The sequence below is a fragment of the Ascaphus truei genome, unplaced genomic scaffold, assembly GCF_040206685.1.
Source record: "Ascaphus truei isolate aAscTru1 unplaced genomic scaffold, aAscTru1.hap1 HAP1_SCAFFOLD_1768, whole genome shotgun sequence".
In the NCBI taxonomy this organism is placed as follows: Eukaryota; Metazoa; Chordata; class Amphibia; order Anura; family Ascaphidae; genus Ascaphus; species Ascaphus truei.
In genome coordinates, this window is record NW_027454665.1 from 2124 (window position 1) to 66290 (window position 64167).

At 43.9% G+C, this 64167-nt stretch overlaps 2 long non-coding RNA genes across 4 annotated transcripts; both read right to left on the minus strand.

The window, feature by feature from the left end:
* Positions 1-24101: 24101 nt before the first annotated feature.
* LOC142476838 (uncharacterized) lies at positions 24102-55054 on the minus strand. 3 transcript variants are annotated; one of them, XR_012791992.1, is made up of 16 exons: positions 54943-55054; positions 53597-53707; positions 51086-51205; positions 49970-50065; positions 48423-48525; positions 47100-47210; positions 44589-44708; positions 43473-43568; positions 41926-42028; positions 40603-40713; positions 38091-38210; positions 36975-37070; positions 35422-35533; positions 31678-31795; positions 30592-30689; positions 28910-29021 (listed from the first exon to the last, which is right to left on the minus strand). It is a non-coding gene; the product is annotated as an uncharacterized LOC142476838 (long non-coding RNA). The 3 variants fall into 3 exon arrangements; XR_012791991.1 differs by lacking the exons at positions 28910-29021; positions 30592-30689 and having other exon boundaries at positions 31167-31795; XR_012791993.1 differs by lacking the exons at positions 28910-29021; positions 30592-30689; positions 31678-31795; positions 35422-35533; positions 36975-37070 and adding an exon at positions 24102-24121.
* A 1638-nt stretch (positions 55055-56692) lies between these two features.
* Positions 56693-60629, minus strand: LOC142476837 (uncharacterized). The gene is made up of 3 exons (XR_012791990.1): positions 60517-60629; positions 58006-58125; positions 56693-56985 (listed from the first exon to the last, which is right to left on the minus strand). It is a non-coding gene; the product is annotated as an uncharacterized LOC142476837 (long non-coding RNA).
* Between the last annotated feature and the right edge of the window lie 3538 nt (positions 60630-64167).

A 64167-nucleotide genomic window follows, 5' to 3' on the forward strand; every position in this document is an offset into this window, starting at 1 on the left:
CCTTCTCTCTCCCTCTCCCTTATAACTCCCTCGTCATTCCCTCTCCCTCTCCCTTCTCTCTCTCTCAACCATTCCTTTCTCTCTCACCCTCTTCCTTCTCTCTGTCTCTCCCTCTCTCTTCTCTCTCTCTCCCTTCTCTCTCCTCTCTCCCTCTCCCTTCTCTCTCCCTCTCCCTTCTCTCTCCCTTTTCCTTGTCACTCCCTCATCACTCTCTCTCTCTCTCCCTTCTCTCTCTCTCTCTCTCTCTCTCCCTTCTCCATCTTCCTTCTTCTCCATCTCCCTTCTCTCTACATCTACCTTCTCTCTCTCCCTATCCCTTCTCTCTCTCCCTATCCCTTCTCTCTCTCCCTCTTTCTTCTCTCTCCCTATCCCTTGTCGCTCCCTATCCCTTGTCGCTCCCTCTCCCTTGTTTCTACCTCTCCCTTGTCTCTCCATTCTCTCTCCCTCTTCCTTCTCTCTCCCTCTTCCTTCTCTCTCCCTCTTCCTTCTCTCTCCCTCTTCCTTCTCTCTCCCTCTTCCTTCTCTCTCCCTCTTCCTTCTCTCTCCCTCTTCCTTCTCTCTCCCTCTTCCTTCTCTCTCCCTCTTCCTTCTCTCTCCCTCTTCCTTCTCCCTCCCTCTTCCTTCTCTCTCCCTTTCCATTCTCTCTCCCTTTTCCTTTCCCCTCCCTTTTCCTTCTCTCTCCCTCTCCATTCTCTCTCCCTCCTCTCTCCCTTGTCACCCTCTTCTCTCTCCCTCTCCCTTCTCTCTCCCTATCCCTTCTCTCTCCCTTTCCTTGTCTCTCCCTCTCCCTTGTCTCTCCATTCTCTATCCCTTCTCCTTCTCTCTCCCTTTTCCTTCTATCTCCCTTTCCTTCTCTCTCCCTTTTCCTTCTCTCTCCCTTTTCCTTCTCTCTCCCTTTTCCTTCTCTCTCCCTTTTCTTTCTCTCTCCCTTTTCTCACTCCCTTCTCTATCCCTCTGCCTTCTCTCTCCCTTCTCTCTCCCTATCCATTCTCTCTCCCTCTTCCTTCTCTCTCCCTCTTCCTTCTCTCTCCCTCTTCCTTCTCTCTCCCTTTCCAATCTCTCTCCCTTTCCAATCTCTCTCCCTTTCCAATCTCTCTCCCTTTTCCTTGTCTCTCCATTCTCTCCCTTTTCCTTTCCCCTCCCCTTTCCTTTGCTCTCCCTCTCCCTTCTCTCTCTCTCCACTCCCTTCTCTCTCTCTCTCCCCCTCCCTTCTCTCTCCCTCTCCCTTATAACTCCCTCGTCATTCCCTCTCCCTTCTCTCTCTCCCTTTCCCTTCTCTCTCACCCTCTTCCTTCTCTCTCCCTCTCCCTCTACCTTCTCTATCCCTCTCCCTTCTCTCTCCCTTTTCCTTGTCACTCCCTCATCACTCTCTCTCTCCCTTCTCTCTCTCTCCCTTCTCCATCTTCCTTCTTTCTCCATCTCCCTTCTCTCTACATCTACCTTCTCTCTCTCCGTATCCCTTCTCTCTGTCCCTATCCCTTCTCTCTCTCCCTATCCCTTCTCTCTCTCCCTCTTCCTTCTCTCTCCCTCTTCCTTCTCTCTCCCTTTCCATTCTCTCTCCCTTTTCCTTTCCCCTCCCTTTTCCTTCTCTCTCCCTCTCCCTTCTCTCTCCCTCCTCTCTCCCTTGTCACCCCCTTCTCTCTCCCTCTCCCTTCTCTCTCCCTATCCCTTCTCTCTCCCTTTCCTTGTCTCTCCCTCTCCCTTGTCTCTCCATTCTCTCTCCCTTTTCCTTCTCTCTCCCTTTCCTTCTCTCTCCCTTTTCCTTCTCTCTCCCTCTTCCTTCTCTCTCCCTTTTCTTTCTCTCTCCCTTTTCTCACTCCCTTCTCTATCCCTCTGCCTTCTCTCTCTCTTCTCTCTCCCTATCCCATCTCTCTCCTGTTTCCATGCTCTCTCCCTTTTCCTTATCTCTCCATTCTCTCCCTTTTCCTTTCCCCTCCCCTTTCCTTCGCTCTCCCTCTCCCTTCTCTCTCTCTCCACTCCCTTCTCTCTCTCTCTCCCCCTCCCTTCTCTCTCCCTCTCCCTTATAACTCCCTCATCATTCCCTCTACCTCTCTCTCTCCCTCTCCCTTCTCTCTCTCTCCCTTTCCCTTCTCTCTCACCCTCTTCCTTCTCTCTGTCTCTCCCTCTCCCTTCTCTCTCTCTCTCTCCTCTCTCCCTCTCCCTTCTCTCTCCCTCTCCCTTCTCTCTCCCTTTTCCTTGTCACTCCCTCATCACTCTCTCTCTCTCTCTCTCTCCCTTCTCTCTCTCTCTCCCTTTTGTCTCTCTCTCCCTTTTCTCTCTCCCTCTTCCTTCGCTCTCCCTCCTCTCTCCCTTGTCACTCCCATCTCTCTCCCTCTCCCTTCTCTCTCCCTATCCCTTCTCTCTCCCTTTCCTTGTCTCTCCCTCTCCCTTGTCTCTCCATTCTCTCTCCCTCTTCCTTCTCTCTCCCTCTTCCTTCTCTCTCCCTTTTCCTTCTCTCTCCCTTTCCTTCTCTCTCCCTTTTCCTTCTCTCTCCCTTTACCTTCTCTCTCATTTTGCCTTCTCTCTCCCTTTTCTCTCCCCTTTCTCTCCCTTTTCTCTCCCTTTTGCTTTTCTCTCCCTTTTGCTTTTCTCTCCCTTTTCCTTTTCTCTTCCTTTTCCTTTTCTCTCCCTTTTCCTTTTCTCTCCCTTTTCCTTTTCTCTCCCTTTTCCTTTTCTCTCCCTTTTCCTTTTCTCTCCCTTTTCCTTTTCTTTCCCTTTTCCTTTTCTCTCCCTCACCCTTCTCTCTCCCTCTCCCTTCTCTCTCCATCTCCCTTCTCTCTACATCTACCTTCTCTCTCTCCGTATCCCTTCTTCCTCTCCCTATCCCTTCTCTCTCTCCCTATCCCTTCTCTCTCTCCCTATCCCTTCTCTCTCTCCCTCTTCCTTCTCTCTCCCTATCCCTTCTCTCTCCCTTTCCTTGTCTCTCCCTCTCCCTTCTCTCTCCCTTTTCTTTCTCTCTCCATTCTCTCTCCCTTTTCTCACTCCCTTCTCTATCCCTCTGCCTTCTCTCTCCCTTCTCTCTCCCTATCCCATCTCTCTCCCTCTTCCTTCTCTCTCCCTCTTCCTTCTCTCTCACTTTCCATGCTCTCTCCCTTTTCCTTGTCTCTCCATTCTCTCCCTTTTCCTTTCCCCTCTCCTTTCCTTCGCTCTCCCTCTCCCTTCTCTCTCCCTCCTCTCTCCCTTGTCACTTCCATCTCTCTCCCTCTCCCTTCTCTCTCACTATCCCTTCTCTCTCCCTTTCCTTGTCTCTCCCTCTCCCTTGTCTCTCCATTCTCTCTCCCTCTTCCTTCTCTCTCCCTTTTCCTTCTATCTCCATTTCCTTCTCTCTCCCTTTTCATTTTCTCTCCCTTTTCCTTTTCTCTCCCTCTCCCTTCTCTCTCCCTCTCCCTTCTCTGTCCCTCCTCTCACACTTGTCTCTCCCTGCTTTCTCTCTCTCCCTTCTCTCTCCCTCTCTTCTCTCTCCCTCTCCCTTCTCTCTCCCTCTCCCTTCTCTCTCCCTCTCCCTTCTCTCAATTTTTTTCTCTCTTACTCCCACTCTATCTCTTTCACTTCAACCCGTCTCTTGCTCTCACACACATTTCTTTCTTCCACTTCTCTCTCTCTCTTTTTCTTTCTCAAACCCTCTCTTTCTCTCCCTGCTCTCTATTACTCTCCCTGACTAGCATCCCTGCTCCTTCTAAATCACCTGTATTTTACTCTCACAAATGTCCTTTCTTTCTCTCTCTCTTTCAAGGACTACCACTCTCCCCTCTCTCTCACAAACCCCTCTCTCACTCAGTCTAAGCATTGTTTATTTAGTTCATCAGTGAAAGAGGGTCCTCAACTGCATTGCTCTAAAGGGGATTGCATTATATTTTTTCACTTATCTTGGGTAAAATTTATTTGCAGTATGAAAATAGGTAAGTTCGTCTATCAAGATGATGTTCACAAAGGACATACTAACAAGGAGGTAAGTAGTTGAGGTAAGTGAGTACACCTACACAATGCATTGCTTTTATCTCTCAGGATATAAAGCTTTGAGTTGATTTCTCTCCCTTTACACGAGTGTGCCCTTTTAGAGTCAGGCAGTGAACTCTTCGCTACTGTCCCATCTGCAGCGCTAGCTCGACTGTAAATTGGGGGAAGAAAGCATACCCCTTTACGGACGATAGACAGTAGTGCTTCTTCACTCCTAGCATACGGCAGAGGAGAAGCTCCGCTCTGTACAAAACGGATCTAGTCCTCAATGTCCAAGTACTTAGTAGTGAGGTAAAAGCTAGCTCTTTACCTCTAAGGGTGCCTCTCGCTAACATGCAACGAATGCAAGAGTTTTCAAATTTTTGAATGACTAACTGCATATAAATGCAACATGTCAATTGGATAGGGAATAGAATATATACAACAAAATAGAAAGGGCAGGCTCACAGACTGATTCCATGCCCTCCCTCACCCGCTCTTGACCCATGTTCACTATCACCCACCACCTCATCCACCTTCACCCTCACACTCATCCACCTTCACCCACCCACCATTGCCCCCTCACCAACACCTTCACTCACCCACACCTTCACTCATCCCCCTACCTCACCTACATTCACCAACCTTTAACCCCACTTAAACACACCCTCCCTCTTCCACCTTAATCCTCACCCTCCCTCACCCACGTTCACTCTACCTTACTGGCCTCAACCTTACCTACAAAGCCTCCTATACCCATATTAACCATCCCTCACCCACCTTCAACATCACCTTCCTACACCCTCCTTCACCCAACCTCCCTCACCCACCTTCTACCCTCATCATCCATATTAAAATTCACCTTCACCACCCTTACCTGCACACCAATACCCAGCCTCACCCTTGCCCACTCACCCATACCTGAACTGACCCACACTTTTTTCACCCACCTTCATCCTCACCCTCCCAGACACATTTACTCACCCTCCCTAATCCACCTTCAACACCACCTACCCACTCTCTTCATCATCCACCTTCCCTCAAAAACCTTCAACCTCCTTACCCACACCCACCATACATCCCTAAACCTCCCTCACCCACCTACCCACAACCTCCCTCACGTGCTTACCCACTTACACTTTTTCTTACCACACTTTCAACCCCAAACCACACCCTCCCTAAATTGTTCAGAACTTAACTCTCATTGGCCAAGTACCTAAATGAGTCACATAACTAAAAATGTTCTATTCTTTTTTAACCAAACACAAATACAAAAATAATCGTAAGGGTCAACCCTAACCCTAACTTTCAACGCTAACCCTAACTCTTCTCTGATTGGTTAGTACCCAAATGAGTCACATACCTAAATTTTCGTATTCCCCTATAACCCTAACCCTAACCCTAACCCTAACCCTAACCCTAACCCTAACCCTAACCCTAATAATCCTAAGTGTCAACCCTAACTTTCAACCCTAACTTTCAACCCTAACTTTCAACCCTAACTTTCAACCCTAACTCTTCTCTGATTGGTTAGTACCCAAATGAGTCACATACCTAAATTTTCGTATTCCCCTATAACCCTGGGCCAAACAAAAATAGAAAAATAATCCTAAGTGTCAACCCTAACTTTCAACCCTAACTTTCAACCCTAACTTTCAACCCTAACTTTCAACCCTAACTCTTCTCTGATTGGTTAGTACCCAAATGAGTCACATACCTAAATTTTCGTATTCCCCTATAACCCTGGGCCAAACAAAAATAGAAAAATAATCCTAAGTGTCAACCCTAACTTTCAACCCTAACTTTCAACCCTAACTTTCAACCCTAACTTTCAACCCTAACTTTCAACCCTAACTCTTCTCTGATTGGTTAGTACCCAAATGAGTCACATACCTAAATTTTCGTATTCCCCTATAACCCTGGGCCAAACAAAAATAGAAAAATAATCCTAAGTGTCAACCCTAACTTTCAACCCTAACTTTCAACCCTAACTTTCAACCCTAACTCTTCTCTGATTGGTTAGTACCCAAATGAGTCACATACCTAAATTTTCGTATTCCCCTATAACCCTAACCCTAACCCTAACCCTAACCCTAACCCTAACCCTAACCCTAACCCTAACCCTAACCCTAACCCTAACCCTAACCCTAACTTTCAACCCTAACCCTAACCCTAACCCTAACCCTAACCCTAACCCTAACTTTCAACCCTAACTCTTCTCTGATTGGTTAGTACCCAAATGAGTCACATACCTAAATTTTCGTATTCCCCTATAACCCTGGGCCAAACAAAAATACAAAAATAATCCTAAATGTCAACCCTAACTTTCAACCCTAACTTTCAACCCTAACTTTCAACCCTAACTTTCAACCCTAACTTTCAACCCTAACTCTTCTCTGATTGGTTAGTACCCAAATGAGTCACATACCTAAATTTTCGTATTCCCCTATAACCCTGGGCCAAACAAAAATAGAAAAATAATCCTAAGTGTCAACCCTAACTTTCAACCCTAACTTTCAACCCTAACTTTCAACCCTAACTTTCAACCCTAACTTTCAACCCTAACTCTTCTCTGATTGGTTAGTACCCAAATGAGTCACATACCTAAATTTTCGTATTCCCCTATAACCCTAACCCTAACCCTAACCCTAACCCTAACCCTAACCCTAACCCTAACCCTAACCCTAACCCCTATAACCCTGGGCCAAACAAAAATAGAAAAATAATCCTAAGTGTCAACCCTAACTTTCAACCCTAACTTTCAACCCTAACTTTCAACCCTAACTTTCAACCCTAACTCTTCTCTGATTGGTTAGTACCCAAATGAGTCACATACCTAAATTTTCGTATTCCCCTATAACCCTGGGCCAAACAAAAATAGAAAAATAATCCTAAGTGTCAACCCTAACTTTCAACCCTAACTTTCAACCCTAACTTTCAACCCTAACTCTTCTCTGATTGGTTAGTACCCAAATGAGTCACATACCTAAATTTTCGTATTCCCCTATAACCCTGGGCCAAACAAAAATAGAAAAATAATCCTAAGTGTCAACCCTAACTTTCAACCCTAACTTTCAACCCTAACTTTCAACCCTAACTTTCAACCCTAACTTTCAACCCTAACTCTTCTCTGATTGGTTAGTACCCAAATGAGTCACATACCTAAATTTTCGTATTCCCCTATAACCCTGGGCCAAACAAAAATAGAAAAATAATCCTAACTTTCAACCCTAACTTTCAACCCTAACTTTCAACCCTAACTTTCAACCCTAACTTTCAACCCTAACTTTCAACCCTAACTTTCAACCCTAACTCTTCTCTGATTGGTTAGTACCCAAATGAGTCACATACCTAAATTTTCGTATTCCCCTATAACCCTGGGCCAAACAAAAATAGAAAAATAATCCTAAGTGTCAACCCTAACTTTCAACCCTAACTTTCAACCCTAACTTTCAACCCTAACTCTTCTCTGATTGGTTAGTACCCAAATGAGTCACATACCTAAATTTTCGTATTCCCCTATAACCCTAACCCTAACCCTAACCCTAACCCTAACCCTAACCCTAACCCTAACCCTAACCCTAACCCTAACCCTAACCCTAACCCTAACCCTAACCCTAACTTTCAACCCTAACCCTAACCCTAACCCTAACCCTAACCCTAACCCTAACTTTCAACCCTAACTCTTCTCTGATTGGTTAGTACCCAAATGAGTCACATACCTAAATTTTCGTATTCCCCTATAACCCTGGGCCAAACAAAAATACAAAAATAATCCTAAATGTCAACCCTAACTTTCAACCCTAACTTTCAACCCTAACTTTCAACCCTAACTCTTCTCTGATTGGTTAGTACCCAAATGAGTCACATACCTAAATTTTCGTATTCCCCTATAACCCTGGGCCAAACAAAAATAGAAAAATAATCCTAAGTGTCAACCCTAACTTTCAACCCTAACTTTCAACCCTAACTTTCAACCCTAACTTTCAACCCTAACTTTCAACCCTAACTCTTCTCTGATTGGTTAGTACCCAAATGAGTCACATACCTAAATTTTCGTATTCCCCTATAACCCTGGGCCAAACAAAAATAGAAAAATAATCCTAAGTGTCAACCCTAACTTTCAACCCTAACTTTCAACCCTAACTTTCAACCCTAACTTTCAACCCTAACTCTTCTCTGATTGGTTAGTACCCAAATGAGTCACATACCTAAATTTTCGTATTCCCCTATAACCCTGGGCCAAACAAAAATAGAAAAATAATCCTAACTTTCAACCCTAACTTTCAACCCTAACTTTCAACCCTAACTTTCAACCCTAACTTTCAACCCTAACTCTTCTCTGATTGGTTAGTACCCAAATGAGTCACATACCTAAATTTTCGTATTCCCCTATAACCCTAACCCTAACCCTAACCCTAACCCTAACCCTAACCCTAACTTTCAACCCTAACTCTTCTCTGATTGGTTAGTACCCAAATGAGTCACATACCTAAATTTTCGTATTCCCCTATAACCCTGGGCCAAACAAAAATACAAAAATAATCCTAAATGTCAACCCTAACTTTCAACCCTAACTTTCAACCCTAACTTTCAACCCTAACTTTCAACCCTAACTTTCAACCCTAACTCTTCTCTGATTGGTTAGTACCCAAATGAGTCACATACCTAAATTTTCGTATTCCCCTATAACCCTGGGCCAAACAAAAATAGAAAAATAATCCTAAGTGTCAACCCTAACTTTCAACCCTAACTTTCAACCCTAACTTTCAACCCTAACTTTCAACCCTAACTTTCAACCCTAACTCTTCTCTGATTGGTTAGTACCCAAATGAGTCACATACCTAAATTTTCGTATTCCCCTATAACCCTGGGCCAAACAAAAATAGAAAAATAATCCTAAGTGTCAACCCTAACTTTCAACCCTAACTTTCAACCCTAACTTTCAACCCTAACTTTCAACCCTAACTCTTCTCTGATTGGTTAGTACCCAAATGAGTCACATACCTAAATTTTCGTATTCCCCTATAACCCTGGGCCAAACAAAAATAGAAAAATAATCCTAACTTTCAACCCTAACTTTCAACCCTAACTTTCAACCCTAACTTTCAACCCTAACTTTCAACCCTAACTCTTCTCTGATTGGTTAGTACCCAAATGAGTCACATACCTAAATTTTCGTATTCCCCTATAACCCTAACCCTAACCCTAACCCTAACCCTAACTTTCAACCCTAACCCTAACCCTAACTTTCAACCCTAACTCTTGTCTGATTGGTTAGTACCCAAATGAGTCACATACCTAAATTTTCGTATTCCCCTATAACCCTGGGCCAAACAAAAATAGAAAAATAATCCTAACTTTCAACCCTAACTTTCAACCCTAACTTTCAACCCTAACTTTCAACCCTAACTTTCAACCCTAACTCTTGTCTGATTGGTTAGTACCCAAATGAGTCACATACCTAAATTTTCGTATTCCCCTATAAACCCTGGGCCAAACAAAAATAGAAAAATAATCCTAAGTGTCAACCCTAACTTTCAACCCTAACTTTCAACCCTAACTTTCAACCCTAACTTTCAACCCTAACTCTTCTCTGATTGGTTAGTACCCAAATGAGTCACATACCTAAATTTTCGTATTCCCCTATAACCCTAACCCTAACCCTAACCCTAACCCTAACCCTAATACCCTAACCCTAACCCTAACCCTTTCCCTAACCCTAACCCTAAATTTTCGTATTCCCCTATAACCCTGGGCCAAACAAAAATAGAAAAATAATCCTAAGTGTCAACCCTAACTTTCAACCCTAACTTTCAACCCTAACTTTCAACCCTAACTTTCAACCCTAACTTTCAACCCTAACTCTTCTCTGATTGGTTAGTACCCAAATGAGTCACATACCTAAATTTTCGTATTCCCCTATAACCCTAACCCTAACCCTAACCCTAACCCTAACCCTAAATTTTCGTATTCCCCTATAACCCTAACCCTAACTTTCAACCCTAACTTTCAACCCTAACTCTTCTCTGATTGGTTAGTACCCAAATGAGTCACATACCTAAATTTTCGTATTCCCCTATAACCCTAACCCTAACCCTAACCCTAACTTTCAACCCTAACTCTTCTCTGATTGGTTAGTACCCAAATGAGTCACATACCTAAATTTTCGTATTCCCCTATAACCCTAACCCTAACCCTAACCCTAACCCTAACCCTAACCCTTTCAACCCTAACTTTCAACCCTAACTTTCAACCCTAACTTTCAACCCTAACTTTCAACCCTAACTTTCAACCCTAACTTTCAACCCTAACTCTTCTCTGATTGGTTAGTACCCAAATGAGTCACATACCTAAATTTTCGTATTCCCCTATAACCCTGGGCCAAACAAATATAGAAAAATAATCCTAAGTGTCAACCCTAACTTTCAACCCTAACTTTCAACCCTAACTTTCAACCCTAACTTTCAACCCTAACTCTTCTCTGATTGGTTAGTACCCAAATGAGTCACATACCTAAATTTTCGTATTCCCCTATAACCCTAACCCTAACCCTAACCCTAACCCTAACCCTAACCCTAACTTTCAACCCTAACTTTCAACCGTAACTTTCAACCCTAACTTTTCTCTGATTGGTTAGTACCCAAATGAGTCACATACCTACATTTTCGTATTCCCCTATAACCCTGGGCCAAACAAAAATAGAAAAATAATCCTAAGTGTCAACCCTAACTTTCAACCCTAACTTTCAACCCTAACTTTCAACCCTAACTTTCAACCCTAACTCTTCTCTGATTGGTTAGTACCCAAATGAGTCACATACCTAAATTTTCGTATTCCCCTATAACCCTGGGCCAAACAAAAATAGAAAAATAATCCTAAGTGTCAACCCTAACTTTCAACCCTAACTTTCAACCCTAACTTTCAACCCTAACTCTTCTCTGATTGGTTAGTACCCAAATGAGTCACATACCTAAATTTTCGTATTCCCCTATAACCCTAACCCTAACCCTAACCCTAACCCTAACCCTAACTTTCAACCCTAACTTTCAACCCTAACTTTCAACCCTAACTTTCAACCCTAACTCTTCTCTGATTGGTTAGTACCCAAATGAGTCACATACCTAAATTTTCGTATTCCCCTATAACCCTAACCCTAACCCTAACCCTAACCCTAACCCTAACCCTAACCCTAACCCTAACCCTAACCCTAACTTTCAACCCTAACTTTCAACCCTAACTTTCAACCCTAACTTTCAACCCTAACTTTCAACCCTAACTCTTCTCTGATTGGTTAGTACCCAAATGAGTCACATACCTAAATTTTCGTATTCCCCTATAACCCTGGGCCAAACAAAAATAGAAAAATAATCCTAACTTTCAACCCTAACTTTCAACCCTAACTTTCAACCCTAACTCTTCTCTGATTGGTTAGTACCCAAATGAGTCACATACCTAAATTTTCGTATTCCCCTATAACCCTGGGCCAAACAAAAATAGAAAAATAATCCTAAGTGTCAACCCTAACTTTCAACCCTAACTTTCAACCCTAACTTTCAACCCTAACTTTCAACCCTAACTCTTCTCTGATTGGTTAGTACCCAAATGAGTCACATACCTAAATTTTCGTATTCCCCTATAACCCTGGGCCAAACAAAAATAGAAAAATAATCCTAAGTGTCAACCCTAACTTTCAACCCTAACTTTCAACCCTAACTTTCAACCCTAACTCTTCTCTGATTGGTTAGTACCCAAATGAGTCACATACCTAAATTTTCGTATTCCCCTATAACCCTGGGCCAAACAAAAATAGAAAAATAATCCTAAGTGTCAACCCTAACTTTCAACCCTAACTTTCAACCCTAACTTTCAACCCTAACTTTCAACCCTAACTCTTCTCTGATTGGTTAGTACCCAAATGAGTCACATACCTAAATTTTCGTATTCCCCTATAACCCTGGGCCAAACAAAAATCGAAAAATAATCCTAAGTGTCAACCCTAACTTTCAACCCTAACTTTCAACCCTTACTTTCAACCCTAACTTTCAACCCTAACTTTCAACCCTAACTCTTCTCTGATTGGTTAGTACCCAAATGAGTCACATACCTAAATTTTCGTATTCCCCTATAACCCTAACCCTAACCCTAACCCTAACCCTAACCCTAACTTTCAACCCTAACTTTCAACCCTAACTTTCAACCCTAACTCTTCTCTGATTGGTTAGTACCCAAATGAGTCACATACCTACATTTTCGTATTCCCCTATAACCCTGGGCCAAACAAATATAGAAAAATAATCCTAACTTTCAACCCTAACTTTCAACCCTAACTTTCAACCCTAACTTTCAACCCTAACTCTTCTCTGATTGGTTAGTACCCAAATGAGTCACATACCTAAATTTTCGTATTCCCCTATAACCCTGGGCCAAACAAAAATAGAAAAATAATCCTAAGTGTCAACCCTAACTTTCAACCCTAACTTTCAACCCTAACTTTCAACCCTAACTTTTCTCTGATTGGTTAGTACCCAAATGAGTCACATACCTAAATTTTCGTATTCCCCTATAACCCTGGGCCAAACAAAAATAGAAAAATAATCCTAAGTGTCAACCCTAACTTTCAACCCTAACTTTCAACCCTAACTTTCAACCCTAACTCTTCTCTGATTGGTTAGTACCCAAATGAGTCACATACCTAAATTTTCGTATTCCCCTATAACCCTAACCCTAACCCTAACCCTAACCCTAACTTTCAACCCTAACTTTCAACCCTAACTTTCAACCCTAACTTTCAACCCTAACTTTCAACCCTAACTCTTCTCTGATTGGTTAGTACCCAAATGAGTCACATACCTAAATTTTCGTATTCCCCTATAACCCTAACCCTAACCCTAACCCTAACCCTAACTCTAACCCTAACCCTAACCCTAACCCTAACCCTAACTTTCAACCCTAACTCTTCTCTGATTGGTTAGTACCCAAATGAGTCACATACCTAAATTTTCGTATTCCCCTATAACCCTGGGCCAAACAAAAATAGAAAAATAATCCTAAGTGTCAACCCTAACTTTCAACCCTAACTTTCAACCCTAACTTTCAACCCTAACTTTCAACCCTAACTCTTCTCTGATTGGTTAGTACCCAAATGAGTCACATACCTAAATTTTCGTATTCCCCTATAACCCTGGGCCAAACAAAAATAGAAAAATAATCCTAAGTGTCAACCCTAACTTTCAACCCTAACTTTCAACCCTAAATCTTCTCTGATTGGTTAGTACCCAAATGAGTCACATACCTAAATTTTCGTATTCCCCTATAACCCTAACCCTAACCCTAACCCTAACCCTAACCCAAATGAGTCACATACCTAAATTTTCGTATTCCCCTATAACCCTGGGCCAAATAAAAATAGAAAAATAATCCTAACTTTCAACCCTAACTTTCAACCCTAACTTTCAACCCTAACTTTCAACCCTAACTTTCAACCCTAACTCTTCTCTGATTGGTTAGTACCCAAATGAGTCACATACCTAAATTTTCGTATTCCCCTATAACCCTAACCCTAACCCTAACCCTAACCCTAATAATCCTAAGTGTCAACCCTAACTTTCAACCCTAACTTTCAACCCTAACTTTCAACCCTAACTTTCAACCCTAACTCTTCTCTGATTGGTTAGTACCCAAATGAGTCACATACCTAAATTTTCGTATTCCCCTATAACCCTGGGCCAAACAAAAATAGAAAAATAATCCTAAGTGTCAACCCTAACTTTCAACCCTAACTTTCAACCCTAACTTTCAACCCTAACTCTTCTCTGATTGGTTAGTACCCAAATGAGTCACATACCTAAATTTTCGTATTCCCCTATAACCCTGGGCCAAACAAAAATAGAAAAATAATCCTAAGTGTCAACCCTAACTTTCAACCCTAACTTTCAACCCTAACTCTTCTCTGATTGGTTAGTACCCAAATGAGTCACATACCTAAATTTTCGTATTCCCCTATAACCCTGGGCCAAACAAAAATAGAAAAATAATCCTAACTTTCAACCCTAACTTTCAACCCTAACTTTCAACCCTAACTTTCAACCCTAACTTTCAACCCTAACTCTTCTCTGATTGGTTAGTACCCAAATGAGTCACATACCTAAATTTTCGTATTCCCCTATAACCCTAACCCTAACCCTAACCCTAACCCTAACTTTCAACCCTAACTTTCAACCCTAACTTTCAACCCTAACTTTCAACCCTAACTTTCAACCCTAACTCTTCTCTGATTGGTTAGTACCCAAATGAGTCACATACCTAAATTTTCGTATTCCCCTATAACCCTAACCCTAACCCTAACTCTAACCCTAACCCTAACCCTAACCCTAACCCTAACCCTAACTTTCAACCCTAACTCTTCTCTGATTGGTTAGTACCCAAATGAGTCACATACCTAAATTTTCGTATTCCCCTATAACCCTGGGCCAAACAAAAATAGAAAAATAATCCTAAGTGTCAACCCTAACTTTCAACCCTAACTTTCAACCCTAACTTTCAACCCTAACTTTCAACCCTAACTCTTCTCTGATTGGTTAGTACCCAAATGAGTCACATACCTAAATTTTCGTATTCCCCTATAACCCTAACCCTAACCCTAACTTTCAACCCTAACTTTCAACCCTAACTTTCAACCCTAACTTTCAACCCTAACTTTCAACCCTAACTCTTCTCTGATTGGTTAGTACCCAAATGAGTCACATACCTAAATTTTCGTATTCCCCTATAACCCTAACCCTAACCCTAACTCTAACTCTAACCCTAACCCTAACCCTAACCCTAACCCTAACCCTAACCCTAACCCTAACTTTCAACCCTAACTCTTCTCTGATTGGTTAGTACCCAAATGAGTCACATACCTAAATTTTCGTATTCCCCTATAACCCTGGGCCAAACAAAAATAGAAAAATAATCCTAAGTGTCAACCCTAACTTTCAACCCTAACTTTCAACCCTAACTTTCAACCCTAACTTTCAACCCTAACTCTTCTCTGATTGGTTAGTACCCAAATGAGTCACATACCTAAATTTTCGTATTCCCCTATAACCCTGGGCCAAACAAAAATAGAAAAATAATCCTAAGTGTCAACCCTAACTTTCAACCCTAACTTTCAACCCTAAATCTTCTCTGATTGGTTAGTACCCAAATGAGTCACATACCTAAATTTTCGTATTCCCCTATAACCCTAACCCTAACCCTAACCCTAACCCTAACCCAAATGAGTCACATACCTAAATTTTCGTATTCCCCTATAACCCTGGGCCAAATAAAAATAGAAAAATAATCCTAACTTTCAACCCTAACTTTCAACCCTAACTTTCAACCCTAACTTTCAACCCTAACTTTCAACCCTAACTCTTCTCTGATTGGTTAGTACCCAAATGAGTCACATACCTAAATTTTCGTATTCCCCTATAACCCTAACCCTAACCCTAATAATCCTAAGTGTCAACCCTAACTTTCAACCCTAACTTTCAACCCTAACTTTCAACCCTAACTCTTCTCTGATTGGTTAGTACCCAAATGAGTCACATACCTAAATTTTCGTATTCCCCTATAACCCTGGGCCAAACAAAAATAGAAAAATAATCCTAAGTGTCAACCCTAACTTTCAACCCTAACTTTCAACCCTAACTTTCAACCCTAACTCTTCTCTGATTGGTTAGTACCCAAATGAGTCACATACCTAAATTTTCGTATTCCCCTATAACCCTGGGCCAAACAAAAATAGAAAAATAATCCTAAGTGTCAACCCTAACTTTCAACCCTAACTTTCAACCCTAACTCTTCTCTGATTGGTTAGTACCCAAATGAGTCACATACCTAAATTTTCGTATTCCCCTATAACCCTGGGCCAAACAAAAATAGAAAAATAATCCTAACTTTCAACCCTAACTTTCAACCCTAACTTTCAACCCTAACTTTCAACCCTAACTTTCAACCCTAACTCTTCTCTGATTGGTTAGTACCCAAATGAGTCACATACCTAAATTTTCGTATTCCCCTATAACCCTGGGCCAAACAAAAATAGAAAAATAATCCTAAGTGTCAACCCTAACTTTCAACCCTAACTTTCAACCCCAACTTTCAACCCTAACTTTCAACCCTAACTCTTCTCTGATTGGTTAGTACCCAAATGAGTCACATACCTAAATTTTCGTATTCCCCTATAACCCTGGGCCAAACAAAAATAGAAAAATAATCCTAAGTGTCAACCCTAACTTTCAACCCTAACTTTCAACCCTAACTTTCAACCCTAACTTTCAACCCTAACTCTTCTCTGATTGGTTAGTACCCAAATGAGTCACATTCCTAAATTTTCGTATTCCCCTATAACCCTAACCCTAACCCTAACGTTTATCTCTATGGCAATGAACAGACCCGCTTATTGCCCCCCGGTCCGACCCCCCAGAGATGGACTCCAACTGGACAAGCACAGTCTCACCAAGTATGTGGAGGGCACTGATCGGATTGACATGTTTCTAAGGAACTTTGAAATGCAGTGCCGGCGGTACGGGGTGCTTCCCCAGCATAGGGTTGCACGCCTGGACCCGCTACTCTCCAGCTTGGCTAAACAGACTTTGATGGCGCTTACAGAGGAGTTTGCTGATGACTATGACCACCTGAAAGAACTTTTGCTGTTTCAGCATGGTTTTACCCCTGAAGCTTACCGGGGTAAGTTCCGGCTGGAGGAGAGGCACCCTCAGGAGACCTATGTCACTTATGTGACCCGCATGGCTTTGTATGGGTTACACTGGGTGGAGGGCTCTGAGGCCAAGACTTACCAACGCCTGCTGGACCTCATCTTTCAGGAGCAGCTCATGCAGCAGTGCCCGCCGGCGGTGAGGGCTTTTGTGTATGATAAAAAGCCCAAGACCTACACCGAGGCGGCGAGGATGGCAGATGACTATGTGGTCAGCCGGTCCCAGATGACCGCCAAGGTACCAGCCAAAGCGGTAACCCCACCGGCGCCGGCCAAGAAAGCTGTGAGTACCCCCCAGTGGACCCAAAAGCCGCCTGCGGGCAGCGGGTCACAGAAAGCGGGAGAGCTCCGGCATGAGCGCCGGTGCTACAATTGCAACAGCACTGGTCACATCAGACCAGATTGCCCGGAACCCCTGCGTTCCAACGGACCTTATCGAGGGCAACGCACCCCAGCTGCAAAGCCGGTAGCCCGCGTGCGGGTGGCTTCCACCAAAGAACCAGGACCGGTCATGGAAACAACTCCCAGCGAGACGTCCCATGTCACCCCTACCCCGGTTTCTTCAGTGCCTACAGCCAGGAGCGGAGGACATCACAGCGCAGACCTGCAGCAGACGGACGGCAGGAGCAAGCATCTCACCCCGGTCACAGTCGGTGACCGGCAAGCAGTTGGCTTACTTGATTCAGGAGCTGCAGTGACCCTGGTCCGACCTGATATGGTCCGGCCAGAGGAATTGATCCCAGGCCCTGGGATACAGATCACTGTGGCTGACGGAGAGCCACGTTTCCTGCAGGTGGCCCGCATTTTTTTGGATTGGGGGGTGGGCAAGGGTGTGCGGGAGGTGGGGGTTTTACCAGGTTTGGATGCTGAAATTCTTTTGGGCAATGACCTGGGACCGATGACCTGCACCTACGACCGTGTGCCCCAGCCCGCTGCAGTGGCGGCGGTTACCCGGAGCCAGACCGCGGCAATGTCGGCGGTGGCCACCCCAGTCCCCCAGCCTTTGGGACCAACGTTAGCGGAGGGCACAGAGGAGCCCAGGGAGGTAAGCCAGGATCAGTTGCAACCACAGGCTGACTTACTGTTCCCCCTTACCGTGTCCCCTTCCCCTGACAATGACATGACTGGGGGGGGGCAGATTTAGGAGCCCAGTTTAGGGAGGCAGTGAAGGCAGACCCTACCCTGGCCGGCGTGAGACTTCAGGCGTCCGAATCTCAGGCAGGGGAGGGCACTGAGCGCTGCCTATGGCATAAGGGACTCCTATACAGAGAAGAAGGGAACCCGAGAATAGAGAAGGGATTGACCGGTAAGCGACAGCTAGTAGTACCCCAGGGGTACCGACAGCAATTGTTATGGGTAGCTCACTCTATTCCGTTAGCGGGACATCAGGGGGTCACCAGAACGCGAGCCCGGTTATTGCAGCGTTATTTCTGGCCGGGGGCATCCAGGGATGCGGCTGATTTCTGCCGCTCCTGTGATGCCTGCCAGCGAGTAGGTAAGGCGGGCGACCGTGTGAAGGCACCCCTGAGACCCCTACCGATAATAGGGGAACCCTTCCAGAAGGTAGCGATGGACCTGATAGGACCCCTCATGATTCCTAGCAGGTCAGGGAAGTGCTACATCCTCACGGTGGTGGATTTTGCCACCCGGTACCCTGAGGCGGTAGCGCTGGGCACCATAAGTGCCAAGACAGTGGCAGCAGCTTTGCTGAACATTTTTGCTAGGGTAGGTTTCCCTAGTGAGATCCTAACTGATCAGGGGTCGCAGTTCATGAGTGAACTGTTACATTGTCTCTGGGATGCCTGCGGTGTACAGCACCAGCGCACTACCCCTTACCATCCCCAAACAAACGGATTATGTGAGAGGTTTAATGGTACCCTGAAGCAGATGCTTCGGACCTTTATAGAGGCGGAGGGGAAAGACTGGGAGATTCACCTGCAGCACTTGCTGTTTGCATACCGAGAGGTACCGCAAGAATCTACAGGCTTCTCCCCCTTCGAGCTACTATATGGCCGCAGGGTACGTGGACCTCTGGACCTCTTCCGTGAGGGATGGGAGGGGAAGACTACTGCTACTGATGCTTCAGTGATCCAGTATGTAGTAGATCTCAGAGACCGGTTAGAGATGCTTATGGGGGTGGCCCAGGACCACCTCAGGGCTGCTCAGACCAAGCAGAAGCAATGGTATGACCAGCAGGCCGTAGCAGAGAATTCATCCCAGGACAGCAGGTGCTTGTTCTCAAACCCACTCGGGAGAACAAGCTGATGGCTGCCTGGTCGGGACCGTACCCGGTTATCCGAAAGGTGAATGAGTGCAACTATGTTGTACAGGTAGCGCCTGAGAGGCACAAGACATATCACATTAATATGTTAAAGGAATACAGAGCACCGAGTATGGGAGCAGTAATGGCCATTTGTAGCCCACTGCTGGAGGATCCGGCGAGCAATGCTCTGCCTGATCTCCTAGGGGAGGCAAAGCAAGGAAACACTGTTGAGCAGGTAGAGATCGGGGCACAGTTGAGTGCTAGGCAGAAGGGAGAAGCCAGGGACATGCTAGCTCAGTATAGCGCCCTCTTCACTGACATGCCAGGGACCACACATCTCACCAAACACCCAGTACACACAGGGGACCTGCAGCCTCTGCATAAGCACGCTTATAGAGTGTCAGCAGAGGTCAAGACAAGTATGGAGAGAGAGATTGAGGAGATGCTGACCCTAGGGGTAATTACTCCGTCCCAGAGCCCTTGGGCAAGTCCAGTAGTCCTAGTGCCTAAGAAGGACAAAACCACCCGGTTTTGTGTGTACTACCGGTTGCTCAATGCTGGGACGGTGTCAGATGCTTACCCCATGCCCCGCATGGATGAGTTACTAGATGAACTCGCGGGGGCAAAGTATCTGACCACCATGGATCTGAGCAAAGGCTACTGGCAGATTCCCCTGACCCTGGAGGCTAGGGAGAAGTCAGCATTCTTCACTCCAAGTGGCCTCTATGAGTTTTTGGTGATGCCATTTGGGATGAAGAATGCCCCGGCTACCTTCCAACGCCTGGTCAATAGGTTACTGGAAGGGATGCAGAGCTATGCCAGGGCTTACTTAGATGACATTGCTGTCTTTAGTAATTCCTGGGAATCCCACATAGGACATGTAGCTGCGGTGCTGGATAGAATCAGGGAGGCTGGGCTTACCTTAAAACCCACTAAGTGTATGGTAGGTATGGCAGAAGTCCTGTACTTAGGGCACAGGGTGGGTGGAGGGCATTTCAAGCCAGAGCCAGCCAAGGTAGAAGCCATAGTTCAGTGGCCTGTTCCAAAAACCAAGAAACAGGTCATGGCCTTTTTGGGCACCGCAGGGTACTACAGGAAATTTGTCCCACAGTACAGCGCCGTGGCCAAACCCCTGACTGATCTGACTAAGAAGCAACTGCCTGTGCTTATTACCTGGTCTCCTGCTGTGAAACTGCTTTCCAGGCACTGAAAGCTGCGCTTGCTGAGGCCCCCATCCTGGCTGCCCCAGATTATACCAAGCATTTTCTTATTCAGACTGATGCCTCAGACTTTGGTGTGGGGGCTGTGTTGAGCCAGGTGGGGGACGACGGCAAAGAGCACCCTGTGGTGTATCTCAGTCGCAAACTGCTCCCCAGGGAGGTGGCATATGCCACCATTGAAAAGGAGTGCTTGGCCATTGTGTGGGCACTCAAAAAGCTCCAGCCCTATGTCTATGGGAGGGCTTTCACGGTCATTACCGACCACAATCCCCTGAGCTGGCTACAGAGGGTATCAGGGGAAAATGCCAAACTGCTGAGATGGAGCTTGGCTTTGCAAGAATTTGAATTCACCATTCAGCACAAAAAGGGTAGTGAAAACAGCAATGCTGATGGACTTTCACGCCAGGACTATCCCTCTGAGACTGAATTCATTAATGGTGCCAGCAGTGCCCCACTCCCCGTCAGGGCCAGTGGGCCACAGGACACGCATTAAGAAGGGGAGGTGTAGAGGGAGAGAGGGGGTGGCCCGGTATTAAAGGGGTTGCACCCCATTTGGCCACCCCTGACCGCACCAGGGAGACAAGGGGTTAACTGGGCTGAGGTCCAGAAATGTGATGTAACCCTTGTTATGACATGTAAATGTATTTTCCCCTGTTCCATTGTAATGTCTGGTTACTCAGTGTTTGCATCACACACACACTAGAATCCATCCGGGAGCACAAGGGTTAATAATTCTTTAATGATTATAGCTCTTTGTGTAAGTTTCCCGCCTTTTCGGGCACCATTTTGCAGGTCCCCATTGGCCGCCATTAGGGCTCAATGCATTTCAATAGGAATTTGTGCTGTTTTCGTCCTGTTTCCTGTAGTGACCAGCAGGTGGCGTCCGAGAGGGAGAGCGGCGGTTTCCCATTGAAAGTCAATGGGCTCATTGACTTCAATGGAGATGCCTCGAGGTAACCTAGTTGGCTGCCGTCCAGACCGCAAACCGCAAAGCGGATACAATGTCCTTCAAAAGAGCTAAAATCACTGGGTCAAGTTCAACGTCAATTAGCGGGGAAATAAACTGTTTTAGGGCACCTAGGGATAAAATTCTTTTTGCCCCTAGTTCCTAAGCGTCCCCCCACTCGACCACCACCGGGTCCCCGAATCCTGGACCCCCGATAAGGGTCGAACCAGATAGAGCGGGTCGCGCCATAGGATTTGCCGGCGGCGGCAGAAACGGCTCAGAAAAATGACTAAGTGAGAAATGCTGAATTTTAGGAATCCATATCTCCGGTTCCGGAGGGTTCAGCGGATCAGGGTTTGGGGTATCTGTAGCCACTGCTCCGGCATCGCTGCAGAACCATCCTTGACCCGCTTGGACCAACCCGACGGAGTATGGACCCCCTTGAAGTTCGGGACTTTTCCCATAAACTTCAATGGCAGAAAACCCCCATTGACTTCAATGGCGGCGATTTACCATTGAAAGTCTATGGCGGAGCTGCCCGTTGTTTTCAATGGGGATTTAGTGAAAAGCTGAGATTTCTTTTTCAATGGAGATTTTTGTATTAAAATGATTTAATGTGCATTGGTGTAACTTCGGTTTCTTAGGTCGTAGCAAGTCGCTTTTTGGACCATATGGTGTCCCAGTTCTGGCAATGCGAACTGGGAAGTTTGGACCTGCTAAACCTAACGGAACCGGATATTTTAATACGTTTATGTTTTATGCTTAATAGTGTATCTTAAGGTATGGACAAAGACCCAGAAGAGATTCTTTTGGGCCATAAGGTAGCAGATGGCCCTGGGGACGCCGCTATGTCTAGGATTTAAGTGCTGTTCAAAGAGTTTTATCACCCTCACTGTTTATCCGAAGCCCAAACCAGGGCAGGTCTTAAGTGTTCCAGTTAACACCTTTCAACAAAGGTTTTCCTGCCAGAACTCCAAATGGTAGACTGTCTGGCATTCCTGACGTAAATGTGGGGCTTCAGAAATGAGACCCCCAGAGTTCTACTGCGCATGTGCCAACTAGCAGGGGGGCATGGGTCAGAATGCTTTCCCACGTTAGTGAGTGGCTGGAGGTAATTGTAAACCAATCCCCTGTGCTTAAGGTTAAGAATAGAAGGAGAATGGTTTATAAACTGCTGTCCACCCATATATCCTTTGTCTTCGTTTGCTGATATGGTTACCTGATATCACCTGAATGATTTCCTCACTGCTGAAAGAAATGCTACATCATACTTCTCATTCCCCAACCCTTAAGTAAGTGTACTTCTTGTTCGTTACTGTATTATCTGTTGTGTTCACCTATATTCTAAGGAATAAATACAATTTATTATATCTTAAGCCTCGTTCAGTTCAAACCCAATTATTTTTGTGTAATATTAATAAGCCTGTGGAAGCTATCGTCACAAGGAGGTATTATAGTGTGTATTGTGGGGAGAATTAGTGTGTGTGTGTTGTTTGGGAGTGATATTCGGGAGGATTGTGTGTGCAGAAGGAAGAATGAGTGAGGGGGGAGTAAGGGAGCAGGATTGAATGAGAGGGGGTCATTGAGTGATAGCGGGGAGGGGAGGGAAGAGTGAGGAGAGTGGGTGTAGGAGGGAGCAGTGCAAGAGACCGTCGGGGGCAGAATACATGGTGAGAAGGGAGGCTGCCTAGAAGCATAAAAATCTACTTCACCACTGTTCTGTACTCTCTTCAATACTCTGTGTTACAGATCTCTCTGGCAAGAAATGGGGTCCAATGGCAAAGACTGCTCTAAATAAGATAGTATAAATGAACACAGAGAGAAATTCCAAAGAGTAACCCAAGAAAATACAAGTGAAATCTAATCGTAAGGTAATTAGTCCCATTAAGTGAAATACATAAAGGAATAGTCCATAAAAAAGCACAAAGGAAAAAAATAGGAGTACTTTATTGTGATGTTACATTTCAGAGAATATAAAATTATAGGAAAACAATTCCACTTTGTTCAGAAAACCAGAAAGTCTTGGTCCCAGGTGGACTGAATTTTTATTGCAAATAAGTTCCTTAATACACAAGTAAAGAATATAGTTACTTATTCTATTCTCTACTGTAAGACGTGCCACATTGCCCAATATTTGGGTACAGTGCCCAGATTGTGACCATGCACTACAGAGGTGAGATTCCCCCAACTCCAATTTGCTACACACTCCAAGAGAGATTATTGTGATCAGAGGTGGAATGAGAGGGGTGAGAAGGGTCGCTGCCCAGGGAGTAGCCTGACAGGGGGTACAGAAATCTCTTTTGGTGCATATATTGCGGAGCTGCATTGATTGACTTGTCAATCAGCTCTGCTGCCTATCCCATTGACATCATGATCCGGCACTGTGATCAGCTGCAGCGCTGACCCAGGTGTGTTAGTGCAGCACTTTACAGGGAGGGAACAGAGGTTGTGGATGACAGATGCTGGGGATAGGCCATGAGTACGGGCCAGAGTAAGGTGGAGACTTTCTGTACTCTGCATACAGGACACTGCATGCATGACAGTGTCTGTGTGTGTGTGTGTGTGTGTATTCCAAGTGTCAGTGTGCATAAGTAAGTGTGCTCTGTAAGTATGCCTGTGTGGCAGGTATAGGGGGGTGGTTCAGCTGGAGGAACTTATCCAGGCACAAAAGCACATAGATGCCCCAGATTATACCACCCCAAATGCTGATAATATCCTGCTGCACTTTACAGAAGATGATGCAGATGTCAGTGGGTGGTGGGTTCATTAAATCCATCCATCATATCATAGCCACACTGTGCATATGATGTACTGAATCAATCACAGGAAGACATCTCCATGGTAGGGGTAGAAGTTAACAGAATATGTCCAGCACTGTGGTGTGTAGCCCATAAATAATAATTGTGCACATTACAGAACATACTTGCAACTGCAAGATCATTTTGCTGCTTGTAGTGTTTGCTCTTGTCCTGTGCAGTGTTGTCGTAGATCCGTCTCTTCAGTGTTCACTGCAATAAAAGTAAGACATTGCATTAATATTACAGAAGTTTGGGAGCTGAAATCCCACTATGCTGCAGACATTTTCCCTTTGCATAAGATTCTTGTGATTATATCTCAATGATGATCAATAACAACTACATCATAACACAGCCGCTCAATACAAAATATGTATTTGCTATCAATGGTCATGGAGGCCAAACGTCACACAATGTACAGATATACTGCTGCGGCCGAGTTTATTCGAGCATTTGCCCGTTCTTGGCCGCAGCAGTAACCTGGCGCGCGCCGGAGGGTGCCGGGCGCACGCCGAAGCAGCGGAGGAGCGCCCTCCGATCGGGGCTTTCTCCCTTCCGCTGCCGGGTCCGTCGGGTCCCCCGGAACCCCCTGCCGCTGTCCCCCACATCGCGGGACACCAGTGCTCCCTCGGGGAGCCCTGGACGCGCGTGCAGGGGGCGCAGGCACCCGATGACGCGTGACCGTGCATCGGTGATGCGCGGCACGCTGAGGGAGTGCGGCTAGCACGCCGGGGCATCCCCCGGCTTGCGGTGCTAGCCGTGCTTCAATAAAACGTGTCGGTAGTGTAGCAAGGATTATTTCTTCCTCTGGTGCATTATGATGGGATGTGTTGTAAGATTCTGCATTATTAGCATCACTGAATCTTTTGGAAACTGAGTAATATTCTATGTTTTAATGCAATATTATGGATGATCAGCCGGTAAAATAAAGCTTACTGTATCTGTAGCCATGCTCTACCCATGATGTGCTGAATCAATGACTGCAGAGTGATTCAGAGTGGTAAACATGACTGGAACTCATCTCTGAATAGAGGACAGAACAGCAGTGCAGAGTAGGAGGTGAATGTATCTCAAATGGAAGACTTAGTAGCTGTGTGGGGAGTAGACAGTACAGACTGATCAAATAAATAGTTAAAGGAGTATCTTCAACATTACTTGGCTTTGTTATCAACATTGAAGTTTCTCTTGTTTTTTCTGTTCTTTAAATCACTACTACTGATGCCATGTGTAACCTGTACTGAGAGATATACTCTACTGGCCTAGATGAAACCATATGATGCAAACAGGATTCATCCCACTCCAGATTCATATGATTGCACCACTTCAACCTTTAATAAAACACATAGAACTACAGCAGTGCGCTACTGCACATGTTCTTGTTATGAATGGTAGTAGATGTGGTCCTTGGGTCAATACTTCATACAGCAGCCACACTCTACTCATGATGTATTGAATCAACAAAAACCTGCATGGTACAGATCACAGGAAGGGTAGAGTAGAGGGGAATATGTCCAATGCGAAACCCTTAGCAGCTGGATTGTGTGGAGTCAACAAAACGACAAATACTAAATGAGAAATATACACATTGCTTATCTGTCTCTGTGTAGTCATTTTCCTCCTCTTCAACTGTCTTTCAAAATTTCTCTTCTGACAGAAAAGAAACACATGGCTTCAATATTCACTGTTCTTCCCTCCTGAAATAAAAGTTAAGCATTGCATGGTTATGATCATACATACAATGAACCTTGCGCCAAACCATGTGATCCAAAGTAAATCCACCTCCCTCCCATAGCTGTGTTCCTTCTAGAGCTTCTACCACACAAGTCATTAATGTTCGTGACACTGTACTGCAGTCACAGTCTGCACACAAAGTACTGAATCAATTACATCACACTGAAAAGGCAGTCTACATGATGCAATAGTTAACCATAATAACTCTGTCATGCAAATGACAGGAAAACCTATATGTATATCATTAGGGGAGAGGGGAAAAATAATTAAAAAATAAGTGCGACAAATAAAAACAGATTATAGGAAAGTAAATCCTTGCCCTGGGAACTTTACAATCTAATAGAAATGTTAGAAGACTTAAAGAGAGGCAGCAGTTGGGGGAAGAAGTGCAGTAGATGACAATGCTTGTCCTTAATGGTGGGTACAATTAGTAGAAAGCACATCTTGGGAACAATAGTTGTTAGCAGTGACTGTGGGTGTGGGACAGTAGCCACGAGTCAAAGTTTTTTAAATGTTTGATTTAAGTCGTGAATTTTAAGATTGGTCTTACATGTGGGTGGAAGAGGTTATGTTGGCATATACTGAGTGTGAGGAAGTTTCACATGTACGGTGCAGTGATGGAAAATGGTTTCAGGCAAGTGAGAGAACAGTAGAGGTGAAAGAAGTTTACAGGAGACAGTTATGGTTATAGTGCAAGAGACAAGCAAGGGCATAACGAGAGATCAAAGATGATATGCAAGAAGGAGCAGATTAATGGAGAGCCTTAACAAAAAGGTAAGGAGGAGAACTTTGTAGGTGATACAAAAACTTGATGGGATGCCAGGACAGGGATTTAAGGAGATGAGCAGAGACTGTTGTGGGAGAAAGTGAGATAATTCAAGCAGCAGAGTTTTGCATAGGAGAAAGTTGTGAAGCATGGAGGCCTGTTAGTAGTATGTTAAAATAACCTATAGGATAACAGTATACATTGGAGTTTTAGCAGTAGGTTGAGAGGGGAAAGGGAAGATCTTGGCAATATTACAGAGAAAGAGGCAACACATTTTACCCATAGCCGTGCATGTGAATGGAGATGGAATTGAAGAGCCAAATGTTACTCCTATGCAACATGTTTGATGACAAGATAGATGGTAGTACTGTTTACTGTGATGGAGAAAGGGGATAATATGAGCCCAGTGTTAGACATTAAGTTTAAGGCAGTGGAGTGCCATCCATGAGCATATAGCCAGGAGACAACCCAAGAGTAGGGACTGGATTGCAGGAGTGAGAACAGGGGTGGATAGATTTGTGTGTGTATCATCCGCATAGAGATTATATCTAAGGCCAAAAGCATTGATGAAGTCACCAAATGATAGTATGTAGAGAGAAAGAGAGATCTCAGAACAGAGCCCTGATGTATACCCACAGACAGATCAATAGAAGACGAAGACATGTTAGCAACAGAGATGGAGAATGTGTGACAGGAAAGTTATGATGAAAACCAGGATAGAACTTTGTTACTGATACCAAGAGAGAGTTTAGAATATGAAGGAGGAGAGTGATTGAGAGCATCAAACGCAGCCGATAGATCAAGTAGGATTAGTAGGGAAAAACCTTGGGAATTAGCTTTAAGCAGTCTGTAGAACGTGCTGTACGAAAGGCAGGTTGTAAAGGATCCAGGAGGGCATGTGATTTAAGAATGTTGACACTAGCAATTAGAAGGCAAACAGCATGAGGGATACAGAGCGGTAGTTAGTAAGGCACATAGGGTGTAGTTTGTTTCTGACAAAAGGGTGACCGCTACAGGCTTAAAGTAAGAGGGCAAAAATCCAGAGAATAGGGAGAAATTGAAGATGTGGGTGAGAGTGGGGACTAAGAGATGCAGTAAGGTGTGAGGGGATACGATCTAGAGGGCATGTGGTAGAGGGAGAATAGAAGATGATTAGCTTCCAGCTCTGTAAGAGAAGAAAAGGAGTCAAGTGCAGAAGGAGATTTGGGTAGAAGGAGAGAAGGGGGAAGGGACAGAAGGAATCTCCTTTTGGGTGGCATCCACCTTGCCTCTGAAGTAGTCAAATGCTTGAGGAGAAGTGAAGGAAGAATGGCAAGTGGGAGGAGAAGGTCAGTGGAGGGAGTCAAATACAGAGAAAAAAAACAGCGTAAATTAAATTTGAGTGTTGATGAGTGTGGAAAAAAGTAGTGTATTTAGCCCTAGAGAGCAGCTTTATACAGGACAGGAGACATTTTTACTGTAGAAAAATCAAACAAAGTGTGAGATTTCCTCCGTAGGTATTAAGAACAGCGAGTGGAAGTGTGATGAGTGTGTTTGGGAATTTAGCCAAAGGTGTGGGTTAGAGGGATGAGTGTGTCAGAGCCTATAGGGGGCATATAGATAGGAGGATAGCATTGTAAGAGTTAATAAGATTGTTAGTTTAAGCAGAAAGAAAGAGAGAGAAGAGAGAAGAGAGGTTAGAGTAGATGTCAGAGGAGAGTTTAATTAAGCAGAGGCAAATCAGTGGGACAGGTAAGATGCGGTGAGGGGAATGACTGATTGTGACTGATGAGAGCAGAAGAGGTTATGTACAACTAGAGCCTTGTTAGTAAGAGTGGACATTCCAGAGGGCACAGGAGAAGGGAAGAGAAAAGTAAGGAAAGGAATGTGGATTACATTAGATAGGTTAACACTCTTAGTAGGGAGGCCTGATGTGTATATGAGCCGGTCCAAGATTATAAGAGATATCCCCCAACATCAGCGAGCATAGAAGGAGACACAGAGATAGGTGTAGAGAGAGACAGAGATAGGGATATGTAGAGAGAGAAGGGCGTCAAGAGAATGAGACAGATAGGCGTAGAGAGAGGAGACAGAGAGAGGGGGCTTTGAGAGGGGGGCGTAGAGAATGAGGGAAGGTGGAAGAGAATAGGATGTGCAGGAGTGCATTTCATTGAGCAGTGCAGAAATAGCTGCAATAGAGGTCTGTACAAATGGTGCTTTGTGTAGACACATGCAAAGGTAGGGGAAGGAAAGTGTATAGAACATGTGGATAAAAGCAGGAGTGTGGAAGTTAGAGAAATTAGAAAAGTTTTACAGAGGAGTGAGGAAACAGTAAACAGAAAGAACAAGAGAGAGGTTACATTGGGATGACGTGCTGTGGTAGAGAGAAATGCTAGGAGAGAGCCTCCAGATATTAGAGGACATGAATTGAGAGAGCAAATGTATAAATCAAAACCGGAGGGGGAGGTATAGCACGAAAGCTTGCACAGCAGTTGATGAAGATTATAGTCTTAAAGTTGCGTGTACCTGTCAGGGCACTCAAGAAGGTCAATGCTCACAAGTGCAGAGTTCATGAAGAAATGCTGAATCCAGTTCCCCTCCAATTTAATTTTAATATAACTTTTTCATTCTTCATTACTGCAAAAAGCAAACAAAACAAAACCACATTGCATTACTATTTTCAAAATGGATTGAATGACATATTCAACAGTAACTGTGTGATGCCAATATTGCCTTCTCACTTGTAGGCCAGTACGGTCAGGTACCCAGTACTGATAAAACAATAAGTGCCCGTACTAAGTACCAATATGAATTATAAGGAAATGTAAAATCTCCAGGTCTCTCTCCATCTCTGCAACAGATATATGGATAAGCCCATATTAAGGCATCACGTGACCGGAGCCGTCACTGACTGGGTATACGCAAAGATGCAGGGAGATGCAAAGAAAGGGAGGGAGAGAGACAGGGAGAAGATGGGAAACGGAGGGAGGCACGGATGGCAGGCCTCTCTCTTTCACTGGTGCATGCAAGGAGCTGGTCCCAACATCCACAAAGTGTGTGTGTATTATTGGTTGTGTTTTATGGTGGTAGGAGGATAGTGTGTATATTGTGTGTGTGTGTGTGGGAGTATTATATTGTGTGTAGGGTATTATAGTGTGTATATTATGTTGAGGTGCAGAGGAGAGTGTTAGATTGGGTATCTTGTGTTAGGGGGTATTGTGTATATTGTGTTTAAGACTATAATATTATTGGGGAGATTATTATTGAGGAGGTATTAAAGTGTGTATTGTGGGGAGTATTAGTGTATGTATTATTTGTGGGTGACAGATGCTGTGGGTAGGCCAAGAGTACGGGCCAGACTAAGGTGGAGACTTTCTGTACTCTGCATACAGGACTCTACATGCACTGCAGAGGTGAAATTCCCCCAACTCCAATTTGCTACACTCTCCAAGAGAGAATATTGTGATCAGAGGTGGAAGATGAGCAGGGTCACTGCCCAGGGAGTAGCCTGTCAGGGGGCATGGAAATCTCTTTTGGTGCGTATGTTGCCACGTGGCATTGATTGACCGGTCAATTAGCACTGCTTCCTATCACAGTGACATGATCCGGTGCTGTGATCGGTTGCAGCGCTGACCAAGGTGTGTTAGTGCAGCAATTTACAGGGAGGGAACAGAGGTTGTGGGTGACAGATGCTGGGGGTAGGCCAAGAGTACGGGCCAGAGCAAGGTGGAGATATTCTGTACTCTGCATGCCCATCCTGCATGCCCAGGACTCTGCATGCATGCCAGTGGCTGTGGGGTGTGTGTGTGTAGGTATGCCAAGTGTCAGTGTGCATAAGTAAGTGTGCTGTGTGTGTAAGTAAGTTTGCCTGTGTGGCAGGAGGTGTAGGGGGGTGGGGGGCGGGGGGCGGTTCAGCTGGAGGACTTTACCCAGCACAAAAGCACATAGATGCCTCTGATTATATCACCCCAAATGCTGATAATATCCTGCTGTAGATGCACTTTACAGAAGATGATACAGATGTCATCAGTGTTTGGTGGGTTCATTAAATCAATCCATCATATAATAGCCACACTGTGCATATGATGTACTGAATCAGTAACACCAATCACAGGAAGACATCTCCATGGTAGGGGTAGTGTTGAAGTTAACAAAATATGTCCAGCACTGTGGTGTGGAGCCCATACATAATAATTGTGCACATTACCAGAACAACATATTGTCAACTGCATGATCATTTTGCTGCTTGTAGTGTATACTCTTGTCCTGTGCAGTGTTGTAGTAGATCCGTCTCTTCGGTGTTCACTGCAATAAAAGTAAGACATTGCATTAATATTACAGAAGTTTGGGGGCTGAAATCCCACTATGCTAATGACAGTTTCCCTTTGCATAAGATTCTTGTGATTATATCTCAATGATGATCAATAACAACTACATCATAACACAGCTGCTCTATACAGAATATGTATTTGCCATCAATGGTCATGGAGGCAATATGTCACACAATGTACATATATAGCAAGGATTATTTCTTCCTCTGGTGTATTATGATGGGAGGGTGAGATTCTGCATTATCAGCATCAGTAAATCTGTAGGAAACTGAGTGATATTCTATTTTTTAATGCAATATTAGGGTAAAATAAAGCTTGCTGTATCTATAGCCATGCTCTACCCATGATGTGCTGAATCAATGACTGCAGAGCGATTTAGAGTGGTAAACATGACTTGAACTCATCTCTGAATAGAGGGTAGCACAGTAGTGCAGAGTAGAAGGTGAATGTATCTCAAATGGAAACCCTTAGCAGCTGTGTGGGGAGTAGACAGTACAGACTGACCAAGTAAATAGTAAAAAGTAGTAACTTCAACATTACTTGGTTTTGTTCTCCACTCCTGTTTTTCTGTTCTTTAAATCACTAATACTGATGCCATATGTAACCTGTACTGAGAGTTATATACTCTACTGGCCTAGATCAAATTAAATGATGCAAACAGGATCCCTCCCACTCAAGATTCATATGATTGCACCACCTCAACCTTTCATAGCAATAACATAGAACTGCAGCAGTGCGCTACTGCACATGTTCTTGTTATGAATGGTAGTAGATGTGGTCCTTGGGTCAGTACTTCATACTGTAGCCACACTCTATTCATGATGTATTGAATCAACAAAAATCTGCATGGTACAGATCACAGGAAGGGGTGGAGTAGAGGTGAATATGTCCAATGCGAAACCCTTAGCAGCCGGATTTTTTTGAGTCAATAAAACGACAAATACTAAATGAGAAATATACACATTGCTTATCTGTCTCTGTGTAGTCATTTTCCTCCTCTTCAACTGTCCTTCAATTTTCTATTTTGCAAGAAAATGAACACATGGCTTCAATATTCACTTCTGTTCTGCAGTCTTTCCTCTTGAAATAAAAAAGTTAAGCATTGCATTATTATTATTATAATTATTATTGACGATACATACAATGAACCTTGCTCCAAACCATGTGATACAAAGCAAATCCACCTCCCTCCCACAGCTGTGCTCCTTCTAGAGCTTCTACCACACAAGTTATTCATGTCAGTGAAACTGTACTGCAGTCCCGGTCTGCACACAATCTACTGAATCAATGACATCACACTGTGTCACACAATGTCATGCTAACGACAGGAAACAATCTTTGTATATATCTTTGTATATATAATAATAATAATGATAATAATAATAAAAAAAATAAGACAGGACAGACACTCCTACATTGCAATCAATAGAAAATAACTGGGACAGGCACTTCAAGGATGCATACGGTCCCGGATAAACTGTAGCTACCTATACACGTGTGCCTTGTCTCTAGACTCTGCATATATCTCTATTTATATACCACCCATTGTGTACTCAGCGCTTTACAAGAGAGACCAAAAAGTACAGGAAATTATTATACAATAAGTTCAACAAACAAAAACAGACAATAGGAAAGTAAATCCCTGTCCTGGGTAGTTTACAATCTAAGAGAAATGTAAGGAGACTTACAGAGAGACAACAGGTGGGGGAACAAGTGCAGTAGATGACAATGCTTGTCCTTAATGGTGGGTACTTGTAGTATAAAGCACTTCTTGGGAACAATAGTTAGTGACTGAATGAGTGACAGTAGCAACGAGTAAAAGCTATTGAAATGCTTCATTTAAGTTGTGAATTTTAAGGTTGATCTTAAATGTGGGTGGAAGAGGGTATGTTGGCATATACTGAGTGTGTGTGAGTTTCACAGGTAAATTGATGGGAAAGGGTTTCAGGCAAGAGAGCGAGTGCGCAGTAGAGGTGTAAGAAGTATAATGGAGACAGTTATTAGTAGAGCTTAGGAGACGAGGAAGGGCATAACGAGACCAAAGATGATATGTAGGAAGGAGCAGATGAATAGAGAATAGTGTTGGACTGGGTCCTCAACTATAAAAAAATGGGTAACGGGTACCCGGCCAAAATGAAAGGTTCTACCCGGTCGGGTACACGGTTTGGCACTTACCTTCCGGGTGGCGGTGACATCTAGGATCAGCAGCAGTCCTGTGACGGTGGCAGCATCTGTGGTGTCTTCAGCCGGCGGGGGAGCTGCAGGCTCACAGACACAGCTTACCTGCTTCGGTGCTGTGGAAGTGATTCCTGCAGCTCCCCCCGCCAGGTGAAGACACCTCTGATGCTGCCAACATCAGAGGACTGCTGCTGCTGATCCTAGATGTCTTAGGAAAGGTAAGTATAAAAGATTATTTCCAGCTGCCCTGACATTACCCGACGCCGGGTATTACCCGGCCAAGTCCACTTCTCAGTGGCCGGTTTCGAGTAATGTCCGGGTAGCTGGAAATGTGTCGGGTAACGCCGGGTACTCGGTACACCACTAATAGAGAACCTTAACAAAAAGGTAAGGAGGAGAACTTTGTAGGTGATCTGAAACTTGATGGGAAGCAAGGAGAGGGATTTAAGGAGGAGGAGGAGATGAGCAGATACTGTTGTGGGAGAAAGGGAAATTATTCAAGCAGCAGAGTTTTGGATAGATTGCAAATGAGAAAGTTGTGAAGCAGGGAGCCCTGTTAGCAGTATGTTAACCCATACGATAAGGGCATGCATTGGCGTTTTAGCAGTAGATTGACAGAGAAAAGGGCAAATCTTGGAAATATTACAGAGAAAGAATCGACAAACTTTAGCCAGTGTCGTGAATGAAGATGGAAAGGGAAGAGTCAAATGTTACTCCTAGGCAATGTGCTTTCATGACAGGATGATGGTAGTACTGTTTACTGCGATGGAGAAAGGTGATATTAGGCCAGATTTAGGGGGAAATATGAGGAGCTCAGTTTTAGACATTAGGTTTAAGGCAGAAGAGTGTCATCCATGGAGGATATAGCCAGGAGGCGACCCGAAACTAGGAACTAAATGGCAGGAGTGACGGTAGGGTGGATAGGTGTGTGTATCATCTGCATAGAGATGATATCAAGGGCCAAAATAGTTGATAAGGTCAACTAGTGATAGTATGTAGTGAGAGAGGTCCCAGAACAGAGTCCTGAGGTATACCAACAGACAAAACAACAGGAGACAAAGACACGTTAGCAACAGAGATGGAGAATGTGTGATGGAGAAGTATGATGAAAACCAGGATATAAGTTTGCTGCGGATACGAAGAAAGAGTTTAGAATATGAATGAGAAGAGTGATTGACAGTATCAAAAGCAGAAGAGAGATCAAGCAGGATTAGTAAGTAAAATGGACCTTGGGAATTTTCTTTATGTACATAATTGGTTACATTGGGAAAGGCAGATTGTGAAGGGCCCAGAGGAGCATGTGATTTAAGAATGTTGATCAAACGGGAGATCACAAGACGTTCTAGCAATTAGGAGGCAAATGGTAGGACGGATACAGGGCGATAGTTAGAAATTCACACAAGGTCAAGGTTATTTTTGAGAATAGGGGTGACCACTGCATGCTTAAAAGGAAGAGTTGAAAGAGCCAAAGGATATGGAGGAATTGAAGATGTGGGTGAGAGTGAGAATATAGGATTGAGAGGGCATGTGGTAGAGGGAGAAGAGAAGATCAGGTTCCAGCTTTGTGACAGGAGAAAAGGAGTCAAGAGTGCAATGAGATCTAGATAGAAAAAGAGAGAGGGGGAAGGGAGAGAACGAATCTACTTGTGGATGGCATCCACCTTGCCTCAAGTGAGCAAAGGCTTGAGGAGAAATAAAGGATGGATGTTAAGTGGGAGGAGAAAGTCAGTGGTGGGACTCAAATACATAGAAGACAGTGTGAATGAAATTGGAGTGTTGATGAGTGAGGAAAAAGTAGTGTTTGACCTTAAAAAAAGGAGCAGAGTTTTACAGAACAGGACAAAGGTTTAGTGTAGAAAATCAGACTGTGAGATTTCCTCCATAGGTGTTAAGAGCAGCAGTGTGATGTGATGAAGTGTGATGAGAGCGTGCTTGTGAATTAAACCAATGCATGGTTTAGGCTGCGTCTATAGTAAGCACACAACAGAAGGCAAAGTTAGCGCATGCCTGTCGCTCCAGCAATCCCCGCACTGAGGTCCGAGGCGACGGGGAGGCCCTGCATCGCTCGCACGCACTGTGGATGACCAAGCGTGTGCCCATGATAATCACGGCCTTAGAGGGATGAGTGTGTCAGAGCCTAGAAGGGGCATATAGATGATGGAGGAGGAGGGAGGAGGAGATGATAGCATTGTAAGAGTTAACAAGATAGTTAGTTTAAGCAGAAAGTGAGGAGAGGTTAGAGATAAGGGTAGATGTCAGAGGAGAGAGTTCAATTAAGCTGAGGTATCGAGTAGGACAGGGGTGAGGGGAATGAGAAGTGGTGGCTGATGAGAGCAGAAGAGGTCATGTACAAATAGACCATGTTAGTCGTAGAGCAGACATTCCAGAGGGCACGTGAGAAGGGAAGAGTAAAGTGAGACAAGGAATGTGGATTACATTAGATGGGTTAATACGCTTAGCAGGGAGGTGGAGAGAGAGTCAAGAGGCAGAGGGTGGTGTAGGGGTAGAGGAAGAGATGTTGCATGTACCTTGTCAGAACATTAAAGAACGTCAATTCACACTGGTGCAGAGTTGATGATGAAATGCTGAATCCAGTTCACGTCCAATTCAATTTTAACAGAACTTTTTCATTCTTCATTACTGCAAAAAAAAAGTAAAAAACAATGCATTACTATTTTCAAAATGGATTGAATTCCCCCACCAATGACTATGTGTTACCAATATATCCCTCTCAGTCCCACTGCAGCACATACTGTACCAGTGTGAAAGTAAGAAGGTACACAGTACCGGTAAAACAATACGTGCCGGTACTATGCACCATATGAATTATAAGGGGATGTAAATCTCCCAGTCTCTCTCCATATCCGCAACAGAGCGGGCTCCGGTCAGTGGCATGGATGCCCATATATGGGTATGCTCATATTTGGGCATCCCATGTCACTGACCGGAGCCGGCTCTGAGTATAGGGATATATGCGGAGACGCAGAGGTGCAAGGAAATGGGAGGAGGCACGGTGAGAAACAGGGAGAGACCACAGGAAGATAGAGGGCAACAACTTCCACAAGGTACTTGTATGGGTATAATTGTTTGTATTTTGTGCAGAGGGGGTAATTTCAGATAAAATACAATTCTCCACCCTCTACGAAACAATTCCACTTTGTTCAGTAAGCCAGAAAGTCTTGGTCCCATGTGGACTGAATTTAATGCAAATAAGGTCCTTAATACACAAGTAAAGAATAAAGTTACTTATTCTCTACTGTAAGAAGTGCCACATTGCCCACTATTTGGGTCCTGTGCCCAGATTGTGACCATGCATGGCAGAGGTGAGATTCCCCCAACTCCAATTTGCTACACTCTCCAAGAGAGATAATTGTGATCAGAGGTGGAACTAGGGGAGGGTGTGAGCAGGGTCACTGCCCAGGGAGTAACCTGACTGGGGGCACGGAAATCTCATTTAGTGCATATGTTGCGGCACTGCATTGATTGACCGGTCAATCTGCACTGCTGCCTGTCACAGTGACATCCTGATCGGGCACTGTGATCAGCTATAGCACTGACCCAGGTGAGATAGTTCAGCACTTTACAAGGAGGGAACAGATGTTGTGGGTGACAGATGCTGGAGGTAGGCCAAGACTGTTGGCCAGAGTAACGTGGAGACTTACTGCACTCTGCATGCCCATCCTCTCCCTGACATCAGGGGAAGGAAGTGGCCCTGGGGTGTGTGTAGGTATGCCAGATGTCAGTGTATGCATAAGTAAGTATGCCTGTGTAGTGGGAGGTGTAGGGGCGTTAAGCTGGAGGACTTAAAACAGGCACAAAAGCACATAGATACCTCTGATTATACCGCATCAAATGCTGATAATATCATGCTGTAGCTGCACTTTACAGAAGATGATGCAGATGTCATCATTGGTTGGTGGGTTCATTAAATCAATCCATCATATCATAACCACACTGTGCATATGATGTACTGAATCAGTAACACCAGGAAGACATCTCCATGTTAGGAGTAGAGTTGAAGTTAACAGAATATGTCCAGCACTGTGGTGTGTAGCCCATAAATAATAATTGTGCACATTACCAGAACAACATACTGTCAACTGCAAGATCATTTTGCTGCTTGTAGCATATGCTCATCCTGTACAGTGTTGTAGTAGATCCATCTCTTCAGTGTTCACTGCAACAAAAGTAAGACATTGCATTAATATTACAGACGTTTGGGGGCTGAAATCTCACTTCGCTGCGGACAATTTCCCTTTGCATAAGATTCTTGTGATTATGTCAATGATGATCAATAACTGCATCATAACACAGCCGCTCTATACAGAAGATGTACTTGCTCTCATTGGTCATTGAGGTAATACGTCACACAATGTACAGATATAGCAAGGATTATTTCTCCCACTTGTGCATTATGGCATTATGATGGGAAATGTTGTGAGATTCTGCATTATCAGCATCACTGAATCTTTTGGAAATTAAGTGATATTCTATGTTTTAATGCAATATTATGGGTGATCAGCCGGTAAAATAATAATAGCTTGCTGTATCTGTAGCCATGCTCTACCCATGATGTGCTGAACCAATGACTGCAGAGAGATTCAGAGTGCTAAACATGACTGGAACGCATCTCTGAATAATGGGCAGCAAAGCAGTGCAGAATAGGAGGTGAAAGTATTTAAAATGGAAGATCCTTAGCAGCTGTGTGGAGAGTAGACAGTACAGACTGACCAAGTAAATGGTAAAAGGAGTAACTTCAACATTACTTGGCTTTGTTCTCCACATTGAAGCTTTCCTCCTCTTTAAATCCCTAATACTGATGCCATGTGTAACCTGTACTGAGAGTTATATAATCTACTGGCCTAGATGAAACCATATGATGCAAACAGGATCCATCCCACTCCAGATTCATAGAATTGAACCACCTCAACCTTTCATAACAATCACATAGAACTGCAGCTGTGCGCTACTGCACATGTTCTTGTTATGAATGGTAGTAGATGTGGTCCTTGGGTCTTTACTTCATACTGTAGCCACCCTCTACTCATGATGTATTGAATCAACGAAAACTTGCATGGTTCAGATCACAGGAAGGGGTAGAGTAGAGATGAAAATATTCAATGTGAAACCCGTAGCAGCCGGATTGTGTGGAGTCAATAAAACGACAAATACTAAATGGTAAATGAGAAATATACACATTGCTTATCTGTCTCTGTGTAGTAATTTTCCTTCTCTTCAACTGTCCTTCAAATTTTCTCTTTTGCAAGAAAAGGAACACATGGCTTCAATATTCACTTCTGTTCTGCAGTCATCCCTCCTGAAATAAAAGTTAAGCATTGCATTGTTATTATGATAATACATACAATAAACCTTGCTCCAAACCATTTGATGCAAAGCAAATCCACCTCCCACCCACAGCTGTGCTCCTTCTAGAGCATGCATGTCAAACTCCAGTCCTCGAGGGTCCCAAACAGGCCAGGTTTTCAGTAGGGATATCCTGAAAACCTGGCCTGTTTGCTGCCCTCGAGGACTGGAGTTTGACATCCTTGTTCTTGAGCTTCTACCACGCAAGTCATCCATGTGAGTGACACTGTACTGCAGTCCTGGTCTGCACACAATCTACTGAATCAATGACATCACACTGTAAAGGCAATCTACAAGATGTATTAGTTGTCCACACTTCCGAAATGTTACTTTTATGTCCAAATCACTTATTCCCATGACCTGATATTTGTATTTGTTATTTATAGGATTGTCACAAAGAGTTGATGAGGTCACCAAATGATAGTATGTAGAGAGAAAGAGAGATCTCAGAACAGAGCCCTGATGTATACCCACAGACAGATCAATAGAAGACGAAGACATGTTAGCAACAGAGATGGAGAATGTGTGACAGGAAAGTTATGATGAAAACCAGGATAGAACTGTGTTACGGATACCAAGAGAGAGTTTAGAATATGAAGGAGGAGAGTGATTGAGAGCATCAAACGCAGCAGATAGATCAAGTAGGATTAGTAGGGAAAAGTGACCTTGGGAATTTGCTTTAAGCACAGTCTGTAGAACGAGCTGTACGAAAGGCAGGTTGTAAAGGATCCAGGAGGGAATGTGATTTAAGAATGTTGACATTCTAGCAATTAGGAGACAAACAGCAGGAGGGATACAGGGCGGTAGTTAGTAAGGCACATAGGGTGTAGGTTGTTTCTGAGAAAAGGGTGACCACTACAGGCTTAAAGTAAGAGGGTAAAGAGCCAGAGAATAGGGAGGAATTGAAGATGTGGGTGAGAGTGGGGACTAAGAGATGCAGTAAGGTGTGAGGGGATACGATCTAGAGGGCATGTGGTAGAGGGAGAAGAGAAGATGATTAGCTTCCAGCTCTGTAAGAGAAGAAAAGGAGTCAAACGCAGAAGGAGAATTAGGTAGAAGGAGAGAAGGGGGAAGGGACAGAAGGAATCTCCTTGTGGGTGGCATCCACCTTGCCTCTGAAGTAGTCAAATGCTTGAGGAGAAGTGAAGGAAGGATGGCAAGTGTGAGAAGAAGGTTAGTGGAGGGAGTCAAATACAGGGGAAAAAAGACAGCGTAAATTAAATTTGTGTGTTGATGAATGTGGAAAAAAAAGTAGTGTGGTTTGGCCCCAGAGAGCAGCTTTATACAGGACTGGAGACATTTTTACTGTAGAAAAATCAAATATCAATTGTGTGATTTCCTTCATAGGCATTAAGAACAGCGAGTGGAAGTGTGATGAACATGTTTGGGAATTTAGCCAAGGGTGTGGGCTAGAGGGACAAGTGTGTCAGAGCCTAGAGGGGGCATATAGATAGGAGGATAGCATTGTAAGAGTTAATAAGATTGTTAGTTTAAGCGGAAAGAGAGAGAGAGGTTAGAGTAGATGTCAGAGGAGAGTTTAATTAAGCAGTGGAAAATCAGTGGGACAGGTAAGATGGGGTGAGGGGAATGACTGATTGTGAATGATGAGAGCAGAAGAGGTCATGTACAACTAGAGCCTTGTTAGTCAGAGAACGGACATTCCAGATGGCATAGGAGAAGGGAAGAGAAAAGTAAGGAAAGGAATGTGGATTACATTAGATAGGTTAACACTCTTAGCAGGGAGGCAGAGGCAGGGAGGCCCGATGTGTATATGAGCAGGTTCAAGATTATAAGAGATATCCCACACATCAGCAAACATAGAAGGACACACAGAGATAGGTGTAGAGAGAGACAGAGATAGCTCTATGTAGAGAGAGAGGGACGTAGAGAGAATGAGACAGATAGGCGCAGAGAGAGGGGGCGCAGAGAGAGGAGGCGCCAAAAGAGGGGGCGCAGAGAGAGGGGGCACAGAGAATAGGATATTAAAGAGTGCTTTTCATTGAGCAGTGCAGAAATAGCTGCAATAGAGGTCTGTACAAATGGTGCAGTGTGTAGACACATGCAAAGGTAGGGGAAGGAAAGAGGAGAACATGTGGATAAAAGCAGGAGTGTGGAAGTTAGAGAAATTAGAAAAGTTTAACAGAGGAGTGAGGAAACAGCAAGCAGAAAGAACAAGAGAGAGGTTACATTGGGATGACGTTCTGTGGTAAAGAGAAAATGCTAGGAGAGAGCTTTCAAATATTAGAGGACATGAATTGAGGGAGCAAATGTATAAATCAAAACCTGAGGGGGAGGTATAGCACGAAAGCTTGCACAGCAGATTATAGTCTTAATGTTGCGTGTACCTGTCAGGGTATTCAATAAGTTAAATTCTCACAAGTGCAGAGTTCATGATGAAATGCTGAATCTAGTCCCCCTCCAATTTAATTTTAATATAACTTTTCCATTCTTCATTACTGCAAAAAGCAAACAAAACAAAACCACATTGCATTACTATTTTCAAAATGGATTGAATGGCATATTCAACAGTGACTGTGTGATGCCAATATTCCCCACTCACTCGTAGTGAAGCACATATTGTACTAGTGTTGAAAGTAGGCCGGTAGAGTCAGGTACGCAGTACTGATAAAACAATAAGTGCCCGTCGTAAGTACCAGCTCCGCAACAGTGCGGGCATCACATTAGTGACGTGGATGAACATATATGGATAAGCCCATATTAAGGCATCACGTGACACGAGCCGTCACTGACTGGGTATACGTAAAGACGCAGGGAGATGCAAGGAAAGGGAGGGAGAGAGACAGGGAGAAGATGTGAAACGGAGGAAGGCACGGATGGAGGGAGTTCTTCCGAGCTTCTGCGGGCCTCTCTCTTTCACTGGTGCATGCCGGGAGCTGGTCCCAACATCCACAAAGTGTGTGTGTATTATTGGTTGTATTTTATGGGGGTAGGAGGGTAGTGTGTATATTGTGTGTGTGGGAGTATTATATGGTGTGTAGAGGTGCAGAGGAGAGTACTAGATTGTGTATCTTGTGTAAGGGTGTTGTGTATATTGTGTTTGGAGCTATAATATTATTGGGGAGATTAGTATTGAGGAGGTATTATAGTGTGTATTGTGGGGAGTATTAGTGTGTGTATTGTTTGTGGGTGACAGATGCTGGGGGTATGCAGCAATCCCTGCACTGAGGTCCGAGGCGGCTCTGCATCGCTCGCACACACTGTGGATGACCAAGCATATGCCCATGATAATCATGGCCTTAGAGGGATGAGTGTGTCAGAGCCTAGAAGGGGCATATATATGATGGAGGAGGGAGGAGATGATAGCATTGTAAAAGTTAACAAGATAGTTAGTTTAAGCAGAAAGTGAGGAGAGGTTAGAGATAAGGGTAGATGTCAGAGGAGAGAGTTCAATTAAGCTGAGGTATCGAGTAGGACAGGGGTGAGGGGAATGAGAGGTGGTGGATGATGAGAGCAGAAGAGGTCATGTACAAATAGACCTTGTTAGTCAGAGAGCAGACATTCCAGAGGGCACGTGAGAAGTGAAGAGTAAAGTGAGACATGGAATGTGGATTACATTAGATGGGTCAATACGCTTAGCAGGGAGGTGGAGAGAGAGAGGCAAGAGGCAGAGAGTGGTGCAGGGGTTGAGGAAGAGATGTTGCATGTACCTTATCAGAACATTAAAGAACATCAATTCACACTGGTGCAGAGTTGATGATGAATCCAGTTCACCTCCAATTCAATTTTAACAGAAATTTTCATTCTTCATTACTGAAAAAAAAGAAAAGTAAAAAACATTTCATTACTATTTTCAAAATGGATTGAATTCCCCCAACAATGACTATGTGTTACCAATATATCCCTCTCAGTCCCACTGCAGCATATACTGTACCAGTGTGAAAGTAGGAAGGTACACAGTACCGGTAAAACAATACGTGCCGGTACTATGCACCATATGAATTATAAGGGGATGTAAATCTCCCAGTCTCTCTCCATATCCGCAACAGAGCGGGCTCCGGTCAGTGGCATGGATGCCCATATATGGGTATGCTCATATTTGGGCATCCCATGTCACTGACCGGAGCCGGCTCTGAGTATAGGGATATATGCGGAGACGCAGAGGTGCAAGGAAATGGGAGGAGGCACGGTGAGAAACAGGGAGAGACCACAGGAAGATAGAGGGCAACAACTTCCACAAGGTACTTGTATGGGTATAATTGTTTGTATTTTGTGCAGAGGGGGTAATTTCAGATAAAATACAATTCTCCACCCTCTACGAAACAATTCCACTTTGTTCAGTAAGCCAGAAAGTCTTGGTCCCATGTGGACTGAATTTAATGCAAATAAGGTCCTTAATACACAAGTAAAGAATATAGTTACTTATTCTCTACTGTAAGAAGTGCCACATTGCCCACTATTTGGGTCCTGTGCCCAGATTGTGACCATGCATGGCAGAGGTGAGATTCCCCCAACTCCAATTTGCTACACTCTCCAAGAGAGATAATTGTGATCAGAGGTGGAACTAGGGGAGTGGGTGAGCAGGGTCGCTGCCCAGGGAGTTACCTGACTGGGGGCACGGAAATCTCATTTAGTGCATATGTTGCGGCACTGCATTGATTGACCGGTCAATCTGCACTGCTGCCTGTCACAGTGACATCATGATCGGGCACTGTGATCAGCTATAGCACTGACCCAGGTGAGATAGTTCAGCACTTTACAAGGAGGGAACAGATGTTGTGGGTGACAGATGCTGGGGGTAGGCCAAGACTGTTGGCCAGAGTAATGTGGAGACTTACTGCACTCTGCATGCCCATCCTCTCCCTGACATCAGGGGAAGGAAGTGGCCCTGGGGTGTGTGTAGGTATGCCAGATGACAGTGTATGCATAAGTAAGTATGCCTGTGGAGTGGGAGGTGTAGGGGCGTTAATCTGGAGGACTTAAACCAGGCACAAAAGCACATAGATACCTCTGATTATACCGCACCAAATGCTGATAATATCATGCTGTAGCTGCACTTTACAGAAGATGATGCAGATGTCATCAGTTGTTGGTGGGTTCATTAAATCAATCCATCATATCATAGCCACATTGTGCATATGATGTACTGAATCAGTAACACCAGGAAGACATCTCCATGTTAGGGGTAGAGTTGAAGTTAACAGAATATGTCCAGCACTGTGGTGTGTAGCCCATAAATAATAATTGTGCACATTACCAGAACAACATACTGTCAACTGCAAGATCATTTTGCTGCTTGTAGTGTATGCTCGTCCTGTGCAGTGTTGTAGTAGATCCATCTCTTCAGTGTTCACTGCAACAAAAGTAAGACATTGCATTAATATTACAGACGTTTGGGGGCTGAAATCTCACTTCGCTGCGGACAATTTCCCTTTGCATTAGATTCTTGTGATTATGTCAATGATGATCAATAACTACATCATAACACAGCCGCTCTATACAGAAGATGTACTTGCTATCAATGGTCATGGAGGTAATACGTCACACAATGTACAGATATAGCAAGGATTATTTCTTCCTCTGGTGCATTATGGCATTATGATGGGAAATGTTGTGAGATTCTGCATTATCAGCATCACTGAATCTTTTGGAAATTAAGTGATATTCTATGTTTTAATGCAATATTATGGATGATCAGCCGGTAAAATAATAATAGCTTGCTGTATCTGTAGCCATGCTCTACCCATGATGTGCTGAATCAATGACTGCAGAGAGATTCAGAGTGGTAAACATGACTGGAACACATCTCTGAATAATGGGCAGCAAAGCAGTGCAGAATAGGAGGTGAAAGTATTTAAAATGGAAGACCCTTAGCAGCTGTGTGGGGAGTAGACAGTACAGACTGACCAAGTAAATGGTAAAAGGAGTTACTTCAACATTACTTGGCTTTGTTCTCCACATTGAAGCTTTCCTCCTCTTTACATCACTAATACTGATGCCATGTGTAACCTGTACTGAGAGTTATATAATCTACTGGCCTAGATGAAACCATATGATGCAAACAGGATCCATCCCACTCCAGATTCATAGAATTGAACCACCTCAACCTTTCATAACAATCACATAGAACTGCAGCTGTGCGCTACTGCACATGTTCTTGTTATGAATGGTAGTAGATGTGGTCCTTGGGTCTTTACTTCATACTGTAGCCACCCTCTACTCATGATGTATTGAATCAACGAAAACTTGCATGGTTCAGATCACAGGAAGGGGTAGAGTAGAGATGAAAATATTCAATGTGAAACCCGTAGCAGCCGGATTGTGTGGAGTCAATAAAACGACAAATACTAAATGGTAAATGAGAAATATACACATTGCTTATCTGTCTCTGTGTAGTAATTTTCCTTCTCTTCAACTGTCCTTCAAATTTTCTCTTTTGCAAGAAAAGGAACACATGGCTTCAATATTCACTTCTGTTCTGCAGTCATCCCTCCTGAAATAAAAGTTAAGCATTGCATTGTTATTATGATAATACATACAATAAACCTTGCTCCAAACCATTTGATGCAAAGCAAATCCACCTCCCACCCACAGCTGTGCTCCTTCTAGAGCATGCATGTCAAACTCCAGTCCTCGAGGGTCCCAAACAGGCCAGGTTTTCAGTAGGGATATCCTGAAAACCTGGCCTGTTTGCTGCCCTCGAGGACTGGAGTTTGACATCCTTGTTCTTGAGCTTCTACCACGCAAGTCATCCATGTGAGTGACACTGTACTGCAGTCCTGGTCTGCACACAATCTACTGAATCAATGACATCACACTGTAAAGGCAATCTACAAGATGTATTAGTTGTCCACACTTCCGAAATGTTACTTTTATGTCCAAATCACTTATTCCCATGACCTGATATTTGTATTTGTTATTTATAGGATTGTCACAAAGAGTTGATGAGGTCACCAAATGATAGTATGTAGAGAGAAAGAGAGATCTCAGAACAGAGCCCTGATGTATACCCACAGACAGATCAATAGAAGACGAAGACATGTTAGCAACAGAGATGGAGAATGTGTGACAGGAAAGTTATGATGAAAACCAGGATAGAACTGTGTTACGGATACCAAGAGAGAGTTTAGAATATGAAGGAGGAGAGTGATTGAGAGCATCAAACGCAGCAGATAGATCAAGTAGGATTAGTAGGGAAAAGTGACCTTGGGAATTTGCTTTAAGCACAGTCTGTAGAACGAGCTGTACGAAAGGCAGGTTGTAAAGGATCCAGGAGGGAATGTGATTTAAGAATGTTGACATTCTAGCAATTAGGAGACAAACAGCAGGAGGGATACAGGGCGGTAGTTAGTAAGGCACATAGGGTGTAGGTTGTTTCTGAGAAAAGGGTGACCACTACAGGCTTAAAGTAAGAGGGTAAAGAGCCAGAGAATAGGGAGGAATTGAAGATGTGGGTGAGAGTGGGGACTAAGAGATGCAGTAAGGTGTGAGGGGATACGATCTAGAGGGCATGTGGTAGAGGGAGAAGAGAAGATGATTAGCTTCCAGCTCTGTAAGAGAAGAAAAGGAGTCAAACGCAGAAGGAGAATTAGGTAGAAGGAGAGAAGGGGGAAGGGACAGAAGGAATCTCCTTGTGGGTGGCATCCACCTTGCCTCTGAAGTAGTCAAATGCTTGAGGAGAAGTGAAGGAAGGATGGCAAGTGTGAGGAGAAGGTTAGTGGAGGGAGTCAAATACAGGGAAAAAAAGACAGCGTAAATTAAATTTGAGTGTTGATGAATGTGAAAAAAAAGTAGTGTGGTTTGGCCCCAGAGAGCAGCTTTATACAGGACTGGAGACATTTTTACTGTAGAAAAATCAAATATCAATTGTGTGATTTCCTTCATAGGCATTAAGAACAGCGAGTGGAAGTGTGATGAACATGTTTGGGAATTTAGCCAAGGGTGTGGGCTAGAGGGACAAGTGTGTCAGAGCCTAGAGGGGGCATATAGATAGGAGGATAGCATTGTAAGAGTTAATAAGATTGTTAGTTTAAGCGGAAAGAGAGAGAGAGGTTAGAGTAGATGTCAGAGGAGAGTTTAATTAAGCAGAGGAAAATCAGTGGGACAGGTAAGATGGGGTGAGGGGAATGACTGATTGTGAATGATGAGAGCAGAAGAGGTCATGTACAACTAGAGCCTTGTTAGTCAGAGAACGGGCATTCCAGGTGGCATAGGAGAAGGGAAGAGAAAAGTAAGGAAAGGAATGTGGATTACATTAGATAGGTTAACACTCTTAGCAGGGAGGCAGAGGCAGGGAGGCCCGATGTGTATATGAGCAGGTTCAAGATTATAAGAGATATCCCACACATCAGCAAACATAGAAGGACACACAGAGATAGGTGTAGAGAGAGACAGAGATAGCTCTATGTAGAGAGAGAGGGACGTAGAGAGAATGAGACAGATAGGCGCAGAGAGAGGGGGCGCAGAGAGAGGAGGCGCCAAAAGAGGGGGCGCAGAGAGAGGGGGCACAGAGAATAGGATATTAAAGAGTGCTTTTCATTGAGCAGTGCAGAAATAGCTGCAATAGAGGTCTGTACAAATGGTGCAGTGTGTAGACACATGCAAAGGTAGGGGAAGGAAAGAGGAGAACATGTGGATAAAAGCAGGAGTGTGGAAGTTAGAGAAATTAGAAAAGTTTAACAGAGGAGTGAGGAAACAGCAAGCAGAAAGAACAAGAGAGAGGTTACATTGGGATGACGTTCTGTGGTAAAGAGAAAATGCTAGGAGAGAGCTTTCAAATATTAGAGGACATGAATTGAGGGAGCAAATGTATAAATCAAAACCTGAGGGGGAGGTATAGCACGAAAGCTTGCACAGCAGATTATAGTCTTAATGTTGCGTGTACCTGTCAGGGTATTCAATAAGTTAAATTCTCACAAGTGCAGAGTTCATGATGAAATGCTGAATCTAGTCCCCCTCCAATTTAATTTTAATATAACTTTTCCATTCTTCATTACTGCAAAAAGCAAACAAAACAAAACCACATTGCATTACTATTTTCAAAATGGATTGAATGGCATATTCAACAGTGACTGTGTGATGCCAATATTCCCCACTCACTCGTAGTGAAGCACATATTGTACTAGTGTTGAAAGTAGGCCGGTAGAGTCAGGTACGCAGTACTGATAAAACAATAAGTGCCCGTCGTAAGTACCAGCTCCGCAACAGTGCGGGCATCACATTAGTGACGTGGATGAACATATATGGATAAGCCCATATTAAGGCATCACGTGACACGAGCCGTCACTGACTGGGTATACGTAAAGACGCAGGGAGATGCAAGGAAAGGGAGGGAGAGAGACAGGGAGAAGATGTGAAACGGAGGAAGGCACGGATGGAGGGAGTTCTTCCGAGCTTCTGCGGGCCTCTCTCTTTCACTGGTGCATGCCGGGAGCTGGTCCCAACATCCACAAAGTGTGTGTGTATTATTGGTTGTATTTTATGGGGGTAGGAGGGTAGTGTGTATATTGTGTGTGTGGGAGTATTATATGGTGTGTAGAGGTGCAGAGGAGAGTACTAGATTGTGTATCTTGTGTAAGGGTGTTGTGTATATTGTGTTTGGAGCTATAATATTATTGGGGAGATTAGTATTGAGGAGGTATTATAGTGTGTATTGTGGGGAGTATTAGTGTGTGTATTGTTTGTGGGTGACAGATGCTGGGGGTATGCAGCAATCCCTGCACTGAGGTCCGAGGCGGCTCTGCATCGCTCGCACACACTGTGGATGACCAAGCATATGCCCATGATAATCATGGCCTTAGAGGGATGAGTGTGTCAGAGCCTAGAAGGGGCATATATATGATGGAGGAGGGAGGAGATGATAGCATTGTAAAAGTTAACAAGATAGTTAGTTTAAGCAGAAAGTGAGGAGAGGTTAGAGATAAGGGTAGATGTCAGAGGAGAGAGTTCAATTAAGCTGAGGTATCGAGTAGGACAGGGGTGAGGGGAATGAGAGGTGGTGGATGATGAGAGCAGAAGAGGTCATGTACAAATAGACCTTGTTAGTCAGAGAGCAGACATTCCAGAGGGCACGTGAGAAGTGAAGAGTAAAGTGAGACATGGAATGTGGATTACATTAGATGGGTCAATACGCTTAGCAGGGAGGTGGAGAGAGAGAGGCAAGAGGCAGAGAGTGGTGCAGGGGTTGAGGAAGAGATGTTGCATGTACCTTATCAGAACATTAAAGAACATCAATTCACACTGGTGCAGAGTTGATGATGAATCCAGTTCACCTCCAATTCAATTTTAACAGAAATTTTCATTCTTCATTACTGAAAAAAAAGAAAAGTAAAAAACATTTCATTACTATTTTCAAAATGGATTGAATTCCCCCAACAATGACTATGTGTTACCAATATATCCCTCTCAGTCCCACTGCAGCATATACTGTACCAGTGTGAAAGTAGGAAGGTACACAGTACCGGTAAAACAATACGTGCCGGTACTATGCACCATATGAATTATAAGGGGATGTAAATCTCCCAGTCTCTCTCCATATCCGCAACAGAGCGGGCTCCGGTCAGTGGCATGGATGCCCATATATGGGTATGCTCATATTTGGGCATCCCATGTCACTGACCGGAGCCGGCTCTGAGTATAGGGATATATGCGGAGACGCAGAGGTGCAAGGAAATGGGAGGAGGCACGGTGAGAAACAGGGAGAGACCACAGGAAGATAGAGGGCAACAACTTCCACAAGGTACTTGTATGGGTATAATTGTTTGTATTTTGTGCAGAGGGGGTAATTTCAGATAAAATACAATTCTCCACCCTCTACGAAACAATTCCACTTTGTTCAGTAAGCCAGAAAGTCTTGGTCCCATGTGGACTGAATTTAATGCAAATAAGGTCCTTAATACACAAGTAAAGAATATAGTTACTTATTCTCTACTGTAAGAAGTGCCACATTGCCCACTATTTGGGTCCTGTGCCCAGATTGTGACCATGCATGGCAGAGGTGAGATTCCCCCAACTCCAATTTGCTACACTCTCCAAGAGAGATAATTGTGATCAGAGGTGGAACTAGGGGAGTGGGTGAGCAGGGTCGCTGCCCAGGGAGTTACCTGACTGGGGGCACGGAAATCTCATTTAGTGCATATGTTGCGGCACTGCATTGATTGACCGGTCAATCTGCACTGCTGCCTGTCACAGTGACATCATGATCGGGCACTGTGATCAGCTATAGCACTGACCCAGGTGAGATAGTTCAGCACTTTACAAGGAGGGAACAGATGTTGTGGGTGACAGATGCTGGGGGTAGGCCAAGACTGTTGGCCAGAGTAATGTGGAGACTTACTGCACTCTGCATGCCCATCCTCTCCCTGACATCAGGGGAAGGAAGTGGCCCTGGGGTGTGTGTAGGTATGCCAGATGACAGTGTATGCATAAGTAAGTATGCCTGTGGAGTGGGAGGTGTAGGGGCGTTAATCTGGAGGACTTAAACCAGGCACAAAAGCACATAGATACCTCTGATTATACCGCACCAAATGCTGATAATATCATGCTGTAGCTGCACTTTACAGAAGATGATGCAGATGTCATCAGTTGTTGGTGGGTTCATTAAATCAATCCATCATATCATAGCCACATTGTGCATATGATGTACTGAATCAGTAACACCAGGAAGACATCTCCATGTTAGGGGTAGAGTTGAAGTTAACAGAATATGTCCAGCACTGTGGTGTGTAGCCCATAAATAATAATTGTGCACATTACCAGAACAACATACTGTCAACTGCAAGATCATTTTGCTGCTTGTAGTGTATGCTCGTCCTGTGCAGTGTTGTAGTAGATCCATCTCTTCAGTGTTCACTGCAACAAAAGTAAGACATTGCATTAATATTACAGACGTTTGGGGGCTGAAATCTCACTTCGCTGCGGACAATTTCCCTTTGCATTAGATTCTTGTGATTATGTCAATGATGATCAATAACTACATCATAACACAGCCGCTCTATACAGAAGATGTACTTGCTATCAATGGTCATGGAGGTAATACGTCACACAATGTACAGATATAGCAAGGATTATTTCTTCCTCTGGTGCATTATGGCATTATGATGGGAAATGTTGTGAGATTCTGCATTATCAGCATCACTGAATCTTTTGGAAATTAAGTGATATTCTATGTTTTAATGCAATATTATGGATGATCAGCCGGTAAAATAATAATAGCTTGCTGTATCTGTAGCCATGCTCTACCCATGATGTGCTGAATCAATGACTGCAGAGAGATTCAGAGTGGTAAACATGACTGGAACACATCTCTGAATAATGGGCAGCAAAGCAGTGCAGAATAGGAGGTGAAAGTATTTAAAATGGAAGACCCTTAGCAGCTGTGTGGGGAGTAGACAGTACAGACTGACCAAGTAAATGGTAAAAGGAGTTACTTCAACATTACTTGGCTTTGTTCTCCACATTGAAGCTTTCCTCCTCTTTACATCACTAATACTGATGCCATGTGTAACCTGTACTGAGAGTTATATAATCTACTGGCCTAGATGAAACCATATGATGCAAACAGGATCCATCCCACTCCAGATTCATAGAATTGAACCACCTCAACCTTTCATAACAATCACATAGAACTGCAGCTGTGCGCTACTGCACATGTTCTTGTTATGAATGGTAGTAGATGTGGTCCTTGGGTCTTTACTTCATACTGTAGCCACCCTCTACTCATGATGTATTGAATCAACGAAAACTTGCATGGTTCAGATCACAGGAAGGGGTAGAGTAGAGATGAAAATATTCAATGTGAAACCCGTAGCAGCCGGATTGTGTGGAGTCAATAAAACGACAAATACTAAATGGTAAATGAGAAATATACACATTGCTTATCTGTCTCTGTGTAGTAATTTTCCTTCTCTTCAACTGTCCTTCAAATTTTCTCTTTTGCAAGAAAAGGAACACATGGCTTCAATATTCACTTCTGTTCTGCAGTCATCCCTCCTGAAATAAAAGTTAAGCATTGCATTGTTATTATGATAATACATACAATAAACCTTGCTCCAAACCATTTGATGCAAAGCAAATCCACCTCCCACCCACAGCTGTGCTCCTTCTAGAGCATGCATGTCAAACTCCAGTCCTCGAGGGTCCCAAACAGGCCAGGTTTTCAGTAGGGATATCCTGAAAACCTGGCCTGTTTGCTGCCCTCGAGGACTGGAGTTTGACATCCTTGTTCTTGAGCTTCTACCACGCAAGTCATCCATGTGAGTGACACTGTACTGCAGTCCTGGTCTGCACACAATCTACTGAATCAATGACATCACACTGTAAAGGCAATCTACAAGATGTATTAGTTGTCCACACTTCCGAAATGTTACTTTTATGTCCAAATCACTTATTCCCATGACCTGATATTTGTATTTGTTATTTATAGGATTGTCACAAAGAGTTGATGAGGTCACCAAATGATAGTATGTAGAGAGAAAGAGAGATCTCAGAACAGAGCCCTGATGTATACCCACAGACAGATCAATAGAAGACGAAGACATGTTAGCAACAGAGATGGAGAATGTGTGACAGGAAAGTTATGATGAAAACCAGGATAGAACTGTGTTACGGATACCAAGAGAGAGTTTAGAATATGAAGGAGGAGAGTGATTGAGAGCATCAAACGCAGCAGATAGATCAAGTAGGATTAGTAGGGAAAAGTGACCTTGGGAATTTGCTTTAAGCACAGTCTGTAGAACGAGCTGTACGAAAGGCAGGTTGTAAAGGATCCAGGAGGGAATGTGATTTAAGAATGTTGACATTCTAGCAATTAGGAGACAAACAGCAGGAGGGATACAGGGCGGTAGTTAGTAAGGCACATAGGGTGTAGGTTGTTTCTGAGAAAAGGGTGACCACTACAGGCTTAAAGTAAGAGGGTAAAGAGCCAGAGAATAGGGAGGAATTGAAGATGTGGGTGAGAGTGGGGACTAAGAGATGCAGTAAGGTGTGAGGGGATACGATCTAGAGGGCATGTGGTAGAGGGAGAAGAGAAGATGATTAGCTTCCAGCTCTGTAAGAGAAGAAAAGGAGTCAAATGCAGAAGGAGAATTAGGTAGAAGGAGAGAAGGGGGAAGGGACAGAAGGAATCTCCTTGTGGGTGGCATCCACCTTGCCTCTGAAGTAGTCAAATGCTTGAGGAGAAGTGAAGGAAGGATGGCAAGTGTGAGGAGAAGGTTAGTGGAGGGAGTCAAATACAGGGAAAAAAAGACAGCGTAAATTAAATTTGAGTGTTGATGAATGTGAAAAAAAAGTAGTGTGGTTTGGCCCCAGAGAGCAGCTTTATACAGGACTGGAGACATTTTTACTGTAGAAAAATCAAATATCAATTGTGTGATTTCCTTCATAGGCATTAAGAACAGCGAGTGGAAGTGTGATGAACATGTTTGGGAATTTAGCCAAGGGTGTGGGCTAGAGGGACAAGTGTGTCAGAGCCTAGAGGGGGCATATAGATAGGAGGATAGCATTGTAAGAGTTAATAAGATTGTTAGTTTAAGCGGAAAGAGAGAGAGAGGTTAGAGTAGATGTCAGAGGAGAGTTTAATTAAGCAGAGGAAAATCAGTGGGACAGGTAAGATGGGGTGAGGGGAATGACTGATTGTGAATGATGAGAGCAGAAGAGGTCATGTACAACTAGAGCCTTGTTAGTCAGAGAACGGGCATTCCAGGTGGCATAGGAGAAGGGAAGAGAAAAGTAAGGAAAGGAATGTGGATTACATTAGATAGGTTAACACTCTTAGCAGGGAGGCAGAGGCAGGGAGGCCCGATGTGTATATGAGCAGGTTCAAGATTATAAGAGATATCCCACACATCAGCAAACATAGAAGGAGACACAGAGATAGGTGTAGAGAGAGACAGAGATAGCTCTATGTAGAGAGAGAGGGACGTAGAGAGAATGAGACAGATAGGCGCAGAGAGAGGGGGCGCAGAGAGAGGAGGCGCCAAAAGAGGGGGCGCAGAGAGAGGGGGCACAGAGAATAGGATATTAAAGAGTGCTTTTCATTGAGCAGTGCAGAAATAGCTGCAATAGAGGTCTGTACAAATGGTGCAGTGTGTAGACACATGCAAAGGTAGGGGAAGGAAAGAGGAGAACATGTGGATAAAAGCAGGAGTGTGGAAGTTAGAGAAATTAGAAAAGTTTAACAGAGGAGTGAGGAAACAGCAAGCAGAAAGAACAAGAGAGAGGTTACATTGGGATGACGTTCTGTGGTAAAGAGAAAATGCTAGGAGAGAGCTTTCAAATATTAGAGGACATGAATTGAGGGAGCAAATGCATAAATCAAAACCTGAGGGGGAGGTATAGCACGAAAGCTTGCACAGCAGATTATAGTCTTAATGTTGCGTGTACCTGTCAGGGTATTCAAGAAGTTAAATTCTCACAAGTGCAGAGTTCATGATGAAATGCTGAATCTAGTCCCCCTCCAATTTAATTTTAATATAACTTTTCCATTCTTCATTACTGCAAAAAGCAAACAAAACAAAACCACATTGCATTACTATTTTCAAAATGGATTGAATGGCATATTCAACAGTGACTGTGTGATGCCAATATTCCCCACTCACTCGTAGTGAAGCACATATTGTACTAGTGTTGAAAGTAGGCCGGTAGAGTCAGGTACGCAGTACTGATAAAACAATAAGTGCCCGTCGTAAGTACCAGCTCCGCAACAGTGCGGGCATCACATTAGTGACGTGGATGAACATATATGGATAAGCCCATATTAAGGCATCACGTGACCAGAGCCGTCACTGACTGGGTATACGTAAAGACGCAGGGAGATGCAAGGAAAGGGAGGGAGAGAGAGAGACAGGGAGAAGATGTGAAACGGAGGAAGGCACGGATGGAGGGAGTTCTTCCGAGCTTCTGCGGGCCTCTCTCTTTCACTGGTGCATGCCGGGAGCTGGTCCCAACATCCACAAAGTGTGTGTGTATTATTGGTTGTATTTTATGGGGGTAGGAGGGTAGTGTGTATATTGTGTGTGTGGGAGTATTATATTGTGTGTAGAGGTGCAGAGGAGAGTACTAGATTGTGTATCTTGTGTAAGGGTGTTGTGTATATTGTGTTTGGAGCTATAATATTATTGGGGAGATTAGTATTGAGGAGGTATTATAGTGTGTATTGTGGGGAGTATTAGTGTGTGTATTGTTTGTGGGTGACAGATGCTGGGGGTATGCAGCAATCCCTGCACTGAGGTCCGAGGCGGCTCTGCATCGCTCGCACACACTGTGGATGACCAAGCATGTGCCCATGATAATCATGGCCTTAGAGGGATGAGTGTGTCAGAGCCTAGAAGGGGCATATATATGATGGAGGAGGGAGGAGGAGGAGGGAGGAGGAGGGGATGATAGCATTGTAAAAGTTAACAAGATAGTTAGTTTAAGCAGAAAGTGAGGAGAGGTTAGAGATAAGGGTAGATGTCAGAGGAGAGAGTTCAATTAAGCTGAGGTATCGAGTAGGACAGGGGTGAGGGGAATGAGAGGTGGTGGATGATGAGAGCAGAAGAGGTCATGTACAAATAGACCTTGTTAGTCAGAGAGCAGTCATTCCAGAGGGCACGTGAGAAGTGAAGAGTAAAGTGAGACATGGAATGTGGATTACATTAGATGGGTTAATACGCTTAGCAGGGAGGTGGAGAGAGAGAGGCAAGAGGCAGAGAGTGGTGCAGGGGTTGAGGAAGAGATGTTGCATGTACCTTATCAGAACATTAAAGAACATCAATTCACACTGGTGCAGAGTTGATGATGAATCCAGTTCACCTCCAATTCAATTTTAACAGAAATGTTTCATTCTTCATTACTGAAAAAAAAGAAAAGTAAAAAACATTTCATTACTATTTTCAAAATGGATTGAATTCCCCCAACAATGACTATGTGTTACCAATATATCCCTCTCAGTCCCACTGCAGCATATACTGTACCAGTGTGAAAGTAGGAAGGTACACAGTACCGGTAAAACAATACGTGCCGGTACTATGCACCATATGAATTATAAGGGGATGTAAATCTCCCAGTCTCTCTCCATATCCGCAACAGAGCGGGCTCCGGTCAGTGGCATGGATGCCCATATATGGGTATGCTCATATTTGGGCATCCCATGTCACTGACCGGAGCCGGCTCTGAGTATAGGGATATATGCGGAGACGCACAGGTGCAAGGAAATGGGAGGAGGCACGGTGAGAAACAGGGAGAGACCACAGGAAGATAGAGGGCAACAACTTCCACAAGGTACTTGTATGGGTATAATTGTTTGTATTTTGTGCAGAGGGGGTAATTTCAGATAAAATACAATTCTCCACCCTCTACGAAACAATTCCACTTTGTTCAGTAAGCCAGAAAGTCTTGGTCCCATGTGGACTGAATTTAATGCAAATAAGGTCCTTAATACACAAGTAAAGAATAAAGTTACTTATTCTCTACTGTAAGAAGTGCCACATTGCCCACTATTTGGGTCCTGTGCCCAGATTGTGACCATGCATGGCAGAGGTGAGATTCCCCCAACTCCAATTTGCTACACTCTCCAAGAGAGATAATTGTGATCAGAGGTGGAACTAGGGGAGGGTGTGAGCAGGGTCACTGCCCAGGGAGTAACCTGACTGGGGGCACGGAAATCTCATTTAGTACATATGTTGCGGCACTGCATTGATTGACCGGTCAATCTGCACTGCTGCCTGTCACAGTGACATCCTGATCAGGCACTGTGATCAGCTATAGCACTGACCCAGGTGAGATAGTTCAGCACTTTACAAGGAGGGAACAGATGTTGTGGGTGACAGATGCTGGAGGTAGGCCAAGACTGTTGGCCAGAGTAACGTGGAGACTTACTGCACTCTGCATGCCCATCCTCTCCCTGACATCAGGGGAAGGAAGTGGCCCTGGGGTGTGTGTAGGTATGCCAGATGTCAGTGTATGCATAAGTAAGTATGCCTGTGTAGTGGGAGGTGTAGGGGCGTTAAGCTGGAGGACTTAAAACAGGCACAAAAGCACATAGATACCTCTGATTATACCGCACCAAATGCTGATAATATCATGCTGTAGCTGCACTTTACAGAAGATGATGCAGATGTCATCATTGGTTGGTGGGTTCATTAAATCAATCCATCATATCATAACCACACTGTGCATATGATGTACTGAATCAGTAACACCAGGAAGACATCTCCATGTTAGGAGTAGAGTTGAAGTTAACAGAATATGTCCAGCACTGTGGTGTGTAGCCCATAAATAATAATTGTGCACATTACCAGAACAACATACTGCACCGACACACTTTATTCGAGCAAATACCCGGTATGTACCTGGCAGATACCTGGAATGCGCCGCTCCTCACCTCTGACAAGCCCCGTTGCATTTGCCTTCCCAGCCTGGGTTCATGCCTGGCTGACGGGCGGCTGATCTGTTAAATGATAATGATTAGGATTTAATAGGCTGCAATGCTTCGCGTGTCTACCAGATGGCATAAATTCATGAATTGTAATGCAGTATATATATATATACTGTGCAGTATTGCAGCCAGCGGGAATAAAATGCTTCAATCCCTGCTTGGAAAATACCTCAATGCACTCGGGCAGAAAACAGTCACAAACCTCAATACACCCGGGTATACCCGAATTCGTGGGACTAGCCGAGCTCGAATAAAGTGTGTCGCCAGTGTACTGTCAACTGCAAGATCATTTTGCTGCTTGTAGCGTATGCTCATCCTGTACAGTGTTGTAGTAGATCCGTCTCTTCAGTGTTCACTGCAACAAAAGTAAGACATTGCATTAATATTACAGACGTTTGGGGGCTGAAATCTCACTTCGCTGCGGACAATTTCCCTTTGCATAAGATTCTTGTGATTATGTCAATGATGATCAATAACTGCATCATAACACAGCCGCTCTATACAGAAGATGTACTTGCTCTCATTGGTCATGGAGGTAATACGTCACACAATGTACAGATATAGCAAGGATTATTTCTCCCACTTGTGCATTATGGCATTATGATGGGAAATGTTGTGAGATTCTGCATTATCAGCATCACTGAATCTTTTGGAAATTAAGTGATATTCTATGTTTTAATGCAATATTATGGGTGATCAGCCGGTAAAATAATAATAGCTTGCTGTATCTGTAGCCATGCTCTACCCATGATGTGCTGAACCAATGACTGCAGAGAGATTCAGAGTGCTAAACATGACTGGAACGCATCTCTGAATAATGGGCAGCAAAGCAGTGCAGAATAGGAGGTGAAAGTATTTAAAATGGAAGATCCTTGGCAGCTGTGTGGAGAGTAGACAGTACAGACTGACCAAGTAAATGGTAAAAGGAGTAACTTCAACATTACTTGGCTTTGTTCTCCACATTGAAGCTTTCCTCCTCTTTAAATCACTAATACTGATGCCATGTGTAACCTGTACTGAGAGTTATATAATCTACTGGCCTAGATGAAACCATATGATGCAAACAGGATCCATCCCACTCCAGATTCATAGAATTGAACCACCTCAACCTTTCATAACAATCACATAGAACTGCAGCTGTGCGCTACTGCACATGTTCTTGTTATGAATGGTAGTAGATGTGGTCCTTGGGTCTTTACTTCATACTGTAGCCACCCTCTACTCATGATGTATTGAATCAACGAAAACTTGCATGGTTCAGATCACAGGAAGGGGTAGAGTAGAGATGAAAATATTCAATGTGAAACCCGTAGCAGCCGGATTGTGTGGAGTCAATAAAACGACAAATACTAAATGGTAAATGAGAAATATACACATTGCTTATCTGTCTCTGTGTAGTAATTTTCCTTCTCTTCAACTGTCCTTCAAATTTTCTCTTTTGCAAGAAAAGGAACACATGGCTTCAATATTCACTTCTGTTCTGCAGTCATCCCTCCTGAAATAAAAGTTAAGCATTGCATTGTTATTATGATAATACATACAATAAACCTTGCTCCAAACCATTTGATGCAAAGCAAATCCACCTCCCACCCACAGCGGTGCTCCTTCTAGAGCATGCATGTCAAACTCCAGTCCTCGAGGGTCCCAAACAGGCCAGGTTTTCAGTAGGGATATCCTGAAAACCTGGCCTGTTTGCTGCCCTCGAGGACTGGAGTTTGACATCCTTGTTCTTGAGCTTCTACCACGCAAGTCATCCATGTGAGTGACACTGTACTGCAGTCCTGGTCTGCACACAATCTACTGAATCAATGACATCACACTGTAAAGGCAATCTACAAGATGTATTAGTTGTCCACACTTCCGAAATGTTACTTTTATGTCCAAATCACTTATTCCCATGACCTGATATTTGTATTTGTTATTTATAGGATTGTCACAAAGAGTTGATGAGGTCACCAAATGATAGTATGTAGAGAGAAAGAGAGATCTCAGAACAGAGCCCTGATGTATACCCACAGACAGATCAATAGAAGACGAAGACATGTTAGCAACAGAGATGGAGAATGTGTGACAGGAAAGTTATGATGAAAACCAGGATAGAACTGTGTTACGGATACCAAGAGAGAGTTTAGAATATGAAGGAGGAGAGTGATTGAGAGCATCAAACGCAGCAGATAGATCAAGTAGGATTAGTAGGGAAAAGTGACCTTGGGAATTTGCTTTAAGCACAGTCTGTAGAACGAGCTGTACGAAAGGCAGGTTGTAAAGGATCCAGGAGGGAATGTGATTTAAGAATGTTGACATTCTAGCAATTAGGAGACAAACAGCAGGAGGGATACAGGGCGGTAGTTAGTAAGGCACATAGGGTGTAGGTTGTTTCTGAGAAAAGGGTGACCACTACAGGCTTAAAGTAAGAGGGTAAAGAGCCAGAGAATAGGGAGGAATTGAAGATGTGGGTGAGAGTGGGGACTAAGAGATGCAGTAAGGTGTGAGGGGATACGATCTAGAGGGCATGTGGTAGAGGGAGAAGAGAAGATGATTAGCTTCCAGCTCTGTAAGAGAAGAAAAGGAGTCAAATGCAGAAGGAGAATTAGGTAGAAGGAGAGAAGGGGGAAGGGACAGAAGGAATCTCCTTGTGGGTGGCATCCACCTTGCCTCTGAAGTAGTCAAATGCTTGAGGAGAAGTGAAGGAAGGATGGCAAGTGTGAGGAGAAGGTTAGTGGAGGGAGTCAAATACAGGGAAAAAAAGACAGCGTAAATTAAATTTGAGTGTTGATGAATGTGAAAAAAAAGTAGTGTGGTTTGGCCCCAGAGAGCAGCTTTATACAGGACTGGAGGCATTTTTACTGTAGAAAAATCAAATATCAATTGTGTGATTTCCTTCATAGGCATTAAGAACAGCGAGTGGAAGTGTGATGAACATGTTTGGGAATTTAGCCAAGGGTGTGGGCTAGAGGGACAAGTGTGTCAGAGCCTAGAGGGGGCATATAGATAGGAGGATAGCATTGTAAGAGTTAATAAGATTGTTAGTTTAAGCGGAAAGAGAGAGAGAGGTTAGAGTAGATGTCAGAGGAGAGTTTAATTAAGCAGAGGAAAATCAGTGGGACAGGTAAGATGGGGTGAGGGGAATGACTGATTGTGAATGATGAGAGCAGAAGAGGTCATGTACAACTAGAGCCTTGTTAGTCAGAGAACGGGCATTCCAGATGGCATAGGAGAAGGGAAGAGAAAAGTAAGGAAAGGAATGTGGATTACATTAGATAGGTTAACACTCTTAGCAGGGAGGCAGAGGCAGGGAGGCCCGATGTGTATATGAGCAGGTTCAAGATTATAAGAGATATCCCACACATCAGCAAACATAGAAGGAGACACAGAGATAGGTGTAGAGAGAGACAGAGATAGCTCTATGTAGAGAGAGAGGGACGTAGAGAGAATGAGACAGATAGGCGCAGAGAGAGGGGGCGCAGAGAGAGGAGGCGCCAAAAGAGGGGGCGCAGAGAGAGGGGGCACAGAGAATAGGATATTAAAGAGTGCTTTTCATTGAGCAGTGCAGAAATAGCTGCAATAGAGGTCTGTACAAATGGTGCAGTGTGTAGACACATGCAAAGGTAGGGGAAGGAAAGAGGAGAACATGTGGATAAAAGCAGGAGTGTGGAAGTTAGAGAAATTAGAAAAGTTTAACAGAGGAGTGAGGAAACAGCAAGCAGAAAGAACAAGAGAGAGGTTACATTGGGATGACGTTCTGTGGTAAAGAGAAAATGCTAGGAGAGAGCTTTCAAATATTAGAGGACATGAATTGAGGGAGCAAATGTATAAATCAAAACCTGAGGGGGAGGTATAGCACGAAAGCTTGCACAGCAGATTATAGTCTTAATGTTGCGTGTACCTGTCAGGGTATTCAAGAAGTTAAATTCTCACAAGTGCAGAGTTCATGATGAAATGCTGAATCTAGTCCCCCTCCAATTTAATTTTAATATAACTTTTCCATTCTTCATTACTGCAAAAAGCAAACAAAACAAAACCACATTGCATTACTATTTTCAAAATGGATTGAATGGCATATTCAACAGTGACTGTGTGATGCCAATATTCCCCACTCACTCGTAGTGAAGCACATATTGTACTAGTGTTGAAAGTAGGCCGGTAGAGTCAGGTACGCAGTACTGATAAAACAATAAGTGCCCGTCGTAAGTACCAGCTCCGCAACAGTGCGGGCATCACATTAGTGACGTGGATGAACATATATGGATAAGCCCATATTAAGGCATCACGCGACCAGAGCCGTCACTGACTGGGTATACGTAAAGACGCAGGGAGATGCAAGGAAAGGGAGGGAGAGAGAGAGACAGGGAGAAGATGTGAAACGGAGGAAGGCACGGATGGAGGGAGTTCTTCCGAGCTTCTGCGGGCCTCTCTCTTTCACTGGTGCATGCCGGGAGCTGGTCCCAACATCCACAAAGTGTGTGTGTATTATTGGTTGTATTTTATGGGGGTAGGAGGGTAGTGTGTATATTGTGTGTGTGGGAGTATTATATTGTGTGTAGAGGTGCAGAGGAGAGTACTAGATTGTGTATCTTGTGTAAGGGTGTTGTGTATATTGTGTTTGGAGCTATAATATTATTGGGGAGATTAGTATTGAGGAGGTATTATAGTGTGTATTGTGGGGAGTATTAGTGTGTGTATTGTTTGTGGGTGACAGATGCTGGGGGTATGCAGCAATCCCTGCACTGAGGTCCGAGGCGGCTCTGCATCGCTCGCACACACTGTGGATGACCAAGCATGTGCCCATGATAATCATGGCCTTAGAGGGATGAGTGTGTCAGAGCCTAGAAGGGGCATATATATGATGGAGGAGGGAGGAGGAGGAGGGAGGAGGAGGAGATGATAGCATTGTAAAAGTTAACAAGATAGTTAGTTTAAGCAGAAAGTGAGGAGAGGTTAGAGATAAGGGTAGATGTCAGAGGAGAGAGTTCAATTAAGCTGAGGTATCGAGTAGGAAAGGGGTGAGGGGAATGAGAGGTGGTGGATGAGAGCAGAAGAGGTCATGTACAAATAGACCTTGTTAGTCAGAGAGCAGTCATTCCAGAGGGCACGTGAGAAGTGAAGAGTAAAGTGAGACATGGAATGTGGATTACATTAGATGGGTTAATACGCTTAGCAGGGAGGTGGAGAGAGAGAGGCAAGAGGCAGAGAGTGGTGCAGGGGTTGAGGAAGAGATGTTGCATGTACCTTATCAGAACATTAAAGAACATCAATTCACACTGGTGCAGAGTTGATGATGAATCCAGTTCACCTCCAATTCAATTTTAACAGAAATGTTTCATTCTTCATTACTGAAAAAAAAGAAAAGTAAAAAACATTTCATTACTATTTTCAAAATGGATTGAATTCCCCCAACAATGACTATGTGTTACCAATATATCCCTCTCAGTCCCACTGCAGCATATACTGTACCAGTGTGAAAGTAGGAAGGTACACAGTACCGGTAAAACAATACGTGCCGGTACTATGCACCATATGAATTATAAGGGGATGTAAATCTCCCAGTCTCTCTCCATATCCGCAACAGAGCGGGCTCCGGTCAGTGGCATGGATGCCCATATATGGGTATGCTCATATTTGGGCATCCCATGTCACTGACCGGAGCCGGCTCTGAGTATAGGGATATATGCGGAGACGCACAGGTGCAAGGAAATGGGAGGAGGCACGGTGAGAAACAGGGAGAGACCACAGGAAGATAGAGGGCAACAACTTCCACAAGGTACTTGTATGGGTATAATTGTTTGTATTTTGTGCAGAGGGGGTAATTTCAGATAAAATACAATTCTCCACCCTCTACGAAACAATTCCACTTTGTTCAGTAAGCCAGAAAGTCTTGGTCCCATGTGGACTGAATTTAATGCAAATAAGGTCCTTAATACACAAGTAAAGAATAAAGTTACTTATTCTCTACTGTAAGAAGTGCCACATTGCCCACTATTTGGGTCCTGTGCCCAGATTGTGACCATGCATGGCAGAGGTGAGATTCCCCCAACTCCAATTTGCTACACTCTCCAAGAGAGATAATTGTGATCAGAGGTGGAACTAGGGGAGGGTGTGAGCAGGGTCACTGCCCAGGGAGTAACCTGACTGGGGGCACGGAAATCTCATTTAGTGCATATGTTGCGGCACTGCATTGATTGACCGGTCAATCTGCACTGCTGCCTGTCACAGTGACATCCTGATCGGGCACTGTGATCAGCTATAGCACTGACCCAGGTGAGATAGTTCAGCACTTTACAAGGAGGGAACAGATGTTGTGGGTGACAGATGCTGGAGGTAGGCCAAGACTGTTGGCCAGAGTAACGTGGAGACTTACTGCACTCTGCATGCCCATCCTCTCCCTGACATCAGGGGAAGGAAGTGGCCCTGGGGTGTGTGTAGGTATGCCAGATGTCAGTGTATGCATAAGTAAGTATGCCTGTGTAGTGGGAGGTGTAGGGGCGTTAAGCTGGAGGACTTAAAACAGGCACAAAAGCACATAGATACCTCTGATTATACCGCACCAAATGCTGATAATATCATGCTGTAGCTGCACTTTACAGAAGATGATGCAGATGTCATCATTGGTTGGTGGGTTCATTAAATCAATCCATCATATCATAACCACACTGTGCATATGATGTACTGAATCAGTAACACCAGGAAGACATCTCCATGTTAGGAGTAGAGTTGAAGTTAACAGAATATGTCCAGCACTGTGGTGTGTAGCCCATAAATAATAATTGTGCACATTACCAGAACAACATACTGTCAACTGCAAGATCATTTTGCTGCTTGTAGCGTATGCTCATCCTGTACAGTGTTGTAGTAGATCCGTCTCTTCAGTGTTCACTGCAACAAAAGTAAGACATTGCATTAATATTACAGACGTTTGGGGGCTGAAATCTCACTTCGCTGCGGACAATTTCCCTTTGCATAAGATTCTTGTGATTATGTCAATGATGATCAATAACTGCATCATAACACAGCCGCTCTATACAGAAGATGTACTTGCTCTCATTGGTCATTGAGGTAATACGTCACACGATGTACAGATATAGCAAGGATTATTTCTCCCACTTGTGCATTATGGCATTATGATGGGAAATGTTGTGAGATTCTGCATTATCAGCATCACTGAATCTTTTGGAAATTAAGTGATATTCTATGTTTTAATGCAATATTATGGGTGATCAGCCGGTAAAATAATAATAGCTTGCTGTATCTGTAGCCATGCTCTACCCATGATGTGCTGAACCAATGACTGCAGAGAGATTCAGAGTGCTAAACATGACTGGAACGCATCTCTGAATAATGGGCAGCAAAGCAGTGCAGAATAGGAGGTGAAAGTATTTAAAATGGAAGATCCTTAGCAGCTGTGTGGAGAGTAGACAGTACAGACTGACCAAGTAAATGGTAAAAGGAGTAACTTCAACATTACTTGGCTTTGTTCTCCACATTGAAGCTTTCCTCCTCTTTAAATCCCTAATACTGATGCCATGTGTAACCTGTACTG